The sequence below is a fragment of the Neoarius graeffei genome, chromosome 3, assembly GCF_027579695.1.
Source record: "Neoarius graeffei isolate fNeoGra1 chromosome 3, fNeoGra1.pri, whole genome shotgun sequence".
Classification (NCBI taxonomy): domain Eukaryota; kingdom Metazoa; phylum Chordata; class Actinopteri; order Siluriformes; family Ariidae; genus Neoarius; species Neoarius graeffei.
In genome coordinates, this window is record NC_083571.1 from 110,605,489 (window position 1) to 110,677,577 (window position 72,089).

The 72,089-nt window shown below is 44.0% G+C and overlaps 1 protein-coding gene across 1 annotated transcript; it reads left to right on the plus strand.

The window, feature by feature from the left end:
* Nucleotides 1-35,088: 35,088 nt before the first annotated feature.
* On the plus strand, nt 35,089-43,851 carry LOC132883838 (proton-coupled zinc antiporter SLC30A1-like). Its single transcript, XM_060917895.1, has 2 exons — nt 35,089-35,647; nt 42,414-43,851. The coding sequence occupies exons 1-2, from the start codon at nt 35,089-35,091 to the stop codon at nt 43,319-43,321; spliced, it is 1,467 nt and encodes a 488-aa protein (XP_060773878.1). The 3' UTR covers nt 43,322-43,851.
* Nucleotides 43,852-72,089: the final 28,238 nt, after the last annotated feature.

The following is a 72,089-nucleotide window of genomic DNA, read 5'->3' on the forward strand; positions in this document are numbered from 1 at the left end:
GGGAGACACGCTACGAGTCGCTAAACCTCTTTTTATTATTGTTCCCCTGTTAACCACATATACATCCGTTAAGGGCACACCCACTTCCTGTGGGTCCGTCACGGTATGTGTTCCCTGTAGGTACACTGTACACATATGCCTATGCTACAAACAGTACACTGAAAAAGAGATAAATGACTTCTTTAATGTTAATGGGGACATTAAGAAAATAGTCAGAGTTCCTGACGTGCCAGATCAGCCAAAAGCCAGAACCCTTGTAGAGTACTCCTCAGAACGGGCAATTTCAAGGCTTGATCCTGCAAACCTTGGCCATCTGCCTAGCCCTTGTGATTCCAACATTACCTGGTATGTGAGAACCATTCATGAGGTGTGTCAAGAGGGAGAGAGTTAGCCCAAAGATGCTTAGCCAACCTGAGCACTCTTGCTGAGAGTAGTAAAGCTGGTTTTTGGAATGTGCTTCGGCAGGAGCTAGAATGCGTCCTGTCAGACCCTGTTCCCCCACTGAGCCCTGATACTCACCTCCAGTTGTCAGATCAACATGTTCCTACACCAAGTAGTGGCAGCAGAGCAACTGATGAGGGCCCAGCTGATCCAGCTTCTGATGCTCCTCATCTCAGCTCCCCCACAAGTCCTCCACTTCTGAATGAGAGCACAGTTAATCCACCTCAAGTCCAGAAGGTTATTGTTGAACATTTCATTCGCAGTGATGCGACACCATCTAGTTTCAGCCAGAGCAGAGTCCGGACCTTCTCACGGCGACTTCCAAAGCCAAACGGCGAAGTTGATTATGATGCCTGGCGCACCCAGGTGGACCTTCTCCTCAATGATGTTTCATTATCCGACTCCCAAAAGGTAAGACGGATCTTGGAGAGTCTGCTCAGCCCAGCTGCTGACATTGTCAAGCCTCTTGGAACAAGTGCACCACCTGCAGCCTACCTCACTCAGCTTGAATCTGCATTTGGAGTGGTGGAGGATGGAGAAGAGCTATTTGCGACATTCTTGGGTTCAAACCAGAATTCTGGGGAGAAGCCCTCTGTCTACCTAAACCGCCTCCAAACCCTTCTTACCAAAGCCATCTCTAGAGGGGGAGTTTCGCCTGCAGAATCAGATCAGTATTTACTCAGGCAATTTTGTCGAGGATGCTGGGACCAGAGTTTGATCATTGGCCTCCAGGTGAGCACAGGAAAACTAATCCCCCATCTTTCCCAGAATTACTGCTTCTATTGAGAACAGAAGAGGACCGGCGGGCTGCCAAGATGGACAGAATGAAAAAACATCTAGGAAGCACAAAGGCTGCAGCACATGTTCATTCAGTCTTGAGCCTGCCAGGATTTGATGAGGAACCTATTGTCACAGTTCTAAAAAAGCCTGATGCAAGTTCCAAACTTGAAAGGGAAGTCGCAGAACTTCGGAAACAAGTTGCACAGCTAATACACAAAGAGAGAAATGAATTCAAACGTGAAGAGCCTCCAAGCGATTCAACAAGGAAGGAAACACCTTTTCAAAGTGAAAGTTTAATCGCCCATGTCACAAATCCTTCGACACCCCAAACTCCCACCCAACCAAGACCATGGTTCTGCTTTAAGTGCGGAGAAGATGGCCACATTGCTGCAAATTGCACCAATGAACCTAACCCTGGCATTGTACGGAAAAAGAATACAGAACTCCGAGAAAAGTGTAACAGATTCTGGGCACGACAGGGATCCTCCAAAGCATCTTTAAACTTGTAGACGCTCCTGCAGCAGGACAACCAGGAGCTGAGGACATCAATCAGATAAGTCCCATAGCAATGACCCACAATGTGGAAGAGGAAATAGGAGTTAAAACCCCTGATAATGGGCTTCTCCACACCCTACCTCCTGGGCTGGTGGGCCCTCACTGTGTCTCTACAGTCTCCGTAGGGGACACAAGATTTCAATCTATCCTTGATACTGGATCTCAGGTTACCACCATTTCAGAGACTTTCCGTTCCAAACACCTGGCATCCTTCCCCATTCAGCCCATCCATCATTTGCTCGAGGTTGAAGGGGCTGGAGGTCAGTCTGTACCTTATCTCGGCTATGTTGAGGTCCCTCTAGCCTTCCCCGACAGTGTTACTAGTGCAGAGGAGCAGCTAACTGCCTTAGTGCTGGTTGTCCCCGAGTGTCAGTTTAATAGCCGAATTCCAGTGTTGATTGGCACAAATGTTCTGCTGCAACTCTACCAACACGGGATGGATCATGACAGGCCGACATTCCAGAGGAGGTCAGATAAGTTTGCATTGCTTCTCCAATATGTTGCCAAAATACATAAAAATGAAAACAAACCTTGTCCTGTGAAGTTGCATGGGAGGAGCCCTGTCACCATTCCAGCAGGCCACAAGCTGTGTGTGGTTGGAGATGTCAGGGTTGGGAAAGAAAATCCTAGCACATCTTTTGTCCTTGAACCTCCGGAGTCGCCTTCCCTGCCTGGTGGGCTGTTCCTTGAATGTGCACTCATGAACATCACCTGTAAGGCCTCCAGCAAGATCCCTGTCACTCTTAGAAACACAGCAGACCACAGTGTCACTCTTCCTCCAAAGTGTGTCATCGGTGAAATATCTCCTGCTCCCAGGGTAATACCCCTGAATGCCATGCAATCTGTGGCCACTGATTCTCAGATGCCAAGTGCGAGGCTTGCATTCAATCTTGATGACTCACCTATGCCTGAGGACTGGAAGCGACGAATTTCAGAACAGCTGAATTCCATCCCAGAGGTTTTTGCTGTTGATGAGCTCTCCTTGGGTCACACAACCATTGTGAAACACCATATCCGCTTGCAGGACCTGACGCCCTTTAAAGAGCGCCCAAGGCCAATACACCCCAGCAATAGGGAGGCTGTAAAACAGCACCTCAGGGAGCTTCTCGATGCTGGAATAATACGAGAGTCTGAGAGTCCCTTCGCCTCACCAGTGGTGTTGGTGAGAAAGAAAAATGGGAAGATTAGGCTGTGTATCAATTATAGGAAGCTGAACACCCACACTATTAAAGATGCATACGCCCTTCCCAATATTGAGGAGACATTTTCAGCCCTGAGTGGAGCGAGGTGGTTCTCAGTGATGGACCTCAAGTCTGGCTATTATCAGGTAGAGATGGCAGAGAAGGAAAAGCCAAAGACGGTGTTTACATGCCCCTTGGGCTTCTATGAATTTAATCATATGCCACAAGGTGTGACCAATGCGCCTAGCACTTTCCAACGCCTCCTGGAAAAGTGTGTTGGAGACCTGCATCTGAGTGAGGTTCTCGTGTTTTTAGACAACCTCATAGTCTTTTCAGAGACACTCAAAGAGCATGAGAAGAGGCTCATGAAGGTATTGCACCGTCTCAAGGACTATGGATTAAGACTGTCACCTGAGAAATGCCATTTCTTTAGGTCATCTGTGAAATACCTTGGTCATGTGGTGGATGCCCGAGGGGTCCACACCGACCCAGATAAAGTCTCTGCTCTCAAAGATTGGCCTTGTCCTGTGAACAGAGAGGAGTTGAAGTGGTTTTTGGGCTTCGCGGGATATTATAGGTGTTTTGTGGAGGGCTATTCTAAAATCGCCAAGCCCCTCAACGCTCTCACTGTTGGATATTATCCGGCCAAAAAGAGAAGCAAGGCCTACAAAAGAGACTGGCCCAGGAACTGTGTTCATCCTCGTGCCCCCTTTGATGCAGAGTGGACGTCTGAGTGCGAGTCCGCTTTCAGAACGCTCGTTGACAAGTTAACGTCAGCTCCTGTCCTCGCTTTTGCAGATCCCAGGCTCCCGTATGTGTTACACACAGATGCTTGTTGTGAGGGTCTGGGCGCTGCTCTTTATCAGGAGCAAGGCGGGAAGCTCCGCGTGATAGCCTATGCCTGTAGAGGCTTATCAAAGAGTGAGAAAAATTACCCAACTCACAAGCTAGAGTATCTAGCCTTAAAGTGGGCGATCTGCGAAAAATTCAATGACTACCTCTACGGTAGAGATTTCACAGTTCTGACAGACAATCCGCTCACCTATGTCCTTACCTCCGCCAAGCTTGATGCGGCAGGACACCGCTGGTTGGCTGCCTTGTCAACATACAGATTCAATATCAAGTATCGAGCAGGACATACTAAAAGGGATGCAGATGGTCTGTCTCGATGGCTGCAGGCTCCGCCTCAGGAAGATGAAGACTTCATACAGGAGAAAGGGAGGATTGAGGCAATGGCAAAGCGCATTTTAGAGGGGGAGGAAAGGGAGATCCCCACAGATGCCATCTCTGCACTCTGTCATCGTCATACAGTCATCTCACCACAACTTCCTGTTCTTGTAGAGTCCCTCGCTAGGGATGCTTCATCAGTGCCTGAATTGTTTGCTAGCCAAGGCCAAACCACATTGCCTGGCATGACGAAGGAATGCTGGCATAAGGCGCAAAGGGAGGACCCACCAATTAGGAAAATCAGCACCTTTTTGGATGGTGCACGGAAGCCCAGCTTCAAAGCTGTAAGCACTGAGGAGCCTGAGGTCAAATTGCTCCTCAGAGAGTGCAACAGGCTTGAACTCAGAGATGGCATCCTCCACAGATGGTGCTTTGATCGAGGAGACATTGTCTATCAGCTTGTGTTGCCTGCACAATATAGAGACAGAGCTCTTCATGGGTTACATGATGAAGTCGGCCACCTGGGACCTGAGCATGTGCTAAGTCTGGCTAGAGCCAGATTTTATTGGCCAAGGATGAAGGAGTCCATCGATAAGAAATGTCAAACCTGTGGAAGATGTACCAGGAGGAAAGCTCAATCACAGAGAGCAGCACTTATGGTAAACATCAAAACAACTTACCCATTAGAGTTGGTCTGCATGGACTATCTGTCCCTCGAACCTGATAACTGTGACACCCGGAACATCTTGGTCATCACTGACCATTTCACGAAGTTTGCGGTAGCAGTGCCAACAAAGGATCAAAAGGCCAGGACGGTTGCTAGGGCCCTTTGGGAAAACTTCCTTGTCCATTATGGGTTTCCTAGCCACCTTCACAGTGATCAGGGAAGGGACTTTGAATCCCACACGATCAAAAGAGTTGTGTTCGCTGATTGGAGCAGATAAGGTCCATACTACACCCTATCATCCCCAAGGCAATCCTGTGGAGCGCTTTAATAGGACCTTGTTAAGCATGCTCGGAACCTTGGAGGAAAAGGACAAACAACATTTGGAGAGATTTCCTTAAATCGTTATACATGCGTACAATTGCACTAGGAATGACACAACAGGGTATTCCCCATATGAGCTGATGTTTGGCCGGCAGCCGACCCTCCCAGTTGATCTCATCCTGGGCACCAAACCTCTCACTGAGACCCATAAAACACATTTGGAATATGTGCAGAACCTGCGTCAACACCTCCATGAAAGCTACGCCCTGGCAGCTGAAAGTTCCAGGAAAGCAGGAGAGAGGAACAAGCTGCGATTTGATGCCAAAGTCAGAGCTGCTGAGTTGGGTGAAGGTGACCGTGTCCTGGTGAAGAATGTCAGCATGCGCGGGAAACATAAGTTGGCTGATGGGTGGGAGCGACCTGTTCACGTTGTGGTGAAACAAGTGGATGGTGGCCCTGTGTATGTTGTCAAGCCTGAGAAGGGCAGTGGGCCACACCATACCCTTCATAGAGACCTGCTTTTGCCCTGTGGGTTTCTGTCTGTTGAGGAACCTCCAGAGCAGGGACCACGGCTAAGCAGAGCAAGGAAAATGGATTTGAGAAGCAGTAAGGTGAGAAATCAGCAGGTGGAATGTGATGCAGAGGAAGATTTGACAGATGAAGAGGAGGTTGGTTGTGTTTTTGAGGGATCACCACAAATCACTTCGTGGGGACCTTTTGTTCAGGAAATAGAGTGTGTACCCAAGAGACAAACCCTGACTTCACGCAATCCAAACAGTCCTGACTTTCACTCACAGTACTTACTCACATCCAAACAGTTAAGTCCTGGTCAGCCAAGCAAACCTGTAGATCCATCTTTTGCTCAATCAACGGATCATGTCGTTGTAGACATTCCAGAGTGTGATACACTTGAAGAGGAAGGGAGTGGAAACAACTCACTAGTTCATGAGGAAAGTGAGATGGTCCCTTCTGGACAGCAGCATGACCCCGCCCCTCAAGGGCCTGAAGAGGATACAAATGCCGTCCAAGAATACCACTCACCAGAACCCAGATGTTCCAACTGAGAGAGGCGTGTTCCACACAAGTTCACTTATGATGAGCTGGGCAAACCCTTGATCCTTGCCCTTAGCTCATTTTTTGAAAGCCTGGAAGATATCATTACCCCAGTGTCTAACAGCCCCTATCAAGTCCGTTGTAGTGTTTAATGTGCATGCAGGGACTCATGCAGTAAGAGGGGGAGGGTGTAACCAGGGTTAATTAAACCCCAGGTTGTTTGTAGTTATTTATCTGTACATTACGTATTAATGTTCTAAGTGTTCTCTCAAATCTCAATTCATTAGTATTTTCCATGAGAGGAGAGCAGTAAAAATATCTCCTAAAAAAACAAACTTACTGTCCCTTTAATTTAGGTGGCAGTTGTTAGGCGCTGTTTTTGGTGAGAAAAAAAAAAAGAAGCTGACAGGAGTGTGTCTCACCTTAGCGCCGATCTCTGCGAGTCCCTCTCGACCGATGCCTGGTGTGTGTGTGAGAGTAGATGCTGGAAGAGAAGAGAATAAAGAGGAAAACTTAGAATTGAACTGATAAAAACTGAAAGTCAGAAGTCAGGAAACTGCAAGAGAAGAGACTATCGGCGTGCTGCAAGTTCGAGTAGGACGACGTGAATTGTAGTAAACGATTTATTTCCCGGTGAGTCACGATCGACGTTTACATTAGCATGCTAACTCGCTATCAGAGTGCTAAACACTGGAAATAACTTAAAAATTAGCTTGAATTCTCTCTAAACCCAGTCCGGATAAACTCGAAACAGGTCTGAATAATTTATTAATGTCTGAAGCCTGTGTTTGTGTTTTATGAATCTTGTGCTGCTATTTCATTGCCGGTTGTGAAACTTTTGATAGCCGCTCAGTGCAGGCTAATGTGGTGCTAAACCGGTGCTAGGCCCTGGTAGAAAATTCATGCAGCTAAGCTGATGAGTGTTGAGTTGAAAAAAAAAAGTGTTTTTCATTGTGTGAGCAATGGATTTAATGTAATTTATGTAAATACTACGAGCTGTATGTTAAAAACGGAGGTTATTTTGAAATGCTAAATGTGAATTCATGTTTTGCTTACTGAGTTATGATGAATATTACAAGTTCATGGGGAGAAGTTGTATTAAAAAAAATTCATTAAAAAATGGTAGTAATAATAAAGTAAAATGGACACTGAAAAGCAGTAACTTTATTCAAATGGACTTTCATTATGGACGAAATGAGTAATTTGTCTGCATGGATGTGTAGACTGTTTTTTTTTTTTTTCCATAGAGTCCTTCACGGGCGGCACGGTGGTGTAGTGGTTAGCGCTGTCGCCTCACAGCAAGAAGGTCCTGGGTTCGAGCCCCGGGGCCGGCGAGGGCCTTTCTGTGTGGAGTTTGCATGTTCTCCCCGTGTCCGCGTGGGTTTCCTCCGGGTGCTCCGGTTTCCCCCACAGTCCAAAGACATGCAGGTTAGGTTAACTGGTGACTCTAAATTGACCGTAGGTGTGAATGTGAGTGTGAATGGTTGTCTGTGTCTATGTGTCAGCCCTGTGATGACCTGGCGACTTGTCCAGGGTGTACCCCGCCTTTCGCCCGTAGTCAGCTGGGATAGGCTCCAGCTTGCCTGCGACCCTGTAGAAGGATAAAGCGGCTAGAGATAATGAGATGAGATGAGAGTCCTTCACTTGGGTCCTTGGTCCTCGGTTCATCTCCATCTCCATCCTGGTTGCTACTCCCCGGTCATCCACACCTTCATCCACATCTTCACCCCCTTGCAATACTTACCATTGGACGTTCATTGTTGAGGGCGGTAGGACTTGAGTGCACTCATTTTATTTATTTTTTTCTATTCATTTGAACTTTTGGGACAATTTACTTTTTACTACCTGAGATCTCAGAGGTTTTTTTGTTTTTTTTATTTGCGTTTTTTTTTTTTGGTTCAAATCAAACAACAAAGGGTACTTAAAACAACTGTATACCTCGAATCCAACTTTGAGTGATTATGTACTAGGTACTGTTTTTTTTTTCCCTTCCACAGTACTCACTTTAAGTTACTTTTTTTGAGATACTGTGCTGCGAAAGGTCTTTATTGCTTTCAATATAACTCCTTTAAAACTTCAGTGTGTTGTTCCGTGTGTCATTGGGGTAGATATTGCAGGTCTGATCCGGTAATGGGTCAGGTGAGTCTCAGCGGTCTCCTCATTGGGTCTAGAAGTTAGCCCTAATTTTCTTGTTTGATATTACACTGTCTTAAAGTAACAGGTGCAAGTAGGGGCTACACTCGCATCCCTGTTTCTCTGCCTAGCTAGTCTGTACAGGTCTTTCTCTCCTTCTTTGGTCTCCAGTCTTTTGTACAACTCCTGGTATGCATCTTCTTTCACCTTTGCTACTGCTCTTTTTGCCTTCTGTCTCGTCTCTCTGTATAACCACCTGCTTTCCTCATCTCTCTGATTGTCCCAATTCTTCTTTGCTAGCCTCTTCTCTTCTGTAATTTCCTGCACTTCTTTGTTCCACCACCATGTCTCCTTGTCTTCCCTCCTCCTTCCCAGTGACCACCCAAGCACCTTCCTTGCTGCCTCTCTTACTAGTATAGCAGTAGTATCCCAATCTTCTGGCAGACTTCCATTACCATTCAATGCTCGTCTCATTTCTTCCCTAAACTCCTTCTTGATGTTCAACCTCTTTTAGTTTCCACCACTTAATCTTCGGCTCCACTATTTCACGCTTCCTCTTTTTCACTTTCAAGCTCATCCTGCACACGACCACTCGATGTTGTCTAGCTACACTCTCCCCTGCCATCACTTTACAGTCTCCAATCTCCTTCAGGTTCCCCTTCTGCAGAGCATGTAGTCCACCTTTGTAGATCTTCCTCCACTCTTAAATGTCACCCTGTGCTGCTCTTTCTTCTCGAAGTATGTATTGACTATTGCCAAATTCATCCTCTTTGAAAAATCAACCACCATTTGCCCTTCCATATTTCTCTCTCTTACACTATATCTGCCCATCACATCCTCATCTCCTCTGTTTCCCTCACCAACATTTTTGAGTAAAATAAACACAGTTTATATTTTATTTGGGGAATTGGAGACCAACAATCAGAGAAAACCCTTGTTGAGTGATTTTCCACTCTTGCACATTCATTTTCAATGGCAGGTCAGATCTGCATGGAACACCACAGATGTCGAAAATTTGAACAAACTTCTGAAGTCAATGACCCCAGTTATCATATTATGTTTAATTCAGATGCACAAGGACAAAGTTAGTTAGATTTATTCCAGTTAGGTTAGAGCAGGGTTTCCCAAAGTGTGGTGCGCGCACCCCCGGGGGTGCGCGAGCTGCCACTAGGGGGTGCGCAAGATAAAAAAATGTAATGGTGATTTTTAACTCTTCTTCTACGCCGTAACGGTTCTGCAGTAGTTTGTGGCTTTGTTAATTCATTCATTCATTCGCGATGCTCAACTGGTTGAAATCGGCAAAACTAAATGCCGATCGGCAACTAAACATCGACAAAGACTGGGAGATGTTGAGAAAGATTTGAGGCTGAGACAATTACCCCAAACATCGGAGAGCTCTGTGCCAAGATGCAGGCCCATCCGTCGCATTAATATTGGTATGTATTTGGCCAAATGGCATTGATCTTGCTAAAAATGTATACTGCTACTGAAAATAGGACCTATATAGCCTACTGACCCACCCACCGTCTGTCTGTCTGTCTCTCTCTCGCTGCAGACTGAGCCGCCAGCGCTGCACTTCACAATCAGATGGATCCTCTTCTTTATCTGTTCCTGATATGCTCCTTAATTGTTGTATCTCTTTAAAATGCATATGTTCATAATTATCATTGCTATTTTTACTGTTATTATATGTTAACTTTTTTGCAAATTAAATTCATTCTCAATTCATTTTCATAACCTTGTAATGACAGGGTTGTGTTGCTAGTGTTTTAAACACGGATGAAAATCATATATTTTCCCCATATCTGGCTGGTAGACTACATGCCTCAATGTGATATCCCTTTGTAATGAATTTGCGCATTTACCGTGTTGCAACGTTTTAAAACTCTTACATTTCAATCAAATTCTATCTAATTCAAATACGAGAGCGCATAATATGTTGATGTGATTCGATGTTCTCATTCGAGCATGACGTGCTGCCTTTGTAAGAAAGCTTTGGTGTTTTTTTTTTTTTTCCACTTTTGTGGTTTCCTGCAGGTATGGCAAACGATGTTTATCATTTAGCACGATTAAAGATGCTTCCCTTATAAGAAAGCATGTGTTTTTTTTTGAAACTGGGGAACTGGGGGTGCGTCAACCTGGTTGGAGTATAGAAGGGGGTGCGCGGCCAAAAAAGTTTGGGAACCGCTGGGTTAGAGAAACCATAGTTATGATAGACAAAATAGCAAATTGGCCAAAGTTGACCAGAAAACAACAGGGGGGTTACAAAGGCTACTTGTGTTGTTTCAAAATGGAAATCAGTCTCTTCCATGTGTGAGGCAAATTCCTGCTTTTTTTGTTTGTTTGTTTCTTTAAATTCTGAGAACTGATTTGCATATAGAATTAGCCTCTTAGGAGCTTAGTCACCAGATTAGCTGAAGCAGTGAGGATCTATTGAGGTATTTCACCTGACGTCACAGGGTCACGTGACGCCCCGGTGTCCGCCATTTTGAACGTCAAGCTACATACTAACGCTGCAGACAGAGAGGGAGAACCAGCTTGAAAAAAAAACGTGTTACAGACACCTAGAATAGATTAATTTGTCAGTAAGCACTCTATAAATAACCATGGTGTTTGCTTGTTGTGCTGTGGGCTGCCACAACAGACAGGGACAGTATGCAGGACGCTCCTTTTACCGGTTTCTAGTGATGGGAATTTCGGCTCTTTTTCGGGAGCCGGCTCTTTTGGCTCTTCTTACTATAAGGAGCCGGCTCTTTCGGCTCCCCAACTCGGCTCCCACCGAAGAGCCGGCTCCCGTCGTTCACTTCAAAGAGCCGGCTCTTTGAACCGGATCGTTCGCGACCGACACATCACTACCGGTTTCCTACTGACCCAGACAAGAGGGCCAAATGGATTGCAGCTGTGAAGAGACAGGATTGGGAGCCAACAGAGTACTCCAGACTTTGCAGTGATCATTTCATTTCAGGTTAGTTTATCAGTTAACGCAATTTTGATAAAATATATAGCAAAAAGTAAATGGGTCAGTGTTTGTTAACCCATCTGAGCAGTGAAACAAGGCAGTGTTAATTTGTCTAGAGTTGCATGTAGCAGACATCAGACATAAAATGCAATAACAGAGGCTAGAAAGAAACGGGACACAGAAATAAATAAACAGGCACACATGCAAACTCCTCACCTTTCGGCGAAATTCGCTGTTTTGGTCCCAAAATAGGTCACTTGTGTGAATCGTGTAGATCCGAAGAGTTTTTTTTTGGGGGGGGGGTAGGCAGGCTACAACGCTATTGTTGCCAAACATTTCACTTACAAGGTTACAGCCAATCAAGATAAACAGTTACTAACACGCTTCTTTTCCATTGGAGTTCTGATCAGCTGGTGCACAACCCACTGCTGGTTGCCAGTCCTCGCTTACGAATATTCCACAGATTCAGACCGCAAAGTCACCTTTTTATAGAGAGATCTGGCAACCTCATCTCGCGACTGAATCTGAATACCAATGGAACAGTTTCCAGCGCGCTCGGGGGTGAATAACCATGGGCGGATCTACCAGGGTGGCATATGCCACTCTAAAAGAAAGCCTTGCCACCCCTGCTGCTACCCCAGTTGGCAGCGACGAATTCAAAGAAAAATTACGGCCAATTTGACATTTACGTGCGCGAATTTCCAATGTCCGACTGCGGCGAATGCAGCACGAGATAACGCCAGAGATTGGTTGTTTTGGAAAATTGAGAGGCGCGAAGCGAGGGAGCCAGGAGTCGCGAGGAAAGGAGACACGGGAGGAAAGGGGTAAAAGCTGATTAACTATCTATCAAAAAATGAAATTATAATGAAGGAACAGTGCTAGTATAGTTGCGATGCTGATTTTGAGAGGATAAAAATCAGGTTGGAGAAGGTTATTTAGCTAACTATACATGTAAGGCAAAAAAAAGTGTGTTTCCGGTAACCCGACCGATCGAGAATTTCCGCGTCGAAATTGCCGACCGTAAAGTTTTTATTACAAATTTCCCTCGATATTTTAGTGTAAGTGGCGTTAGTTTGTCATAATTTTTTTGTTTCAACGCATTCAAGTTGTGAAAGAAACGATAAAAAGTAAAATGTTTTGCCACTTCTCTCAGCCCTCCTGGCTGTAATGCAAATTGCTTCCTCTTCAGTATACAAGTGCACTTCCATGGCAGGGAAAAACACTACATTTTGCCGCCTATGTAGTCCCCTATTTATACAAATAGGAGTCATTCAGGATTCAGCCATGTTTTTGCTCCGTGTTTTTGCTCGACCCAAGTTCTACAGTAGGCTAGGCGAGGCCGTCTGCTTTTAATGGAAGTAGCCGAGCCTAGGACGTTAAACCATATTTTCACGTTATTTCTTGATAAGGTGTTTTCACATTATCACATGAAAATATCATGAAATTACGTGATATGTTATTACATGATAAATATATTGTAAAAACGTGATAACTCTGTTAACAATATCTTTTCACGTAATTACTTGAATCTAAGCCAATTTTTTTTTTTTTTGAGTGTGGCAGCAATACGCTTCCGCAGATCATAACTCGAACTCTTGCGATATTTTTTTTATTCGTTTAAAGATTTAAAACACTTATTTTATTATGATGTGTGGTATAAAGGATTCTGTGCCAAAATACTATTTTGTAAGATGTTTACTTGTGTTAATTTTTTCGAATAAAATAAAACAAATTAAGAAAAAAAATTTCCTACCTACCGACCTTATTTTAGTATTTCATGTTACCTGAAACACTTTTTTTTTTGGCCTAATGTTAGCTAGGTCTGATATTAGTTTTGTGTAAAGTCAGCCACAAAAGTTAATATTGATTCACCGTCTGTCAAGGAAAACATTGCTATTGGCTGAAGCTTATGATTCAAATATTGAGGATCTTAAACATGAGTTACATCAGACGAGGAGAGTACTAGACAGAAAAAAGGGGGATCAGGAGAGTCCTACCACTCTCATGGAGTTCACTGTTTTTGGACCCATACCAAGATGATGTTGTTGTTTTTTTTTTTTTTGAGTTGTTCAGGTTGTGTAAAATAGCGGTTGTCTTGCCTGTGAGCAGTGCATCCTGTGAACGAAGTTTTTCATCTCTCAGGCTCATAAAGACTTATTTGCGGTCGACTATGACAGAAAAGAGACTATCAAGTTTGGCTGTACTCAGCATTGAATCAAAGCGCACAAAAGCATTAGATCTTGATAAATTTGTGAAGCGTTTTGCTGAGCAACATGGAAATCGCCGCATTCAGCTGTTGTAGGCATGACAAGTTCATGTTCTGCTCACTGGTGAGCCTTTACAAAGCGTGAGGAAAAAAAACTATAAAATGTGACACTGGTGTAAATGGTTTAAATCATGCTGAACTTGAAGCAGTGTTGTTATTGTTGTTTTTTTAGTGTCTGTTCTTTTGCATATACAGTATAAAACTGTCCAGAAACGGTATAGACCTCATCTGAGAATGTGTGTTCTTCGTGAACAATAAAGGCATGAGATTAAGTTTATCTGTATGAGTTTGTAAATGGCAGTCTGTGCCCTTTTGTAGTGTGTACATACTATTTGTCGTCAAACTGTGATTAAATTCAGTATATATACATGTCTGTAATACGTTGCCACCCCTCAAAAATTCCTGCCCCCCTCTTGTCACCCCATAAATATTTTTCTAGATCCGCCCCTGATTTCACATAGGTGATGTCTTTAAGAAAATTGACAGACAGGGATTGGCCAGGTGTGTCCTCTGGGGTAGGTCTGTTAGATAGCACAGGCAGTAATATATACCTTTTTGTAAATAGCCCACTGTGTTGTACACAGGGGTGAAAATTAACTTCACAAAATATCAAACTTTACCGGCCACTGACAAATAAATGGTACAATTTACCGGCCACCCAACAGTAACTTATTAAGACATGTTTATGGAAAGTTATTTTGTACTGTATTAAATTCAAGATGTCACTGGTTGCAATTTTTTTTGTAACGTAGACTACGAAATGTACTTTTGTGCGCGTGCCGTGTCCCCGTGCATCCTTCTCACCTTTTTCACCCCTGACCAGTTTGCATGCCTGAACAGGGCTCCATACCAAGGCTGGGTACAGTGTTTGTGATAAAAGACAGATCCAATTTAACACGAATCACAGCTTACTTTCTTGTTAAAATGTGCAAAGGTCTCCACCATCTCATACCGCCTTGCACTGAAGGACTTAAGCGTGCCGTCCAAAATGGCTGCGTCACGTGACTTGGTCACGTGGGTGAAATACCTCAATAGCAGATAGAGCTTTCAAAGAAACTGGATCAGATTTTCAATTTCAGGACACATTCGGATGCTCAGTGTTTCCAATTGTATGCATTATGGTTAGAAACATTCGTTTGGTTATCGGATCATGATTCTCTTTCTTCTTTAATAAAAATCCTTTTTGGATTTTATGTAGGAGTGTGAGTCCAGTACAAAGATTTATTGTACTGTCTTGAATAAATGATTGTGAATAATAATAAGTAATGAATAAAAAAAAACTTAAAAAAAAAAGAAATTCATAGAAAATTGTACGACTACATGTCTACATTGTTTACATTTTTTTAAACAATTAAAGTCTGTTGAACTCATTTGTTCTAGCAATTTTGAATGTGCTGCAGTGTAATGTGTCTTTCTGAAAATGCGAAGTTAAAAGTAGATATATGTGGCAGCGGGGGCGTGGTTAAGCGCCGGTCTGTGACAGGAGGGCGGAGTCAGGGAAGGTAAGTGGCAGAATCACTACACCTGACATCAATTAACCTGTGTTTGTGTGTGTCTTCCTAGTGACCACGCCCTACTTAAGGAGGGAGAGCGAGAGCAGAGGAGCTCAGCCCGAACTAGACGCCGGTTGCGTGTGTGTGTATAGTTGTCTAGGAAATTGTTCACTGAAAAGTGTGGCAATAAAGCCTATTTGCAAACCTGATCTCTGTCCTGCCGTCCTCTGTGCTCCACCCACTCATATAGAATCGCTACAATATAATTATGTCGTGAAAATCATAATATTGGGTTAGATGTTCATCAGTGTGAATTGATCACGACAATTTAGGACACAATGAGCTGCTTGATAGCAAGAGCTGGATAGATGTACTCAAACAAGATTATTAGCTAATGTTTTTGTTAGATTTTGCTAGTGTTTGTTTCTTTTTCTTCAGTGTTCTCATTGTACTGTACAATTGTACTGTACAATTGTACTGTACAATTGTACTGTACAATTGTACTCATTGTAATGTACATTGTACTGTATATTTGTTCTTAACCTCTTTAAGAACAATTTTTTTCTTAACCCGTTCTTCTTGGGGTCAGGTCAGGGTCGTTGGCTCTGCTACTGGTAACACTGTAACCCAGTACTACCTGCTGCATGGACGGGTAGTTGGCGTCTAAACCGGCTCCCCCACCAGTGTACACTGGTGAGGAAGATAGCATGTCACCCAGCAGGATTAAAAACATGACCTGTCAAAGGGCGGATGAGCACCTCCTGAGCCAACAGCCAATATGCAATACTTGGGCAGGTGGGGCTCTCAAGCCTCAGAAGGCAGCCTACCTAGAGGAAGGACACTCTGAAATATAACCTGCATCCTTGCATGTCGCTTATTTCATGGTAGCCTTTGCACCAGATAGCAGATGGCACATATTGGATGAGAGAGTGGGACTGGGAGTGCACACACCTTTCTCACTCTAATCAACTCAGGAGCAGGTCATCCTGTGACACTTGGTGACTTTCCATCCATCTGACCTTTTATTTATTTGACAAAGTCCTGTGGAGATGGGGGAGTGGTGACAGGGACAGGCTGAGGATGGTGCTTGGAGTCCCTAGCCACAATCCTGCACTCAGGCGAGCCACATGTGATGGTCGTTTGCCGTAGACCAGGGTAGATGTGGCACTCGTATCCTGCATGGGTGACAAAACACCACTTTTTAGGGATAGCGATACTCTCCCAACATGGCAAAAAGTACTGAAAAGGGTAATAAACAATGCCTACTCTATATGAACCCCACCAGTCCACCACGCCTGGCTGGGCATCCACAATCTGCTGTCAAAAAACTACAGAGAAGCACATTATGAGCTTTGCATCATGGAATGTCTGGACCCTTCTGGATAGCAATTCTAGGCCAGAACGACGAACGCCCCTAGTGGCAAAAATGCTCGACAAATATAACATCGATATAGCAGCACTATACAGATTCTCTGGAGTGTCCACTCTGGAGCAGGTCAGTGCAGGGTACACATTCTATTGTATTGGTAAGCCTGTGGGTCAGTCCAGGACTGGAGGTGTTGGGTTTGCTATCTGTATATCAATTGCTTGGAGTCTAGACAAGCTTCCAAATGTCGTCATGTCCTCCTCAGGGTCTATGCCTCAGACTTCCTGTCCCCTGTCTGTGAGAAGGTTTCCCACCTCTGAAGTGAATCATTACATTTCTATATTTGTCAGTATCTGAGAATCATTAGAATCACCAGTGACTAGAATAATTAGAATTCTCTATTTCCACACTTTCTTTTGATGTGTGTCTTAAAACTATGCAGTGATGATTTCATGAGTAATTCAAATAAGAGTAATAGATGTGGATTTCATGAGTCATTAAAATAAGAGTAATAGGTGTGGATAGGGGGCATGGGGTGCCAGGTATGAAGATGCCATCGTTCCGCCGCTGCCCAGCCATAAAGACATCATCGCTCTACCACCGCCTGGCTATGAAGACATCATCATTTTGCCACCTTTCGACTATGAAGATGTCATCGCTCCACCGCCGGGCCCTGACCAGGACAGGAGCAATGCACAGACAGAGCCTAAGTCCATGTCCAGTCCAAAGCCCGAGCCTGAGTCCAGTCAAGAGCTCAAGTCCGTAACCAGTCCAGAACCCAAGTACGATCCAGAGCTTGAGCCCATGTCCAGTCAAGAGCTTGAGCCAATGCTGCACCCCACGTCCAGTCCAGAACCCAAGTCCTGTGCCGAGCTTGAGCCCATGCCCAGTCAAGAGCTCAAGTCCATGTTCAGTCAAGTGCTCGAGTCCGTAACCAGTCCAGAACCCATGTACAGTCCAGAGCTCGAGCCCATGTCCAGTCAAGAGCTCAAGCCCATGCTTGACCCCACATCCAGTCCAGAGTCCAAGTCTGGTCTGGAGCCTGATCCCATGGCTAGTCCAGACTCCAGGTCCTGTTCAGAGCCAAAGTCCAAGCCCCCACCTGAGTCCAGAATCTGGTGCCACGTCGGCACAGAGCAGTGCACCGATGGCACACCATCCAGCATCAGGCTTTCATCCCCGGGGCCAGGGAAGATGGATTTAAACTCCTGGAGGGAGCTCTTCGGGGGGTCTGTCAAACTTACTCGCCTTGGCGCGTGCGTTAGACTGACTCTTGGGGTTCACTCCGGACAGTGTGTGTGCCAAGCGGACTCTTGCACCTGCCATTAACGATGCACACCTGCACAGGATTAAGGCACAATCAGCTTGCCTATATAAAGACTATGAAAACACACTCGCATTCTACCAGGTACTCCAGTTGTCCCTGCCTACGTCTGGAGTTGAGGATCTTGCTTACCTGGTAGATAGGTTCCCCTTCTATGCTTGTGGGGGGGGGGGGGTTCTTGGGTAGGGGTACTCTCTGACAGAGAGCCTTGGATGGATGGCTTTAGGCAGGATATGTGGAACGTGTGTACAACCCCAATTCCAAAAAAGTTGGGAGAAAGTACAAATTGTAAATAAAAACGGAATGCAATAATTTACAAATCTCAAAAGCTGATATTGTATTCACAATAGAACATAGACAACATATCAAATGTCGAAAGTGAGACATTTTGAAATTTCATGCCAAATATTGGCTCATTTGAAATTTCATGACAGCAACACATCTCAAAAAAGTTGGGACAGGGGCAATAAGAGGCTGGAAAAGTTAAAGGTACAAAAAAGGAACAGCTGGAGGACCAAATTGCAACTCATTAGGTCAATTGGCAATAGGTCATTAACATGACTGGGTATAAAAAGAGCATCTTGGAGTGGCAGCGGCTCTCAGAAGTAAAGATGGGAAGAGGATCACCAATCCCCCTAATTCTGCACCGACAAATAGTGGAGCAATATCAGAAAGGAGTTTGACAGTGTAAAATTGCAAAGAGTTTGAACATATCATCATCTACAGTGCATAATATCATCAAAAGATTCAGAGAATCTGGAAGAATCTCTGTGTATAAGGGTCAAGTCCGGAAAACCATACTGGGTGCCCATGATCTTCGGGCCCTTAGACGGCACTGCATCACATACAGGCATGCTTCTGTATTGGAAATCACAAAATGGGCTCAGGAATATTTCCAGAGAACATTATCTGTGAACACAATTCACTGTGCCATCCGCCATTGCCAGCTAAAACTCTATAGTTCAAAGGAGAAGCCGTATCTAAACATGATCCAGAAGCGCAGATGTCTTCTCTGGGCCAAGGCTCATTTAAAATGGACTGTGGCAAAGTGAAAAACTGTTCTGTGGTCAAACGAATCAAAATTTGAAGTTCTTTATGGAAATCAGGGACGCCGTGTCATTCGGACTAAAGAGGAGAAGGACGACCCAAGTTGTTATCAGCACTCAGTTCAGAAGCCTGCATCTCTGATGGTATGGGGTTGCATTAGTGTGTGTGGCATGGGCAGCTTACACATCTGGAAACACACCATCAATGCTGAAAGGTATATCCAGGTTCTAGAGCAACATATGCTCCCATCCAGATGACGTCTCTTTCAGGGAAGACCTTGCATTTTCCAGCATGACAATGCCAAACCACATACTGCATCAATTACAGCATCATGGCTGCGTAGAAGAAGGGTCCGGGTACTGAACTGGCCAGCCTGCAGTCCAGATCTTTCACCCATAGAAAACATTTGGCGCATAATAAAACGGAAGATATGACTAAAAAGACATAAGACAGTTGAGCAAAGAGAATCCTACATTAGACAAGAATGGGTTAACATTCCTATCCCTAAACTTGAGCAACTTGTCTCCTCAGTCCCCAGACATTTACAGACTGTTGTAAAGAGAAAAGGAGATGTCTCACAGTGGTAAACATGGCCTTGTCCCAACTTTTTTGAGATGTGTTGTTGTCATGAAATTTAAAAATCACCTAATTTTTCTCTTTAAATGATACATTTTCTCAGTTTAAACATTTGATATGTCATCTACAGTGGTGCTTGAAAGTTTGTGAACCGTTTAGAATTTTCTATATTTCTGCATAAATATGACCTAAAATGTCATCAGATTTTCACACAAGTTCTAAAAGTAGATAAAGAGAACCCGGTTAAACAAATGAGACAAAAATATGATACTTGGTCATTTATTTATTGAGGAAAATGATCCAATATTACATATCTGTGAGTGGCAAAAGTATGTGAACCTCTAAGATTAGCAGTTAATTTGAAGGTGAAATTAGATTCAGGTGTTTTCAATCAATGGGATAACAATCAGGTGTGAGTGGGCACCCTGTTTTATTTAAAGAACAGGGATCTATCAAAGTCTGATCTTCACAACATGTTTGTGGAAGTGTATCATTGCATGAACAAAGGAAATTTCTGAGGACCTCAGGAAAAGCATTGTTGATGCTCATCAGGCTGGAAATGGTTGCAAAACCATCTCTAAAGAGTTTGGACTCCACCAATCCACAATCAGACAGATTGTGTACAAATGGAGGAAATTCAAGACCATTGTTACCCTCCCCAGGAGTGGTCGACCGACAAAGATCACTCCAAGAGCAAGGCGGGTAATAGTTGGCAAGGTCACAAAGGACCCCAGGGTAACTTCTAAGCAACTGAAGGCCTCTCTCACACTGGCTAATGTCAATGTTCATGAGTCCACCATCAGGAGAACACTGAACAACAATGGTGTGCATGGCAGGGTTGCAAGGAGAAAGCAACTGCTCTCCAAAAAGAACATTGCTGCTCATCTGCAGTTTGCTAAAGATCACATGGACAAGCCAGAAGGCTATTGGAAAAATGTTTTGTGGATGGATGAGTTCAAAATAGAACTTTTTTGGTTTAAATGAGAAGCGTTATGTTTGGAGAAAGGAAAACACTGCATTCCAGCATAAGAGCCTTATTCCATCTGTGAAACATGGTGATGGTAGTATCATGGTTTGGGCCTGTTTTGCTGCATCTGGGCCAGGACGGCTTACCATCATTGATGGAACAATGAATTCTGAATTATACCAGCGAATTCTAAAGAAAAATGTCAGGACATCTGCCCATGAACTGTATCTCAAGAGAAGGTGAGTCATGCAGCAAGGCAACAACCCTAAGCACACAAGTCATTCTACCAAAGAATGGTTAAAGAAGAATAAATTTAATGTTTTGGAATGGCAGATAAAACAGATAATGTATTGTTCTCTTCATGACAACTAATGTTAACTTTAAAAAAAATGTTCAACTAATGTTATTAAAACTAAAAGTTGATAAAGTGACATTTACTGGATCTGGAGAAATCTGAAGCAACTCTTTTGAAAGGCTAAATGAGCTGAATGGAAGGGAGATGTCCCTATGGTGCCACCTGCTGTATTGGAGATCAGCCCATTTGTGAAAAAAACAGGGCATTTGCAACTCATACAAGTGAAATAACGAAGCCCAAAGTCACATGATATACAAATTATGTGTTGTGGTGTACTTGTCAAAGTAGAAAAAAAGTGTTGCATTTTTACAACTGAGGACACAAACGTGCAAAATATTGCTTATTTATTTGCATTATTTTACATTTACCCTGCAAAAACATTTTACATCCACCCTGCAAAAACTAATTTCATGGAGCTAGCACCAATATCCCTGACAACACCATGCGATACAATTCACATTGCATGAAACTCACACACACTCTCTCTCTCTCTCTCTCTCTCTCTCTCTCTCTCTCAGCCCCCTCACTTTCACTTGCTCACTCTCTAAAAAAATTATTTGCAGGATACTGTAAAAAATTTCCAGTCATTAAGGAACCATTATCAATATGCAGGAGACTCCCAGAACATCTGGGAGCGGCGGGACATCTGCATTTGTGGAACCTGCCCTACATTCATTTGTATATATTACCTGTATTTACAAATCCCATTGTATTTTTTTAATAGCCATGTTGTATATTTGCAAAGCTTTCTAACTCCATAATGGAGGACTTCAGGGGACACACACACTGCTGAATTCCAGTATGTCACCCACTGCCAGGCAACAATTATATGGTATGGGAGAGTGGGGAGACTTGGGACAAGTTTTCAGTTTTTGAAGATTGTGTGAAATTCTTTGCAGGTAGCATCACATTCACATTGCATTAGAGAGTATTTACTATACCCTCTTACCACAACATTAGTTTCTCAGATTGTCACATATACTGGCCTTCATTCTTCACTTTTTCTGCCATTATTTTTTGCAGGGAGACATGAGACATCGACAGGAGATATGGGACATTATGTTGGGAGACTTGGGACATAGTAAGGAGACATGGAACAAAAATAAAATACCTAGGCCTACATGTTTAATTTTTATTTATTATCAAAATTTGTAACAATTGCATGAACACATAATGCTGTTACAGTGATCGAAACATGTCAGTTTACCCAAAACCTGACTAGATAAAGTAGTTCCATTCTCAAGAAGGAATGAAATAAGCTTCATCCTCATGCATGTACACTCCCACATTTTTAACAAACATTTAAAAAAAATTTATTTGTAAACCCCAATTAAAAAAACTAACATGAACTGTCCCAACTCTCCCCATCTGGCCATTTTGAAAAAAAAAATTCAATGGTTTTCCTGAGAATATAAGTTTAATAAATCATACTATATATGGTAACTGTAGCCTACACACTTTAATTCCTAACAAATCCCAAATTCACCAACGTACATTACACCATAGAATGGAGGTGGACTGTGAAGTACAAAATACAAGCTTTGGTTGACAAAAGGGTGGCATGGTGGTGTAGTGGTTAGCACTGTCACCTCACAGCAAGAAGGTTCTGGGCTTGAGCCCAGTGGCTGATAGGGTCCTTTCTGTGTGGAGTTTGCATTTTCTCCCCGTGTCTGTGTGGGCTTCCTCCAGGTGCTTCGGTTTCCCCCACAGTCCAAAGACTTGTGGTTAGGTTAACTGGCTACTCTAAATTGTCCATAGGTGTGAATGGTTGAGAGGAGAAAACCTCTATAATAATCCAGTAGAAGGCAATGGGAAACCACTACTGTAATTCTTTAGAAACTTTGATGGCTAAAGCTGTCAGATCAGACCTGCCACGAAGCAGAACACTGAAGAAGAAGGTTGACAAAAATATTGAACTGCACAAACCTTGCTGCAGTGTCCAGCTCCATGGCTCCAAAGGAAGTAGGTTACACTAAGGAGCAACATCTCAGTTCTGATGTGATCTAAAATCTAATTGGTTGAAATAAATTTATGGGAATAAAAACTGTCCCAAGTTTCCCACATTTTCTTGCTTAGAATGAAACAGCCATATAAGCACACATTACACCACCAGACATTCCAACCTGCACAAAGTCATTTCAGGGAGGTAGGCCCAAGCCCCTCCCCCCATACGAAAGGATGAACAGGACAGGTATCGCCACAGTAAATTCCTTCAATTAGATAATGAAATAAACATGAACTGAACAAAAAGGGTTTTTTTCAGAGACTATTTACATGAACAGAAATACGTCAAGGAGTTTTGCTGAAACTAGTATTACATAAACACAAGTACTTGCTTTCCTAATTCTTTTTCAAACTTTCATTGTATTGTGATGTGGCTTGATTTGAGCAATTTGCCAGAAACCTCAACTTCATGGCAGTCTGTGTCAGTGAGCTTGTTAATCTTGCAAGACATCAGATTCACAAGTGTTTGGTGAGACAGATAACTCCTGAATTCTGTCTTGATGTGACGCACCATGCTGAATGCCCTTTCTCTATCACCGTTAGAATTTGGCAGCACCAAATTAGATCGGCCTATATGTGGAAAATATGACAATAAAATATGTAGACTACTTATACCGTTTATGTAAACTTCTTATTACTATTATTTAACTCATATTGTTTGTATATTCTATTGCAACTTTAAACAAGTCTTCAAGGCGTTTGGCCTTGTCATGCAGCCTTGGCAGCTCATCAGCGAGTATAAATAATCTGCACATGAACAACTGACACTGTTCAACTCACCTCAACATGTCTTTTACAATCATTTAACCTGCTATGGGCAATGCTAAAGTCACTGTTACAAACAGTACAGTGCGCAACACCATCATTATTTTTTACCCCTATTCGGCAAGGGGACACTTTTGTGTAGTCTGAGATGAAGTGAGTTTTGTAGTTTTGTTTTTTGGGGGCACTCTGGCATGACACTCCTGGATACACTGAACTGATGGACTCTTAGTATGGGAGAGAAGACGTAAAACCCGCCCACACAGAACACTGATTGGTCTAATTAACAAGACGGAGCAATCAGGATTCTCTCTCTCTCTCTATTCCAGGATATTGTATCTAATTTGCAGGCGTCAGGGAGCTGCAATCAATATGCAAGAGTTGGGAAGCCTGCACCACATTGCCACGGCTCTTTGAATGTTCTCTACTTTATATATCTGTTTTGAGCTCTCTTTTCTTCCTTCCCTTGAACATATGCAACAAGTTGCACAGTTTTTGGAGGTTCGCTGGATGATGGAAAATGATTATGTAGACTGATGAGTCTTTCAGATGGGATCAGTTACATTCTCTCTCTCTCTCTTATGCTGTCATGGAAGAACCACATAGTATGGCTGTCCTTCATTACCAAAGTTCACTGTCTTGTGTTTGAGTTGAGGCCTATCTTAAACAGGCTCTCATGTGGGCAATCAGACCCTCTCGGGATCTGCAGTAACGCTGGCAATTGCTGCATTGGAAAATGCTTGGAACAGCTGTCAAGTGTCGTCGGTCATGTGCATGCTGATAGTCTTGCTGGCGCAGCTCTTCTACGGCTGATATGGCCTTCCTCAACAATCCTCGCCATTTGACTCTCTGGAGTGCCACTTCCTCCAGATATCATGCAGGATGCCTGTTCTCTTCAAATGCTGCTTTAAGACATCTTTGAAATGCAATTTTTGTTCTCCATGGCTCCTTTTTCCTTGGCGCTCCGAGTAGAACAGCTTTTGGCAGCCTGCTGTTGGCCATCCGACGTACAATGGTGCTTGAAAGTTTGTGAACCCTTTAGAATTTTCTATATTTCTGCATAAATATGACCTAAAACATCAGATTTTCACACAAGTCCTAAAAGTAGATAAAGAGAACCCAGTTAAACAAATAAGACAACAATATTATACTTGGTCATTTATTTACTGAGGAAAATTATCCAATATTACATATCTGTGAATGGCAAAAGTATGTGAACCTTTGCTTTCAGTATCTGGTGTGACCCCCTTGTGCAGCAATAACTGCAACTAAACATTTCCGGTAACTGTTGATCAATCCTGCACACCGGCTTGGAGGAATTTTAGGCCATTCCTCCATACAGAACAGCTTCAACTCTGGGATGTTGGTGGGTTTCCTTACATGAATTGCTTGCTTCAGGTCCTTCCACAACATTTTGATTGGATTAAGGTCAGGACTTTGACTTGGCCATTCCAAAACATTAACTTTATTCTTCTTTAACCATTCTTTGGTAGAACGACTTGTGTGCTTAGGGTCGTTGTCTTGCTGCATGACCCACCTTCTCTTGAGATTCAGTTCATGGACAGATATCCTGACATTTTCCTTTAGAATTCACTGGTATAATTCAGAATTCATTGTTCCATTAATGATGGCAAACCGTCCTGGCCCAGATGCAGCAAAACAGGCCCAAACCATGATACTACCACCACCATGTTTCACAGATGGAATAAGGTTCTTATGCTGGAATGCAGTGTTTTCCTTTCTCCAAACATAATGCTTCTCACTTAAACCAAAAAGTTCTATTTTGGTCTCATCCATCCACAAAACATTTTTCCAATAGCCTTCTGGCTTGTCCACATGATTTTAGCAAACTGCAGACAAGCAGCAAAGTTCTTTTTGGAGAGCAGTGGCTTTCTCCTTGCAACCCTGCCATGCACACCGTTGGTGTTCAGTGTTCTCCTGATGGTGGACTCATGAACATGAACATTAGCCAAAGTGAGAGAGGCCTTCAGTTGCTTAAAAGTTACCCTGGGGTCCTTTGTGACCTCACCGACTATTACATGCCTTGCTCTTGGAGTGATCTTTGTTGATCGACCACTCCTGGGGAGAGTAACAATGGTCTTGAATTTCCTCCATTTGTACACAATCTGTCTGACTGTGGATTGGTGGAGTCCAAACTCTTTAGAGATGGTTTTGTAACCTTTTTCAGCCTGATGAGCATCAACAGTGCTTTTTCTGAGGTCCTCAGAAATCTCCTTTTTGTCTTGCCATAATGCACTTCCACAAACATGTGTTGTGAAGATCAGACCTTGATAGAGCCCTGTTCTTTAAATAAAACAGGGTGCCCCTCACACCTGATTGTTATCCCATTGATTGAAAACACCTGACTCTAGTTTCACCTTCAAATTAATGGCTAATCCTAGAGGTTCACATACTTTTGCCACTCACAGATATGTAATATTGGATCAGTTTCCTCAATAAATAAATGACCAAGTATAAAATTTTTGTCTCATTTGTTTAACTGGGTTTTCTTTATCTACTTTTAGGACTTGTGTGAAAATCTGATTATGTTTTAGGTCATATTTATGCAGAAATATAGAAAATTCTAAACGGTTCACAAACTTTCAAGCACCGCTGTACATGCCCTGCCCACCGAAGCTGTGACATGATTATTAGGGCTTCAACACTGACTGTGTGTGCACGGTGCAGTACCTCAACATCTGGGATACGATCTTGCCACTTGATGTTGAGGATGGAGCGTAGGTGGCGAAGCTGGAGTCTTGTCAGAGCCTTGATGTGTCTGCGGTAAAGAGTTGTGCACTCGATGGAATAGAGTAGGCAAGGGAGGATTGCAGCTGAGTAAACCTTCACTTTGGTTTTTGTGCTGATGTCATGACAGCTCCAGAGTCTCTTATGTAGCGCACCATAGGCCTTCATGGTGGACTGAATCCTCCTTTCCACTTCCAGATCTGCAGAGTTGGTGTTTGTGACGGTGCTGCCCAGGTAAATGAAAGACTCAGTTGTCTTCAGTGGTTCATCATGGACCATAATTGTCTCTGGCAGTTCAGTGGACATTGGAGGAGGCTGGTAGAGCAGCTCGGTCTTGGATATGTTGATCTTTAGACCAAACATATCAGCTGCAAAGGAGAAACGATCCACAATCTGCTGTATATCAACTGCATTGCTAGCCACAAGGGCGGAATCATCAGCATAGAGCAGTTCTCTGATGCACATCTCCTGTGTTTTTGTATGGGCACGAAGCTGGGCAAGGTTGAACAGTTTGCCATCTCTTCTTGTGTAGAGGAACACGCCTTTGTTGAGCCCTTCGTTCATAGTATCCAGCACAGAGAGGGAGAAAAGAGTTGGAGCCAGTACACACCCTTGTTTCATGCCATGGTTGACTACAAAGGCATCACTGGGTTCACCACTGACTGAGACTTGTGCCTTCATTCCATAATGGAACTGCTTGATGATGTTGACAAGCTTGTCAGGACATCCATAGGCTTCGAGGACCTTCCAGAGGGTTGTGTGGTTGACGGTGTCAAATGCCTTTGTGAAGTCAACAAAGACAACATACAAGGGCTGGTGCTGCTCTGCTGCCTTCTCTTGGAGCTGCCGTAGAGTGAAGATCATGTCAGCAGTGGATCGGCCAGCCCGGAATCCACACTGGCATTCAGGGAGAGCTTCTTCTGAAATGATTTTCAGTCTGTTCAAGACAATCTTGGCAAGGACTTTGCCAGCTATGGCCAGGAGTGATATTCCCTGATGGTTTCCACACTCTGCACAGTTGCCCTTTCTCTTGTAGATGGTGATGATTAGAGCATCTTGAAAGTCTTGGGGCACAGTACCAGAGAGTAGACATCTGTTGAACAGGTCTAGTAGAGCTTCACACAGCCTTTCACCACCATTTTTCAGGATATCTGAGGAAATACCATCCAGACCAGGTGCTTTGCCACTTGCCGTTGTCTTTAGAGCTTTCTTGAGTTCCTCCATACTGATTTCCCCACACAGCTCATTCCTTGTGGGCTTCCTCTCCAGCTGCTGACATGCATCTGGGTGTGCAGATCCTTCTTTGTTTAGCAGGCTGTTGAAGTGCTCCTTCCATCTGCAGGGATGGGAATTTTCCACGGATCCGCGGAATTCCGCGGATTTTATCAACCCAGGGGTCATTTTTGTGAATCGTCTAAATCCGAGGAGAAAATATTTAGGGGGGGTTAGGTATGTGTTGACCCGGTCAACCATCGGGAACAAGGCTCTGTTTACATCGGCAGTTCAGAACGTACACTGTATTTGATTGGCCGTTGAGAGAGAAATATCGCGATTTGACCAATGGTAAACGAGCATAGATAGGAAAGGCCAAAATGTCACATGTAAGCTTCATTCTGATTGGTTCTTCGCATTTCGCTTTCTTACTCATTCAACATGGCGCTCCACGAGGCCGGAGATTGAGGATGTAACAGCGAATAAGAGCTTCAAAATGGTGAAAATTATCACAAAAGAAAACGAATCGCTTATTCAGATTAGCTGCTAAAAGGAAAAAAAATCTCTGCAATGAAGCATTCCTAGAAAAAGAACAAGTACTTTGTAAATATGTTGAAAACTTAGAGTAGTGTTGCTAGTTATATGTGATTGTGACTTTGGGAGCTGAGAGAACTGTTCAACAGGGAAATTGTGTTTCTGTTGAGACAAGTTCACTGCAAAAGAGGTAACTGCATTCTTTAATAAAGTAACTGAAACATTTACAGGATTATGTCAAATATTCTGTCTTTGTGTTTAATTTATATTCATCATTCCTTTCATTCTAGCATGAAGTTAAAAATTCTTTTTAGCTGAGCATTACTGAGACTATTTTTGTTTATTAGTGTCCAAAACTCAAGCTTCTTTGGACTGAAAATATTATTCAACTGAGCAATCTGAGACCATTTCTAGTGGTCTAAAATGTATAAAACTCATTAGCTTCTGGGGGCCTTCGGCCCCCTGGACCCCCGACCAGGCTCCGCCCTGGACCTGGCTGGGGGCCGATGGCCCCCAGACCCCTGATTAAATTTTCAGCTGAAAATACAATTTCTCATTCTCATCCCTGCATCTGGCCTTGATGTCTTGAAGGTCTGTGAGCAGCTTACTACCATCCGCTGACTTCACTGGGGCAACAGCGTTGCTCTTGGGTCCATAGATGGCTTTCAACCTGGCAAACAGTCCACGATAGTCATGGTTGTCAGCCGCAAACCCTTTGCTTTCCTCTGCCACCAGTTGTTCTTAAGAGCTCTCGCTTCCCTCTGCACCCTGGCCTTGATTTCAGCAAATGCACTCTTGCTCCTCTCAGAGTTCTCCTGTAGATGCCAAAGATGCTTGCTCCTCTTCTCTTCTAGGAGCCTCTCAATTTCATTTCCATGGTCCCAGAACCAATCAGGAGTCTTTCTGTGGGGATAACCTAGAGTTTCCTTGCTTGCAGAGTACACCGCTTCCTTCAGGGCTTTCCAGTGCTGCTCTACCTCCTCCTCTCCAGCCGGCTGAACACTCTCCAATGCAGCTTCTATCGCTCTTGTCAGTTCTCAGCAGTGCTTGGTGTCTGCCAGCTTGCTAATGTCCAGTTTCTTAGGCTTGGCACTTGCAGGAGTTTTCATGCAAGGCAGAGTGATCATTCTGAGTTGACACCTCACAAGGTAGTGATCAGTAGAACACTCTGGTCCATGCATTGCTTTTGTGCATAGTACATCTGCCAAGTCTAACTTTCTCGTGATGGCATAGTCGAGCAAGTGGTAGTGACCTGAGCATGGGTGCTTCCAGGTGAAGTAGTTCTTGTCAGGCTGGTAGAAAAATGTGTTGGCAATGCTGAGCTCTTGTTGTGCACAGAAGTTCAGCAGGAGTTCCCCATTGGAGTTCTTTTTCTTCTTGCCAAACTTGCCAATGATGTCTGTGTAAGTTTCCCAGTCCGTCCCGACTCAAGCGTTGAAATCGCCTAGTATTAGGAGCTTGTCTTCTCTGGGGACTTTGAGCACTACGTGAGTGAGTTCTTGGTAAAAGGTCTCCTTCTCCTCATCAGTGTAAGTCATCGTGGGGGCATACACATTCACCAGAGTCAAGTATCGCCCTTTCTCAATAGGCACACTCACAGACATGAGCCTGGGTGAGATCACTGTGGGAAGTGATGTCAGCTTCTTGGCAATCATGTTGTGAACTGCAAAGGCAACTCCAGCTTCTCTAGGTCCTGCAGTTTTGCCAACCCAGAAGAAGGTGTAGTCCTCTTCTTGGAGTTGGCCATGTGCCTCAAGACATGTTTCCTGGAGAGCTGCAATCTTGATGCCAAACAGCTGCAATTCCCTTGCAATCAATGCAGTCTTTCATTCAGTTCAGTTGTCTCCATCTAGTATAGTGCGCACATTCCATGTCGCAGCAGTTATCTTCTTCATCTTGCAGTTTCTACCACTTCAAGTGAAGTCCTGCTGACCACGGTTAGCCAGCCAGGTGTAATCTGAGCACGCTTTCTTTACCCCACCTTTTCTAGGGGCTTCCCTTTCCAGGGCAGGCAGCGCTATCCCTAGAAAGGGCTGCTGGACACTCGCATTGCTGCCTCAACAAACTGGTGCTCAGGGGTCAGCTAAAGTTGCAACCATCAAATGTGAGCCGCCTGTGTGCAGAGCTCCTGCTAGCAGCTCCCAGCTACTTAAGCCTGCTGCCATCTCATTCACTCCATCGCCACAGGGCTTCCTCTCACCTCAAAACAAGACGCCTTGCACAGGTCCAAAGCCAGTTGGTGTTGTGCCTCCATCAGACTGCCTCTCTGGTCCTCAACACCTGGTACAATGTACAACACCTGGTACACAAGAGTGCAACATACATTGTTGACGCAGCTCACTTGCTAGTTGATGTCATCCGTTGGCCCCGATTGAGGCTCCTCCACATGCCATCTGGTGTTCACGCCATTGGCTCTGGGATGAGCTCTTCTGCCGCTTGCACCATCAGACATCCTGCTGCCGATGTCTGGACCTGTGTCCCTAGGTAGGGAGGCAAGAGGGTACTATCAGACTAGTGGACTATCAGACTAGTGGAGGGAAGGAGTCGTCTTATTTCTCCATTCTAGATCGGCTCCAAGCAAGGTATAGCCACTGCCCAAACCACATAGTACTGATACAAGATTAAACCACTCTTTCCTATTAGCAGCCATACACAGTGCCTCGTCATCAATAACTGATGTCTCTTTTAGGTCTCTCTTAATTACATCCTTCCATCTTAATTTTTGATGCCCAATTCTTCTCCTGCCGCTAGGCTCCCACAACAGTAATCTTTGTGGCAAGCATGGCGGAATTCTTATCAGATGACCAAACCATGTCAGTCGCTTTCTTCTAAGGTGGGTGATAAGTGGAACTTGCTTAGTCCTTCTCCATACTTCTTCATTTGTCAGTTGATCTCTCCAAGTAACTCCTGGTATCCTTCTTAGACATCTGTTATAAAATGCAGATAGTTGCTTTTCATCTGTTATGGTGATGTTTCATGCCTCAGCTCCATACAACAGTGTTGACATTACTACCGCTTGAAATATTCTGGTCTTGGATTTTAAACTGATGGACTTATGTTTCATTAAAGGCTCTATTTTATTGTAAGCATCAGCTGCCTTCCCTATCCAATTGTCCACCTCCAAAGTTAGGTCCCCATTAAAACTTGCTGTGCTTCCAAGATATACAAATCTATCCCCATTCTCCAATATGATGTTATTATCTATCACTGTACTAAGTGGTGTTTTTTCTCGTTCAATTGACATAACTTTTGTCTTCTTGGAGTTTAACAGGAGACCAACTTGAGCACTTTTTTATTCTATTTGCCTGGTGGAATACTGAAGCCTTTCTTACGTTTCATCTATGATGGCATTATCATCAGTATAGTCTAAGTCTGACAATCTCTGTTGTGAGTATCTTGAACTTCTCCTTCTTTCTACAATAAACCCCATATCATTCTTATCGACAGCATTTTTCATCACCCAATCTATAAGAATTTCAAAAAGCAATGGTGACCATATACACCCTTGCCTAACACCAGCTGTTACTGGGAACCATTCTGTTGTTTCACCATCAACATTCACACAACATTTTGAATCAAGATATGCATTTCTGGGGGCGTCGTGGCTCGGGTGGATGGGGCACCGTGCCATGGATCCGGGCGACCTGGGTTCGGTTCCGGCCCGGGGTCATTTCCCGATCCCTCCCTGTCTCTCTCTCCTGCTTGTTTCCTGTCTCTACACTGTCCTATCCAATAATAAAGGTGAAAAAAAGCCCCCCCCCAAAAAAAGATATGCATTTCTAATGATTATTATAATCTTTTCGGGTATTCCATATGCACCAAGTACTTTCCAATGTGAATCACGATGTACACTATCAAATGCTGCTGGTCAAATTGTTCCGTTACATTAATGTGTTTTAAAAACACATCTGTCCAACAAAGCAGTCAATTCTGTTAATGGTCTTGACTAGTTGCATTTTTTAAATTTAAACTCGTAACATGTATCTTTAAGCTGTGCACACGCTCTGTGTTTTGCTATTCCTTTGTGCCACTTGCATAAATACAGGCACGTGAAAGCGACTGAGAGCAGAACAGAACAGAACCAGCCTCTCAAAGCACTTTGTGATGACAGGTGTGAGAGTGACTGGGTGATAGTCCTTGAGGCTGTCTGTGGTAGGTTTCTTTGGAACAGGGATGACTGTGGATGATTTCAGGGAGGATGGGATGACAGCTTGTGACAGGGAGAGGTTGAAGATGGAAGTGAAAATTCTTGAGAGCTGGTCAGCACGTGCCTTGAGCACCTTCCTGGCAATCCGTCTGGAAAGCTGCTGGTCCAGCAATATCCAGTTTAGAAATAAGACGGCTGGTCCACTCATTCTCCATTTTCTCCATACTGAGTACTCTACCATTACTGCTTGGCTCAGGCAATTACTAAAACCTGGGATTGGACAGGATGTCACCGGTTTTAGCAACAACAGTGGGGAGGTCACTGCCTGAGCGATATGTCACGTCCCGTTCTGTCCCGGATTTTACCAACAACCTTTGGCTCACATTCCGGGAGAACTGGTGCAACTGAACTTCTCATCTCATCTCATTATCTCTAGCCGCTTTATCCTTCTACAGGGTCGCAGGCAAGCTGGAGCCTATCCCAGCTGACTACGGGCGAAAGGCGGGGTACACCCTGGACAAGTCGCCAGGTCATCACAGGGCTGACACATAGACACAGACAACCATTCACACTCACATTCACACCTACGGTCAATTTAGAGTCACCAGTTAACCTAACCTGCATGTCTTTGGACTGTGGGGGAAACCGGAGCACCCGGAGGAAACCCACGCGGACACGGGGAGAACATGCAAACTCCACACAGAAAGGCCCTCGCCGGCCCCGGGGCTCGAACCCAGGACCTTCTTGCTGTGAGGCGACAGCGCTAACCACTACACCACCGTGCCGCCCGCAACTGAACTTACTTTCCTTTAATTAATTAATTAATTAATTAATTAATTAATTAATTAGGGCGGCACGGTGGTGTAGTGGTTAGCGCTGTCGCCTCACAGCAAGAAGGTCCTGGGTTCGAGCCCCGGGGCCGGCGAGGGCCTTTCTGTGTGGAGTTTGCATGTTCTCCCCGTGTCCGCGTGGGTTTCCTCCGGGTGCTCCGGTTTCCCCCACAGTCCAAAGACATGCAGGTTAGGTTAACTGGTGACTCTAAATTGACCGTAGGTGTGAATGTGAGTGTGAATGGTTGTCTGTGTCTATGTGTCAGCCCTGTGATGACCTGGCGACTTGTCCAGGGTGTACCCCGCCTTTCGCCCGTAGTCAGCTGGGATAGGCTCCAGCTCGCCTGCGACCCTGTAGAAGGATAAAGCGGCTAGAGATGATGAGATGAGATTAATTAATTAATTAGCTAGCCCTGTGATGACCTGGCAACTTGTCCAGGGTGTACCCCGCCTTTCGCCCGTAGTCAGCTGGGATAGGCTTCAGCTTGCCTGCGACCCTGTAGAACAGGATAAAGTGGCTAGAGATAATAAGATGATGAGATTAATTAATTAATTGATTGATTGATTAATCAATCAATCAATCAATCAATTTCCTTTTCTTGTAGTTTTATTTTCCTTTAATTTTTGTGCTGCACCCTCTTTCAATATGGGCTTATAGTCAACACTCCTCAACAGATCAGAGGTCTCGTATGAGTCTTCAGTAAAATGTGCAGAGCAGAGGAGAGACCACTTCGTAGGGGCCTAATGTGCCCATGAACTTCTCGCAAAACGCATCCAAATCTTTGCAGTTTGAACATTCTTGGACCAGAAATGCAACGTAAATCCACCTTCTGTCGTGTTGCTGCACTGGCCAGCAACACATCTATGTGGCATGGCAATAAATTAGCTCAAAAGGGAGGCTCGGAGTTGCAGTCAGCTCAGTGTTTTAGTACAGTAGAAATGGCGATGAGACCGATAGACTTCCTGCTGTGACGTTACGGACGTCAAGGGCATTCACTCAGACCGCTACCTATATGAATCACTTTAATTGTAAAAATTACAATATTAGATTTATTGTTAATGCTTAAAACAATTCCTATGCCATTCTTGAGGTCTCAAGGCATTTATAAACGAAAGTGAGGCCATCGTTCTGCATATATGCTTTAGGTTAGCTTTTAATTTCATTGTATTTATACAATGACAATAAATTCTGATTCTGATTCTGGATTACAGTTTCATTTGGACTGTAGGGTTTAGGGGCTGTGTATAAATTCCTATACTGGTGAAAAATTACAATATTGTTGGGCACTTTCACATATACCCCTTTTCTACCAACAAGGAACAGGTTCTTGAACCGGTTCCATTCAGGATTCTTTGAACATTGGTGCCAGCATTGAACCAGCCCACGGTTTTGCCAATTTTGAGTCTAAACGTTGTAATCAAAGATGCGTCATGAATGGATGGCATTGTGCAATGCACAATGGGAAAGAACAGTAGTCATAAGATGGTGGGGTGCATTAATTTCCTGTGAGATTTTGTTCTGTTATTACAGATATTTAATTCCAGTAAATTTTTTCTGAAGATGTATCCTTTTCTGTTGTGTTGTCCATTGCTGTGCTGACTTTGGCTCCAAATTTGATAACATGGTGGAGGAATTTTGGCTTCATTCCTATAAGGACATAGAGCCATGCTGTTCATGTTTTTTTTAAACAGTCACTGATATAAACAGTGAATCTTTTTAAGCTGTTAACAATCTGCAGGAAGTTATGGAGGTTTTTTTCCACATTGTAATTTACTCTCGGTCCCTAACAGTTTGTCAATGATGTGTGGTTCAGTGGGCATGGTTACCGGAATCTGTCTTGAGTCGTGTGGAAACATTATGGGAATCTACCTTGGTTCATGTGGAAACATTATGGGAAACTGCCTTGGTTTGTGTGGAAACTTTGCCAGTGCGGGTGCAAAGTTTGGACTCTGTCTACAAAATGCCATTCGGTGCTCTTCACCCCTCCCTCTGTCACGATTCATTGAACAAGGCACGAGACATCACAAATAAGGTTTATCACTTGAATTGTGTTCGGAATTGAATGCGAAACCTTGTATGACTGGGTGAATTTGCTGTCCAGTGCCGGTTCGCATTGTTTTGTTCGTGTGTTGTGTTAGCTGTGTGTGTGTGTTGGTGTGTGGTGTTCTCGCTGAGTAGCTCTCGCCTGCGGAGGAAACCATGGCTTGTGAACCCAACCACGCCCGTTTGCTGTGCATGCTGTCGTTAACGTTCAGTTTTTTCGTGGTCGAGGTGGTAGTGAGCCAGCTCACGTCATCACTTGCGATGCGCTTGGACTCTTTCTACATGCTGTTGGATGTGATGGCGCTGATCGTGGCGCTAGTGGCGGTGTGTTTTGCCGAGCGCACGCAGTCCACCAAGAAGAACACGTTCGGCTGGATCCGCGCCGAGGTGATGGGCGCCCTCATCAATGCTGTGCTCCTCACTGCGCTCTGCTTCACTATTGTGCTCAAGGCTATCGAGCACTTCACTGAGCTGCACGAGATTGAGAACCCAATCGTGGTGATCACCGTCGGGGTCGCGGGGCTCGTGGTGAACCTGCTGGGGCTGTGTCTTTTCCACAGCCATGGCAAGATGAAGCATGCCAAGAGGAACACAAGCAAGAGCGAGACGTCCACTCACTGCAGATCTGCTGGAGAGGAGACCAACAACCTGGTCACCAGAGGTCACGGGAGGAACAGCCCGAACGGCATGAACCCCGACAGCAGGGGAGCAGCTGGTGAGAGTGGGCTTTGAGTTCACACTTTCACATTTCACCTTACTTTTCATTCATGTGCTCCAGATTAAAGAGCCTATTTAGAGTTAAAATCACATTTACTCCAAACCAGAGGTTTTTTTTTTCCTTCTTCAGTATTTTTACAGGTAATCCTATCACCTTTTAATACCTGCTCAGGTGTGTTATGAGCCGGACATGAAGGAGTCACTCACTGTTCAATGAGTGAATGTAGTTGCTAGGCAACCAGGCACTGTGGACTCCCTAGCTAGTGAATTTTGCTAACTATTTAGCTGACTAGCTGACTGTTATGTCCTTTGTGCTCGGAGACCCCTTTAATTTTAATTTTAAAAAAATCATCCACATACCCCTCAGTGCAGAATAATTTTATGTAGTAATAAAATAATAGTTTCTTTGTTCTCTTTATTCACGATGGATTATCATATTTTGGCTGGTCATTGGAGCTTTTTATTCTTGAACGTTCCACTGACACAACAGGTCCAAGTTGACTGTGTTTATCAAGTTTCTCCTTGTTTTTTAGGTGTTCAGATTTAAATACCTGCATACCAAATTACTTCAAATGATCTGTCAAACAGGCTAATAATTATCTCATCTCATCTCTCATTATCTCTAGCCGCTTTATCCTGTTCTACAGGGTCGCAGGCAAGCTGGAGCCTATCCCAGCTGACTACGGGCGAAAGGCGGGGTACACCCTGGACAAGTCGCCAGGTCATCACAGGGCTGACACATAGACACAGACAACCATTCACACTCACATTCACACCTACGGTCAATTTAGTGTCACCAGTTAACCTGACCTGCATGTCTTTGGACTGTGGGGGAAACCGGAGCACCCGGAGGAAACCCACGCGGACACGGGGAGAACATGCAAACTCCGCACAGAAAGGCCCTCGCCGGCCACGGGGCTCGAACCCGGACCTTCTTGCTGTGAGGCGACAGCGCTAACCACTACACCACCGTGCCGCCCTTGCTAATAATTATAAGGACTCAATAATAAATACAATTTTGATAATAGTTCATTTAATGTAAGTTGTGAGTAAGAATTTAATTCTTGCAAATTTTCAAGCTAAAAAAACCCTGATTTATAGTAAAACAGTATCGGCTCCAAATCTTAGCTATCGGTGTCTTTGGTTACTAATAATAATCGGTATCAGTATCATCCCAGAAAAGACATATGGGTTAATCCCTCGTCATATGTCTCATATCACTCATCCCAGAAACACAATTTACTTCTGGTTTGCTTATATTAAGGTCAAATAGCTAAGCCCAGGTGACAAGACAAGTACAGTGGTGCTTGAAAGTTTGTGAACCCTTTAGAATTTTCTAGATTTCTGCATAAATATGACCTAAAACGTCATCAGATTTTCACACAAGTCCTAAAAATAGATAAAGAGAACCCAGTTAAACAAATGAGACAAAAATATTATACTTGGTCATTTATTTATTGAGGAAAATGATCCAATATTACATATCTGTGAGTGGCAAAAGTATGTGAACCTTTGCTTTCAGTATCTGGTGTGACCCCCTTGTGCAGCAATAACTGCAACTAAACATTTCCGGTAACTGTTGATCAGTCCTGCACACTGGCTTGGAGGAATTTTAGCCCGTTCCTCCGTACAGAACAGCTTCAACTCTGGGATGTTGGTGGGTTTCCTCACATGAACTGCTCACTTCAGGTCCATTCCACAACATTTCTATTGGATTAAGGTCAGGACTTTGACTTGGCCATTCCAAAACATTAACTTTATTCTTCTTTAACCATTCTTTGGTAGAACGACTTGTGTGCTTAGGGTCGTTGTCTTGCTGCATGACCCACCTTCTCTTGAGATTAAGTTCATGGACAGATGTCCTGATATTTTCCTTTAGAATTTGCTGGTATAATTCAGAGTTCATTGTTCCATCAATGATGGTAAGCCGTCCTGGCCCAGATGCAGCAAAACAGGCCCAAACCATGATACTACCACCACCATGTTTCACAGATGGGATAAGGTTCTTATGCTGGAATGCAGTGTTTTCCTTTCTTCAAACATAACACTTCTCATTTAAACCAAAAAGTTCTATTTTGGTCTCATCCGTCCACAAAACATTTTTCCAATAGCCTTCTGGCTTGTCCACATGATCTTTAGCAAACTGCAGACGAGCAGCAATGTTCTTTTTGGAGAGCAGTGGCTTTCTCCTTGCAGCCCTGCCATGCACACCATTGTTGTTCAGTGCTCTCCTGACAGTGGACTCATGAACATTAACATTAGCCAATGTGAGAGAGGCCTTCAGTTGCTTAGAAGTTACCCTGAGGTCCTTTGTGACCTCGCTGACTATTACACGCCTTGCTCTTGGAGTGATCTTTGTTGGTTGACCACTCCTGGGGAGGGTAACAATGGTCTTGAATTTCCTCCATTTGTACACAATCTGTCTGACTGTGGATTGGTGGAGTCCAAACTCTTTAGAGATGGTTTTGTAACCTTTTCCAGCCTGATGAGCATCAACAACGCTTTTTCTGAGGTCCTCAGAAATCTCCTTTGTTCGTGCCATGATACACTTCCACAAACATGTGTTGTGAAGATCAGACTTTGATAGATCCCTGTTCTTTAAATAAAACAGGGTGCCCACTCACACCTGATTGTCATCCCATTGATTTAAAACACCTGACTCTAATTTCACCTTCATATTAACTGCTAATCCTAGAGGTTCACATACTTTTGCCACTCACAGATATGTAATATTGGATCATTTTCCTCAATAAATAAATGACCAAGTGTAATATTTTTGTCTCATTTGTTTAACTGGGTTCTCTTTATCTACTTTTAGGACTTGTGTGAAAATCTGATGATGTTTTAGGTCATATTTATGCAGAAATATGGAAAATTCTAAAGGGTTCACAAACTTTCAAGCACCACTGTAGATTATCAGATTTTATGTATCATCAAGTATCAGTTATTCATTCACAATGTACAAGCAGGTTTCATGAGCTATTGCTATAACTGCTACCAGAAAATTTTTTTTTGCCTTGTTGATCTAACAAGTTGAAGAAAAACTTTCAGTGGCACAGAGCTCCTCAGTGCTACAGCATACGCTATTCTTTTTCAAATCCTGCCACCTGCACAGTCTAGCTGTTAGAACTGTTTTTACTCGGTATATTAATTACCACAAATAAATGCTGGACAAACATCAGACACACACTGCTATATGTTATCACTCAAAAATATATAGGAAGAGCTGTCACTTTTTATTCCTCCATGCAGCAAGAATGACAGATGAGCCAGTTGACATATGAATCTGGAATGATTGACATTTCTTTCAAACACTTTGATATTAAGCCCCATCCCTTCCTCCTGTTTCAGATTATTTTATTTTGTCTTCATCTTCCAGCCTGAAAGATGCAGTAGGAGGAGAATGTTTTGTGTTCATGAATGTGAAATAAAATCTATTAGCTTGTGTTTGAGTTGAATAACAGTGCACAAGTATAGTGAACATTAGTTATCTATACTCATTAGGTGTACCACAAAAATTCATCTGAAAAATGTGAGATTTTTGCCCGGGTTCATTTGTTTAAATGGACAGAAATATCACTTTTTTTAAGCTAAGAAAGCCTTTTTTTATGAAAGAGAAACAACAGAAAAAAAAATTTCATAGACCTGTAAAAAGTATTAAATTTAACAGTTTGCAAATACTTTTAATAGTTGTGATAACTGAGAAGTGAATTGAGAAGTGTGCTGTTCACAAAGCGCAGTCAAGCCTGTTGTGGTAAAAATCTGGAGTGTGCATATATAGTGTCTTGCAAAACCTTTCATCCCCTTGGTGTTTGTCCTGTTTTGTTGCATTACAAGCTGGAAGTAAAATGTGCATAGTGACAAACAATAATTAAGATGAAAAAACAGAAATCTGGAGTGTGCATAGGTATTAACCCCCTTTTGTATGAAACCCCTAAATAAGAGCTGGTCCAACCAATTAATTTCCTAAGTCACATAATTAGTTGATTAAGATCCACCTGTGTGTGATCAGTGTCACATGATCTGTCACATGATGTCTGTATAAATCAACCTGTTCTGGAAGGACCCTGACTCTGCAACACTACGAAGCAAACAACATGAAAACCAAGGAGCACTCTAAACAGGTCAGAGACAAAGTTGTGGAGAAGTATAGATCAGGGTTGGGTTATAAAAAATATCCCAAACTTTGAATATCCCAGGGAGCACTATTAAATCCATTATAGCAAAATGGAAAGAATATGTCGCCACTACAAACCTGACAAGAGAAGGCCGCCCACCGAAACTCACAGACCAGGCAAGGAGGGCATTAATCAGAGATACAACAAAGACACCAAAGATAACACTGAAGGAGCTGCAAAGATCTATAGCAGAGATGGGAGTATCTGTCCATAGGACCACTTTAAGCCATACACTCCACAGAGTGGGGCTTTATGGAAGAGTGACCAGAAAAAAGCCATTGCTGACAGAAAAAAAGAAGAAAACATGTTTGGAGTTTGCCCAACAGCATATGGCAGACTCCCCAAACACATGGAAGAAGATTCTCTGGTCAGATGAGACTAAAATTGATCTTTTTGGCCATCATGGGAAATGCCATGTGTGGTGCAAACCCAACACCCTGAGAACACCGTTCCTACAGTGAAGCATGGTGGTGGCAGCATCATGCTGTGGGGATATTTTCCATCTGCAGGGACAGGAAAGCTGGTCAGGACTGAAGGAATGATGGGCGAAAAGGAATGAGCAAAAAAAAAGGGCTAGATGTGCTAAGCTAACAGAGACATAACCCAAAGAGACTTGCAATTGTAATTGCAGCAAAATGTGGCTCTACAAAGGTGTGTGTGTGTGTGTGTGTGTGTGTGTGTGTGTGTGTGTGAATACCTATGCACACTCCAGATTTCTGTTGCTTTTTCATCTTTATTATTTGATGAAAAATAAATAAATAAAAAATACACACACACACACACACACACACTATATATATATATATATATATATATATATATATATATATATATATATATATATATATATATATATATAGAGTGTGTGTGTGTGTGTTGTATCTAATCCTAGAGGTTCACATACTTTTGCCACTCACAGATATGTAATATTGGATCATTTTCCTCAATAAATAAATGACCAAGTATAATATTTTTGATATTTTTGTCTCATTTGTTTAACTGGGTTCTCTTTGTCTACTTTTAGGACTTGTGTGAAAATCTGATGTTGTTTTAGGTCATATTTATGCAGAAATATAGAAAATTCTAAAGGGTTCGCAAACTTTCAAGCACCACCATAAAATCTACAAGATTTTCTTGGAAAAAAATTTGAAGTAGATTTACATGATATATTTCTGCATAAATATTACCTAAAACAACATCAGATTTTCACACAAGTCCTAAAAGTAGATAAAGAGAACCCAGTTAAACAAATGAGACAAAAATATTATACTTGGTCATTTATTTATTGAGGAAAATGATCCATTATTACATATCTGTGGGTGGCAAAAGTATGTGAACCTTTGCTTTCAGTATCTGGTGTGAGCCCCTTGTGCAGCAATAACTGCAACTAAACATTTGCGGTAACTGTTGATCAGTCCTGCACACCGGCTTGGAGGAATTTTAGCCCATTCCTCCGTACAGAACAGCTTCAACTCTGGGATGTTGGTGGGTTTCCTGACATGAACTGCTCGCTTCAGGTCCTTCCACAACATTTCCATTGGATTAAGGTCAGGACTTTGACTTGGCCATTCCAAAACATTTTTTTGCAGTTTTTGAAGCAGTTCAAACTACAACTAGAAATTAATATGTAATGTTGTTTGCATAAATACATTTTCTTTTTTTGTGAATCAGTTTAGTAACTAATGTTAGAATGCAGCATAAACCTTTTTGGGTGAACGTTTAGGAGGTTTCTAAATGTTTGTTCCTTTCCAACATTAGTCCTAAAGGATTATGGTTAAATTTTAAGTAATTTGTTCCATGATTTCTTAAGAAACTTGTATTATACCATGTCAAAACCTTGATTAATTACATGATCATTACATGGATATTGCTTATTTGGTTTTCATGTTCTCATCAGTTGCTGGTTTAAATGTTTTCATACTTTTCAGTTTGTTAATGAAACACTTATTTCACTGTTGTCTTTGCCTGCCAGTTTGTTCAGCATGTTTCTGGGAATTCTTGGCTTGTCTTTCACTGATGATTTTGCATTAAAATTGTTGGCTACTTTTTTTTTTAAACCTCTGGGAAGCATTTCTTGCTTTTCCCCTTTAAATTATCAACTAAAATCTTCAAAATCCATATGAATGTTTTGAAAATTTAATTGGATTCAACAACCCATTTTCACTGAATGCCTCCAAACATGTTGGCTAGGTGAAGTCAGCCAATTCAGTTTCTTAACTAAATTCTCTTAATTAAAAAAAAAAAAAATACATGAAGGATGATTTATGAGCCAGAGATGTATCTTTTATATTTTATTTGACATCTAATTAAACTAATGAAACAGTGTTTAAATATTAACCTGTCTCTTGTTCAATTCAGGTGTTTGAGAAGATTTTTATTTTTATCATTGCCATCTTATTTTGTTCATAATTTATTCACAAAATTCCCTTTTGTAGTTCAATTGACTAATACTGGTTCATTTGTTTAACTGCTAGAAATTAACAATCGGGGACATTTACTTCATCTTAATTTTGATCATGAGCCACTTAAGTGTTTCACGTTTTCTTTCTGCCTTGTCTGTGGTGTTTTTTTGTGTTGGTATGACAGAGTTATCAACTGTGCAGCTGAATGACGAGCTGACTCACGAGCATGACCTTGAGCAGGAGAATGATGCGTCCTCAGCGTCCCAGCTGAACATGCGTGGTGTTTTCCTTTATGTTCTGGGTGATGCTCTTGGCTCCGTCATTGTCGTGGTCAGCTCTATCATCTTCACCTTTGTATGGCGCCCATGTGAGCCCGGTGTTCCCTGCAAGAACCCGTGTGTTGCCAACACACACTGCAGTGGCCACTATCACCTTAACCACACGCTTGTGGGGTTTGGCGAGGAAGAGCTAAACAACATGAGCACCCCATTCTCCATAGCTGGGCCCTGCTGGGTGCTGTACCTGGACCCAACTCTGTGCCTCATCATGGTTTGCATTCTTCTGTACATGACGTACCCACTCCTGAAGGAGTCAGCGCTTATCCTGCTGCAGACTGTCCCCAAACAGTTCGATGTGAGTCTCCTAAGCACTCGTCTGCGCCAGATCAATGGTGTTCTGGCTGTGCACGAGCTACACATCTGGCAGCTCGCCGGGAGTCGCTTCATCGCCACGGCACACATCAAATGCCGAGACCCCGCCTCTTACATGAGTGTGGCCAAGCGCATGAAGGCCTTCTTTCATGATGAAGGCATCCACGCCACCACCATCCAGCCTGAATTTGTCATGGTGAGCTCCGAGTTGCACGCCTCACTCTGTGAGCTCTCCTGCCGCACGCAGTGTGCCACTAAACTCTGCTGTCAAAATGCCAAAGCCGCTGACAACAAAAACACAGGTATGGAGAGCGAGAGTGAAGCTGAACCCCCTGGCTCCACCACTCTAGAGGTCATTAGTGAGTCTCTGGAAAGCGAGCCTCAAGTTCAAGTGGCTTCAAAGGACGTGGCCATCACCAGTGAGGTGGAGTCATCTTTATAAGGACGAATGAATACAAAGAATACATTAATAAAGACACCAGAAAACATAAATCTATCCAAAAGGTCCTGTACAGTTGATGAATTCGAAAATCAGAGCCATTTGAGACAAAGAAGGATGCACCGATTCAATACTGAGCATGTAATGGAATTTGTGCATTTAAATCGCAAAGCAGGAAGAAAGGGAGGAGAAAAGTGAAGCCGAGAAGTGTTGCAGAATCAGAAGAAGGGCTTTTAGGAGACTTTGTGAAGACAGTGAGTGGAAGCTTGTGGAGATCAGGGATCGACTGCAAAGAGCTCCATTATCACAAGCGAATCTTAGGCTGATGAAGGAAATTGAAGCTTTGTCTGCTTGACTGTATTCTGTGAACTTTGTGTGTCATACTGAAACCTCTGTGGGGTTAGGGAATCCCTCTGCACTTGCTGCTTCAGCTGATTAGAGACCGGAGTGTTTCAGATAACAAAGTTATCTCTTGCATGTGTAAACAAACTGTGGGATTATGAGTAAAGAAATATATTTAGCATGTATTGCAGAGGAAGAAATATATTTAGTCTATCTTACAAAAGATGTTAAAGTTAAATGAAGAATATTTCCATTCCTTTTCATCGACACTTGCTGATGTTATAAGGATGTTCTCTGGTTTCTGATTTATTTTTGGCTTGGCTCATTAATGCCGCTTTTCCACTACAAACGCGGCTGAGCCGTGCCGTGCCGAGTCGAGCTGAGTCGGGCTGAGCGGGGCTGTTGGAGTTGCATTTCGACTACAACCGCGCTGAACCGTGCTGGCTGGAAGTGGGTGGACACATTGGGTGGAGTTAGCGAAAGTGGGTGGACGTCATGTGATGTCGTTAAGCAGCGCAAACAGTGACATCAGTGACAGTGGCGGAACAAGTCAGAGCCGGGCCGGGGGCGGGGCAAATGACCGGACCCTTTATTAAAGCTTATCATAACATCATTTTAGGCTACAAAATGTCCGCAACTGCGGTGTTTACCAATTTCAACACTACCGGGTGCAACTATGTTATTTAGTACATCAAGTCCTTCAAACGAACATGTAACTCAGAAACAAAAAACATTAGGATACTGTACATGGCTCATAATAAAACATCAATAGCCTATACTGCGCACATTATTTGAAGGGCATACGAATGAGCGCTCAGAGGTTGCAGCAGTGACAGGAAGAGTCAGAAATAAAAGGAGGGCGGTGCAAACCTCACTGAATGCACTGTGTTTACCAATTTCAACACTACGGGGTGCAACTATGTTAGTTTGTACATTAAGTCCTTCAAACGAACATGTAACTCAGAAACAAAAAAAACATTAGGCGACATACTGTACATGGCTCATAATAAAACATCAATAGCCTACTGCGCGCATTATTTGAAGGGCATACGACGAGCCTTGCGCTCCGCGAACTCGTGCACGATGCTCTGTATGTCACTGATTCAGTGAGCTTTTCAGCGGTAGTCTCACGACCCGAATAGTAAACAATAAACATGGAGGACATGGAGTCGTTAGTGTTGCTGGTCTTGGTGCTGTGGCTTGACAACGCCAACAGATACTGGCAAGAGCGTATAGATGAGGCGAGGCGCATAAGGCTTCAGAAATTCTCGTAATTCGTAATTCTTCTTCTTCCGGGTTTGCGGTGTTTACAGATCCCAGCGCGCTCGCGGGGCGTGTGTGGGCATGTGAGGACACGCCTCCTCACCAATCAGTGCACAGGGGAGTGTCTGCTCACGCCCCCAACCTCAGTCAGCACGGTTTGGCTCGCTTCAGCCCCACTCCAAAACGGTGCGAGTTTTAGGGGCTAAGCAGGGCTGAAACGAGCTGAGTCGTGCTGGTTTTTGGTAGTCGAAACGCGAGCCGTGTCGGGCTGAAGCGAGCTGAAGTGAGCTGAAAAAGGGTAGTGGAAAAGGGCCATAACTATCAAAGACACATGGTAAACCCCAGTAGGTTTTGGTTTGCCTCAGGGGTTAGGATGCTTAGAACTCAGGCTCTTATCATCCACATTTTTAAAGGTAGGCTATATTGTAGAAACCTTTTTGGTGACAATTTATCAGTCAATCTTTTTTTTTTTGCTCTCAGATATGATGGCTAGTTTCTCACGGGTTTACTGTTGATAGAATTGTTCATTGTAGCCATTTTTATTTCATTTTTTACTACTGTTTCAGATTCATTTTGTACTCAAATATTACACTGATTGCTTTATGTACTTTAAATAAACCAAAACCCTTTAAGGCTGATTCGTTAAAAGACAAAGCTTAGTATTGAGTTTATTAATTGATCTGAAGACTTCACTGAATAAAAAGACCCCACAGACATCTCTTCAAAGAAGCTCTGCCCTAAGGTAAGAACATATTTCCTGTTCTAGCGTAACTCTTTAAGAGACTGTCTCTTATGCTGCGGCTGAGCGCAATTTACCTTTACACAGAAAAGTTTCTGGTACTACTAGACATAGAGAAATTACACCTAGGTTTATTCAAGCATCAGTACGGAAATGATGGATCATATTGGATCTGATCTGACACCTATCAGGAAACACTGACTGATCTTGCATGTAAGCATAAGACACAAATCATCTTTGCACAAACCTCTCAACAGAAGTTAACTGTGAAGACATGTTTCACTCAGTGGCTGAAAGTGAAACCACAAGCAGTGGTCATTAGTTTTGTCCCAGCTCACTATTACCTGACAATGGTTGGTTTAAATGGGACTTGTGAATTTGTGCTTTTGACACAGGAACACATAAGCTCATTTTGAGTGGCGAAAGATGTGACAACACTGTTGCTAGGAGAAAGGGCTTTGGAAAAGGCTTTATTACCTCGCCTGCTACAGAGTAAGTGAGGTGAGGTATTGTTTTCGGTCAGGTTTCTTTGTTTTTGTTTGTTTGTTTTGTTAGCAACATTGTGGGAAAATGGCTGGACCAATCTTTATGAAACTTTCAGGATAGACGGCCATTGGTCTCAAATAGAATCTCCAACATTTAGTGGGTCATCCGCTCAAGGTCAAGGTCACTAAAAAGGTCAAACTCGTCTGAAATAGCATCTCTGACAGTCGTGCAGCTGCGAATGAGAATGAGAATCAGAACCACTGTTGGGGTAGTTACTCAAAAAAAAGTAATTAGTTACAAGTTCCTTCTGTAAATTGTAATGAGATTACTTTACTCGTTACTGCATTTGAAAAGTAACTTCACTACTCATTACTTTACTTTTCAGTTTCTTAATCCAAATTCCCAAATTTACCGTGTAGATACATGGACAAATATAATGGCCCTTTCATCATTTATTTTCAGTTTTCAGTAAGGGCATCTCTTAGCCTTTCAACATAGTGTATATCGTATAAATGTAAAAAAAAAAAAAAGGCATTTAAAACTCGGCCTTTCATTTGAAAGAACAGTAAGTAGGCCTGTCCATACAAAGAAATATGCCTCACTGTAAAATCCACAAACAACAGGATAGAAGAGGCTAGGTATGGTCTCGGCAATCAGATGGGTCAATCAGCAGCAACACATTAAGTTTTAAACACAGGCTTTGGGAAACATGAGACCCCACTGAACAAAACATAGGCCTACTCTTGAGAACAAAACCAGCTTGTTATAGGAATCATGGCAAAAAATTTAAGTGGTTAAAGAAAAATAGAAACAGAAATTGCACTTAATCCCATAAAATAGAAACAGAAAATGCACTTAAATAAACAGAAAATGCACTTTATCCCTTAAACTTTATTTCATTCAATTAATTTTTCTCTCTATTCTTTGAAATAGTGATTGCATCGCATGAGTAAAAGTCTTTCAAATCTTTTATCTGACAGCCTGTTCGTCCTTGGGGTCAGAACAATACTGCCCAGGCTGAAAAGCCTTTCGACTGGTGCACTTGATAGTATTGGAGTGTTGTATTGCCTTGCAATATCCTTAATCCTGGCGAACTGTCTGAGAAACTCCAAGTCTGATACGGGCAATTTCAATTACTCCATGACTTCTGTCTCTGCTGTGTAGGAAAAGTCAAGTCAAGTTTATTTGTATAGCGCTTTTAACAATAAACATTGTCGCAAAGCAGCTTTACAGAATTTGAGCGACTTAAAACATGAGCTAATTTTATCCCTAATCTATCCCCAATGAGCAAGCCTCTTCAAAACTCCTCTTCAAATTCCATAAAGTCATTGTGACTGGAGGGGGCAGGGCTCTGAACTGCTGGTCTCATCTGTGGCTCTTCAGGAAGCCAGGCACAACACTCTGAAATTAGCGGGGTTTTAACAGCATCTCTCCTTTTCTCATCTTTGAGCCAGTGGTCCTTGAATTTGGGCATTGTGGCAGCAGCCATGAGAGCATCCTTGCTGTCCAAGATGGATGGAAATCTTTGATCACCTGTGATAGGAAATAATAGGCTACATTAGGCAAACATATACAGTTTAATTAACCAAAAATATATAATATACTATATACTACAGAAAACATTTTTTTACAGCCTCATAAATATTGGGCTATATCAGCTATATATTAAACAAATGCTACATATACACTATAGGCTATTATGTTAGGCTATTAATTTTATTATTCAATATGTGTTTACCTGTACAATAGCATCAGGCATGCCAGCTGTCATCTGGGAAAGGCCATCCTTCAATGCAAGCAACTTGGACATGAGAATCTCCAGGGTTGGCAGGAGGGTGCCATAGTAGCAATCATCTTCTCCTTGTAGTATATCTAATGCAGCAGCAAGAGGCTTTGACACTGTATAATATTCTTTCAGGAACTGATACTCTCGCTCAGTGATAGCTTTAACACCCAGTCTAGAGCAAATGATGTTTAAATCTGTGATTGGGATTTCTGTGATGAGAGACAGAGCGTCATGAGATGAGTTCCAGCGTGTAGCAGTAGGTATGATGAGCTTTCTTTTGATCATATCCTCAACCTGGTCTGAAGCCACAGTAGAGGGCCTAGTTTTTGTCCGGAGAGCTGTACACTTGGCGAGAGCACTTCTGTAAACTGCTTTACATTCATTGTTACTTGTCAGCCATTTATCCAGGTAATTTTTTGAAATCAGGTTTAATGTATGCCATGCACAGTGCAGGTGAGGGGGCAGTGAAAATGGCTCGTCTGATTCTGTGGAGAGCGCTTCAGCAACATCAGTGAAAGTCACTTCCTCATCATCAGATAGCTCCTTGTCAGAGTCAGACCCATCATCAGGCTGACCGGATTCAAACATTCTGAAGGCTTTCACAAAATTGCTGCCATTATCTGTGATGCATGCCATTACCTTATGGGTTAGTCAATAGGCTGAATGAACCTGTTCTATTTCAGTAGTTAGGACATTGTAGGTATGCCTTCTTCTCACTCTCTTGAAGGCTAGAGCAGCCCTTTCACGCTTAAAACTAATGTTGTCAATCCAGTGAGCAGTCATTCCTAGGTAAATTTTATTGTTTGCAGTCCAGATATCCATGGTGGTTGACACATAATCCAGGGACTCAAAAGTTTTTCTAAGATTGGATTCCATGTCGGAATAACATTTGTCCAGGTAACTGCAAAATGTTTTCCTGTATGATGGTGGCATTTGAGTCGCAGGTATTTTACTTAGTATTTTTCTAAATCTCTGTGATTCGATAGTGGACAGGGGAAGCATGTCTTCCATGATATACCCTGGTACTAGTCTGTTCATTTCTTTTTGTGTTACCTGCTGTGCTCCAAGACATGAGAGAAGCTTAGCTTGTTTAGGGGGGGTTGGTGCCTGAGCATCTTCAACTGCCCGACGAGCCGGAGGATCTTTCACCAAAAGTTTTGTATTGCGATGCTGGCGTGCCAAGTGCTTTGACAGGTTGCTCATTGAGTTAGCAGCGGTTGAAAGACACCTCTCGCCGGGGCATACAGTGCATTTCACATGAATATTTTTGCCCTTTCAATCAATAAACTGAAAGTAATGTGAGTATTGTCACTGCCTGAAACCCCTTGTTGTCATGCTCCACCCTGGACATCCACTCGGGAGATTACAGATCTCCCATGTCAGCGCCGATCCGGATCCGGGACGGAAATTCCATCCTGCCTGCTTCCCTGTTCAGCAAGCACTCACCTGAATTCACTTCCTGGTTTTCACCGCTGCCTATATAAATGCCGTTCTCAGACCCAGACCTTACCAGAACATCTCGTTTGTTTTCCCTAGCTGTTTCTGTGCCTTAAATGCTTTTCATGGTTTTTTTCTCTCCAGTGTTTTTCCCTTGTTCATGTTTTTTTCTTTTGCACTAGCTTTTTCTTGTTTGTTTTTTTGCACTAGCGTTTTTTCTTGTTCATGGTTTTTTCACTAATGTTTTTCTTGTCCTTGCCTGCCTCATTTGTTTTGACAAGTTTTTGTCTCCTCTTTTACATGGACTATTTTTGCTACTTTTTCGTCTTGTTTACCTGTTTGCCATGCCCTTTTTCCCTTGATTAAAACCACCTTACTTATTGGATTACTGTCTGTGTGCGTCTTTCTGCTTCTGGATCCAAACTTCACCTCCACCACCCATAACAGTACATTCTGGCCAAACATGGATCCAGCAGAACTCGCCTATCTGAGGACGGCCATCCAGCAGCAAGGGACTCTCCTCGGGACCCACCAACAAGACCTACAACAAATTACCCAGAACCTCGCCACCCTGTCCAACTCACTCAACCTTCTCACCATGCAGGTGCAGTGCTATCAAGCCATGCCTACCCCTGCCCAGTCATCTCCTACTTCAGCTCCTGCCACCTCCTTTCTCCGCCAACTGCAACTTGCAGCACCTCAGCCCTACAATGGAGAACCAGGTACTTGCAGATTGTTTTTGTCTCAATGTTCTTTGATCCTAGAGCTGCAACCTCTGGCCTTCCCCACAGAATGCTCCCAGGTAGCATATACAATCACGCTTCTCACTGGCAAGGCCAGAGAGTGGGGAACAGCGGTCTGGGACGCCAATGTGCCCTTTTGTTCCAGTTTCAAGGATTTCTCCGAGGAGATGAGGCGAACTTTTGACCACTCTCTGTCTGGCCGGGAGGTGGCTAGAGAGCTCATGGAGCTGCGGCAGGGATCCCGGTCTACCTCGGACTATATCATTGAGTTCCGCATGTTGGCGGCATCGTGCAGTTGGAACGAGAGCGCCCATATCGATACGTTTCTGCACGGCTTGTCCGATGCCATCAAGGATGAATTGGTATTGTGGGAACTGCCATTGGACCTCGCCAACCACATCAACGCTTGGATCCAGCAATGGAGGAGAGAGAAGAACCGCCCCAGCTTCACCTCCTCTCCACTTCCTGCCGCATCCGTTGAACCCATGCAGGTAGACCGGGTTCGGGTGTCAGCGGAGGAACAACATCGCCGGTGGAGCATGGGGGCCTGCTTCTACTGCAGTCAGCTGGGACACATCTGCCGAGCCTGGCCGCTAAAAGGACGAGCCTACCAGTGAATCAAGGGTCCCTGGTGGGCAATGCTTAGAACCAGTCCCCCACTAATCATCCGTTACTCCCTGTCATCATTATCCATGACAACCAGCATCACCACCTCCAGGCCCTCGTCGACTCGGGCGGACAGGAACCTGATCTGCTCCGCAACTGCCAAGCATCTGGGAATCCCACTACTCACTCTCAATGTACCTCTCACTGTCCTGACACTCAATGGCACTGGCTTGACCACCATCACCCACCTTACCGCCCCGCTCACCCTAAGGATTTCCGGTAACCACTCTGAAACCATCCAGCTTCACATCATGAATGACCCCCACCTACCCATTGTCCTAGGATTACCATGGTTAATGCAGCACAACCCCCACCTTAACTGGGGTGACAACACCATCCTAGGCTGGAGCCAGTCCTGCCTAGCTTCCTGTCTGAACTCCGCTCTGCCTCCCGCCAAACCACTGCAGCCTTCAGCCAGCGAGTTCCCTGACCTCTCTCATATGCCTTTGGAATATCTGGATCTTAAACTCGTTTTCAGCAAGACCTGAGCAGTGACCCTCCCTCCTCACAGACCCTATGTCTGGGGAATCGACCTCCTACCTGGGACAGTGCCACCCAAAGGATGACTCTACTCTCTCCCGTCGAAAGGCAAGCCATAGAGAAGTACATCTCTGAATCTTTGGCAGCTGGGATCATCCACCCTTCCTCCTCCCCAGCAGGGACAGGATTCTTCTTCATGGAAAAGAAGGACAAGTCGCTCTGCCCCTGCATTACCATTCATGACCATGGCCTTTGAACTACTCCAGGGAGCCAAGGTATTTACCAAGCTAGATCCATGCAATGCATACCATCTCGTCAAGATCAGGGAGGGGGACGAGTGGAAGGTGGCCTTTAACACCACCACTGGTCACTACGAGTACCTTGTGGCCCCTTTCGGCCTAACGCACCCGCAGTCTTCCAGGCACTCGTTAATGACATCTTAAGGGACTTCATAAACATCTTCATTTTCATGTACCTGGATGACATCCTGATCTTCTCCCACTCCCTGGAGGAACATCGGGGTCACGTCCAGCAGGTCCTCCAGTGCCTGGTAGAGAACAAGTTGTTCGTCAAGGCGGAAAAGAGAGAATTTCACCAAAGCTCTGTCTTGTTTCTGGGATTCGTCATCTCCCCGGCGAGGATCCAGATGGACCCCCTCAAGCTCAAGGCAGTCGCTGATTGGCCCACCCCATCCTCATGACGAGAGCTCCAGCGTTTCCTGGGGTTCGCCAATTTCTACAAGCACTTCATCCGCGACTTCAGCACGGTGTCTGGCCCTCTCACGGCATTGACCTTGATCAGGACCCCGTTCAAGTGGGGGGAGGAAGCAGAGAAAGCCTTCTCCATGCTCAAGCGCAAGTTCACCACAGCACCCATTCTCACCATACCTGATCTAGCCAAACAGTTCATTATGGAGGTCGAAGTTTCCGAGTCAGGGATCAGAGCTATCCTCTCCCAAAGGGCCAGTGATGACAAAGTCCACCTATGCTCCTTCTTCTCTCGCCGGCTGTCCCCTGCCGAACGAAACTACGACATTGGTGACAGAGAGCTGTTGGCCATCAAGCTCACCTTGGTGGAGTGGAGGCACTGGCTCGAGGGGTCAGATCTCCCCTTCTTTGTCTGGACTGACCACAAGTCCACTAAACATCTCAATTCACGGCAAGCCCGATGGTCTCTCTTCTTCTTCTGCTTCCGTTTCACGCTCTCCTACCACCCAGGCTCCAAGAACGGCAAACCTGATGCCCTGTCCAGGATATTCTCTTCCCACCAGGAGGAGTCTAGAACGCCCAAAACCATCCTCCCTCCATGCTGTCTGGTGGGAGCTGCCCTACTTGAAGTAGAGACATTAGTGCAGAAGGCCTGCAGCAGGACCCCAGAGAGGGTAACTCAAGCAATACACCACTAAACCATCTGTTTATTCCCTGTTCTGTGCGAACCAAGGTGCTGCAGTGGGGTCATGGCTCCAAGTTGGCTTGTCACCCTGGTGCTGCTCGAACCCTGGCACTTATCCAACAACGCTTCTGGTAGCCATCCATCAAGGAAGACGTCCAGGAGTTCGTGGCAGCCTGCGACACATGTGCCCGGAACAAGACAGCCAATTGACCCCCTGCCAGCTTGCTAAGACCCCTCCCGACTCCTCATCGACCCTGGTCTCACATCGCCCTGGACTTCATCACAGGACTCCCCAACTCAGGTGGCAACACATGCATCCTCACAGTTATCGACCGTTTCTCTGAGACAGTCCATTTCATCCCTCTGCCCAAGCTTCCCACAGCTAAAGAAACCGCCAAATTACTTATCCTCCATATTTTTCGCATACACGGACTCCCCACTGACATCGTCTCCGACCGGGGTCCTCAGTTCACTGCGCAGTTCTGGATGGCCTTCTGCAAACTCATTGGGGCCTCCTGTAGTCTCTCCTCAGGTTTCCATCCCCAAACCAACGGCCAGGCGGAACAGGCAAATCAAGATTTGGAGGTGGCACTCAGGTGTATGGCGTCCAGGGACGCTGGTTCTTGGAGTAAGTACTTACCTTGGGTTGAATACGCTCATAACACTCTTCTTTCATCTGCCACAGGTCTCTCACCCTTCCAGTGCTCCCTAGGTTACCAACCACCACTCTTCCCCAAACAAGAGGAGGAGGTCATTGTACCCTCAGCCCAGATCTTCATATGCCGCTGCAGGAGGACGTGGGCATTGGCCCGGAGAAGACTCATTCACTCCGCCCTAGCATCCAAGAGGCAGGCCGACAAACACCACTCTAAGGTGCCCACTTACCAGGTGGGGCAACGAGTCATGCTCTCCACATGCCATCTGCCATTCAGAATTGTTTCCCACAAGCTGGCTCCCAGGTACCTAGGACCCTTCCTCATCAGCAAGGTAATCAATCCATGTTCCGTCAGACTGGCACTACCATTCACCATGCAATGCATCTACCCCATGTTCCACATGTCACAGCTTAAACTTATGGTCTCTAGTTACGGTTCTGAGGAGAGAAGTTGGGTCCCCATCAGGTTCATCTTGGATCCAACCCTCATCTCTGACTTCCACCGACAACACCCTGACACTCTTCATAAAGTGCCTGGAGGCGCTCATTGAAGGGGGGTATTGTCATGCTCTGCCCCGGACATCCACTCCAGAGATTACGGATCTCCCACGTCAGCGCCAATCCGGATCCGGGACAGAAATTCCATCCTGCCTGCTTCCCCGTTCAGCAAGTGCTCACCTGAATTCACTTCCTGGTTTTCACCGCTGCCTATATAAATGCCGTTCTCAGACTCAGACCTTGCCAGAACGTCTCGTTTGTTTTCCCTAGCTGTTTCTGTGCCTTAAATGCTTTTCATGTTTTTTTTTCTCTCCAGTGTTTTTCCCTTGTTCATGGTTTTTTCTTTTGCACTAGCTTTTTCTTGTTTATAGTTTTTTGCACTAGTGTTTTTTCTTGTTCATGGTTTTTTGCACTAGTGTTTTTCTTGTCCTTGTCTGCCTCGTTTGTTTTGCCAAGTTTTTGTCTCCTTTTTTACATGGACTATTTTTGCTACTTTTTCATCTTATTTGTTTACCTTTTTGCCACGCCCTTTTTCCCTGGGATTAAAACCAACTTATTTATTGGATTACTGTCTGTGTGCATCTTTCTGCTTCTGGATCCAAACTTCACCTCCACCACCCATAACACCTGTATCTGTCTCCATTTTCCCTCACTCATGTCCCTCTACACACCAGCAGCTACATACGGTACTCACTCAAATTGGTCTCTATGGCAACGGTGCCTAAGCATACATGCAGCATGCATGCACACACCACTAAAACAGATCAGAACTTTTCTGACTGACAAAAATGGCTTGGGTAATGCAGGAAAGCATTTTCCTGTAGTCTAGTAAAGTAGTGTAGTTACCAATATTTTTAGTGTAATGCGTTACTTTACTTCGTTACCCGTAAATGTAATAACGTTACTGTAATCCGTTACTTTGTAATCCATTACCCCCAACACTGATCAGAACCATGTTTATTGGCCAAGTATATTCACACACAAGGTCAATGTCAAGGTCACGAAAAAAGTCAAAATAATTTTTTTGCAATATCTTCCTTCATACTCCTTCATAAGTGCTACCGGGCGAGGTTTGTTTTGCCTGGCAACACTTGTTTTATAATTTATTCATAAATTTTCTTCAGTAACCACTTCATCCTGGCCAGGGATGCAGTGGATCCAGAAACCTAAAATGGGATTGGTGTGTCCATAGGGAGTGAAATGAGACAAGAGAGCTGTCTCTCACTTCAAACAGAGTGAATCAACTGGAAAAAAGATTCACAAGATAAATTTCCTGATTTCTGCTCTAAAACATGGAACAAATTTTGCTCTTGCATCCAAACACATTCTACATGATACACACTAGTATTCTCCCCGGGATTAAAATAAAGTCCTAACTTTTGGGTGGCTGCAAGCCACCCTATGCGGCCTGTAGGGTGGAGAGTATGTAGGTGTGTGGGGAGAGTACAAGAGGGGTGTTCCCCCTCTTGTCTGGGGTGTCCAGGGGGCCTCTCCCAGAAAATTTTGAAAAAGGGAGCCCATTTGGTGGCATCTGGTGACTTTTAGAAGCATTTTTGGTCACTTTTTACTGTTAACATGGTTGAAAAGTTTGCTACAACAAGTGGAGGTCTGTGATGCTGTGGTTTGCAGGATGGGATTCACATGAACAATAAATAAAGTCATCATCTGACTATTTATACATCATGGATTATATATTAATGCTGTTTTATTACCTTAACCACTGCCAGGACACCACTAACGAAAAGTTTAAATGAGTTCTGTTGCAGTTAGAAAAAAATAATATCCTCTGCAGACTGCATAAATGCCCTTTATACTTAGATCTATTTAATACTTCATACTTTGGATAAAATTGTTATTGTCCATTACAGACTGTAGAACTTTGAGCGGGTGGGTGGAGCACAGAAGTATGGCAGGCCAGAACTGAGTTTCCAAAACTCTTTATTTTTGCATTTTTCAGTGACTTTACACTCTCCCAGCCACACATGCACGCACACACACAAGTTGTCTGGTTGGGGAGAGAGCTCCCTTCCTCTGCTTGCTCTCTCCTATTATAGGGTGCAGTCACTGGGGAAGACACACAAACACAGGTTAACTGACATCAGGTGCAGTGATTCTGCCACTTGCCTTCCCTGACTCCGCCCTCCGTTCACAGACCAACGCTTGACCATGCCCCCGCTGCCACATACCCCACCGCCCGACTCAGGCCGGGCAGCTGTCCGGCCTGCAGCCGACTCCCCCCCCCCCCCCCCCCCCCTTGACGGGAGAGGAAGTCCACCACGACCATCTGCGCCCCTGGCCTGTGGACCACCTTGAAGGGCTGGAGTGCCAGATACCAACGGGTGATCCGCGTGTTGGCATCCTTCATGCGATGGAGCCACTGAAGGGGCGCGTGGTCCGAACAGAGGGTGAAAAGGGCGTCCCAGCAGGTAGTAGCAGAGGGCGAGGACCGCCCACTTGGGCCAGGCACTCCTTCTCTATCGTGCTGTAGCGGCCCTCACACACCGACAGCTTTCTGCTGATGTACAGCACTGGGCGATCCTCCCCCTCCACCTCCTGGGACAGAACAGCCCCCAGCCCTCTGTCCGACACGTCCATCTGCAACATAAAGGGGAGAGAAAAGTCAGGGGAGTGTAACAGTGGCCCCCCACACAGTGCAGCCTTTACCTCAGAGAAAGCCCGCTGGCATTGCTCCGTCCACTGGATCGGATCTGGTGCCCCCTTTTTAGTGAGATCAGTCAGCGGGCTGGTGACGTCTGAATAATTAGGTCTAAACCTATGATAGTAGCCAGCCCGCCCCAGGAACTGTCGAATTTAGACACCGTGTTGACTTTTCTACAGTCCACACAGAACCGGACCGACCCATCGGCCTTGGGAACCAAGACCACTGGGCTGCTCCAGTCACTGTGGGACTCCTCGACGATGCCCATGTCGAGCATGGCCTCGAGTTCTTACCGACCCACCTTTTTCTTGTGTTCGGGCAGCCTGTAAGGGCGGCTGCGCACTACCACCCCCGGGTGCGTCTCAATGTGGTGTTCTCTGAGGTGGGTGTGGCCGGGCAGGGGCGAGAACACATCCGAAAATTCGGTCTGCAACTGGGCAACCTCCGTGAGTTGGGTCGGGGAGAGGTGGTCTCCACAGGGGACCGGAGAGGTACGCGATGTCAGTGTTCCCTTTTGAACCTCCAGCCCCAGCTCTGCCTTCTCCGGAACCAACGACACTAACACCACGGGGACCTCCTTGTTCCAAAGTTTGAGCAGATTGAGGTGGTAAATCTGTAGCGCCCCACCCCTGTCTGTTCGCCTCACCTCATAGTCGACGTCCCCGACTCACCGTGTGACCTCAAAGGGTCCTTGCCACTTGGCGATCAATTTGGAGCTCGACGTAGGCAACAGCACGAGTACTTTATCTCCCGGTGCGAACTCCCTAAGGTGCGTACCCCTATCGTACAGGCGGATTTGCCGTTCTTGGGCCTGCCACAAATTCTCCTGGGTTAGGTGTGTGAGTGTGTGGAGTTTTGCATGCAGGTTGATAACGTATTGAATTTCATTTTTGCTTGTTGAAGGTCCCTCCTCCCAATTTTCCCATAGAACATCTAGGATGCCACGCAGCTTATGCCCATATAATAATTCGAACGGGGAGAACCCCGTGGAGGCTTGTGGGACCTTTCGCACTGCGAATAACGGGTTCGAGCCATTTATCCCAATTGTGTGCGTCCTCGCGTACAAACTTTTTAATTATGTTCTTGAGGGTGCGATTGAACCGTTTGACTAAACCGTCTGTTTGTGGGTAATAAATGCTGGTGCGGATCGGCTTAATTCCTAGTAACCTATACAGTTCGTGCAGTGTGTGTGACATAAACGTCAGAATCTCTCTGGGGATTCCAACTCGGGAGATGACGTGGAAAAGTGCTTCCGCAATACTATGTGCTGAGATATTGCAAAGAGGCACTGCTTCCGGGTATCGCATTGCATAGTCCACCAGAACTAAAATAAAGCGATATCCTCGTGTTGACCGATCTAATGGCCCGACGAGATCCATCCCAATTCTTTCGAACGGGGTCTCGATTAATGGCAGAGGGCACAAAGGCGCTTTTGGAATGGCCGCTGGATTTACTAACTGGCATTCGCGGCACACCGTACACCACCTACGGACATCGCCACGAATCCCTGGCCAATAGAACCGGGCCATTATCGGGCTAGTGTCTTATCCTGCCCTTTTCTCTCCGTGCTCTGACGGAAGGCGGTCGCACTCTCTCCCTCTCCCTTCCCTTATCTTTCCTGCTTCTGCTTCTGCTGTCTCGTCTGTCTAGTGTCTATATTTCTGAGAGACTCTCTCCGCATTGCTTTCCGAACTAAAAACCATGGAATTGATAAACTGGTCTCTTCACGCAATTGACACAATCTTCTCGACGAGAAGCCTGGGTTCGGGGGAACCAGCCTGTCCTGCTGGAACATTCGCAGCCAGCTACACGATGGATGCATGGGAGAAGTGGCGGGTCGTGTGCCTGGCAGTTCTTTCTTTGGAGGACATTGAAGACATCTACCTATTCAGAACCATTATTACAGGACTTTTGCTGATTGGATTAGGCAGTGCCCTGGTTTATCGAGGAAATCAGAAAACGGTGACAGCTGTTCAAAGTCCCATAAAGCTGCCCGACATGATTGAAGCGGTGGGCAGAGCTGTCGGCACTCAGACTTTGGCTATTCAGAACTTGAACCGCAACGTGGATAATATCTTGGAGAAGCTTTCGGCTTTGCGACAGAAATTAGATAGTTTTGGAGACCAAGATGGACATAGTGGACATGCGGCATAGGCGTGCAAAAGAATGCGTCTGCTCGCTAAGACCAAACAAATTCCAATCTTATCTATTTTGGCTCCCTAGCCAGCACTGGCCTTGGCCAAGGTTGTTGCTGGAACAACAGTTCCCCTGGAGAACACTGCTGTTAGACTCTCTCTCGTATTTCTTCCCCCACTTCCCGCGGTCGCTGCTTTCACCCCCTGTGTGACAAACGGGTGCGTGACCAGTGCCCTCATGGCTGCAGGAGCGGACGGCTGCTTGCTTGCGCTGCGTTACCTCTACCTCCTCCCCTCCCCCCTACCCCCCTTTACCACCCCTGATCACCCCCCTTTTCACCCCCTTCCCCCCAAGTCCCGTGTTTTCATGTAGTAATGTGTACTTGCGTTATTTTGTGCTTATGTGGTTTTCATGTTGTAAAGTGTACTTGTGGTTTTTTTTTTGGCTTATGTGCTGAGGTTTTTTTTTAATGCTCCCACACTGTACTCCTCACAGGAGCATAGGGTGTGGGTTACTTTTTTTCTCCTCTCCTTTCCTTTTGTTACTCTGTAATTTTATTTTTTCCCAGTCTTCCTGTCCTGTCTACTCCCCCTCTGTCAATTATGTGTATGTACAGTGGTGCTTGAAAGTTTGTGAACCCTTTAGAATTTTCTATATTTTTGCATAAATATGACCTAAAACATCATCAGATTTTCACACAAGTCCTAAAAGTAGATAAAGAGAATGCAGTTAAACAAATGAGACAAAAATATTATACTTGGTCATTTATTTATTGAGGTAAATGATTGTTGGGTCAAAATTTATTATATGTAGACTATGATCAGAATATGAATCAGAATCAGTAGGTTAAATCAGGATATATGTAGGTGTATATGTAAGTTTAGTGAAATAGTGATTCTTAGCTTATTCTGTGTTAAGATTTAGTTTGAAATGACCTTAGGTCCGGCTGGACATTGTTTGGGAACATTTTGTTTATGAATGTGTATTTTTGAATAGAGACGTGTCTGAAGGTCTGTTTTAGTGTCAGATCGACTCATACCACACTCAGAAATAGTAGAATTAAAGTTCATGATTATGCTTATTCATTCAGTTGAATCTTAGGTCATGGCTTCATAAAGGCTATGAAATACACTGAAATATATTGAAATATACTATGGTAATGATTAATATTAGTTTTATAGATCCCGTAATTAATGAATACATTCCGTGATTAATGTTAGTTTCATAGTTCTAGATTAGTTTCATAATGACATTATAATTATAATTAAGATCTCATGATTCTAAGGATTTTTTAGTTTAAGAGCATTAACCTAATTTAGTTATAAGTTTAATCCTGTTAGTGGTTTAATTGTTCTCTCTCTTTCAGACATATTCTCATTGTACTTGTGGTTAAGTTGTTCTTTTTTTTATGTTTATTCTCTTATAACATTCATTATTAAGAGCTGATTGTTATTTGTTAATTACTTATGTTGATGGAATCAAGATAATCAAGATGTAATTTACTGACTGACCACATTCATGTGTTAAGAATTATTCATGTTAATTATTAAGAATTAGTACGATCCTTTCTGTGCAAACTAGTGTTTTTTGACCTTCTTCGTAGGCAAACATTAAACATTATCTATGTTTATACATTCCAAACTATTCCACGAAGAATCAGACATAACATCTATCTGTACCTTATTGTCAGCAAAAATATGTTATTATATTATTATGATTGATTCAAGATCATTACACACTTCTACATAGACACACACACATAGACACACACACACACGAAGACAAAACATAAACACAGCAACACTATAAGACATTCCCACAAATGTTTTCATTCAGACGAAGCGAGCGAATAAACTGGCATGTGAACAACCCACACGTGTTCTCCTGTCTGTTTCTGAGCGATTCGTCTCCTTGTCTCCTTCGGGCCCGAAGGGAAGGCATTCACGAAGGAATCCAGGGTCTCTTTCTGGGTGAACCCAACAATGATCCAATATTACATATCTGTGCATGGCAAAAGTATGTGAACCTCTAGGATTAGCAGTTAATTTGAAGGTGAAATTAGAGTCAGGTGTTTTCAATCAGTGGGATGACAACCAGGTGTGAGTGGGCACCCTGTTTTATTTAAAGAACAGGGATCTATCAAAGTCTGATCTTCACAACACATGTTCGTGGAAGTGTATCATGGCATGAAAAAAAGGAGATTTCTGAGGACCTCAGAAAAAGCATTGTTGATGCTAATCAGACTGGAAAAGGTTACAAAACCATATCTAAAGAGTTTGGACTCCACCAATCCACAGTCAGACAGGTTGTGTACAAATGGAGGAAATTCAAGACCATTGTTACCTCCCCAGGAGTGGTCGACCAACAGAGATCACTCCAGGAGCAAGGCGTGTAATAGTCAGCAAGGTCACAAAGGACCCCAGGGTAACTTCTCAGCAACTGAAGGCCTCTCTCACATTGGCTAATGTTAATGTTCATGAGTCCACCATCAGGAAAACACTGAACAACAATGGTGTGCATGGCAGGGTTGCAAGGAGAAAGCCACTGCTCTCCAAAATGAACATTGCTGCTCATCTGCAGTTTGCTAAAGATCACGTGGACCAGCCAGAAGGCTATTGGAAAAATGTTCTGTGGACGGAAAAGACCAAAATAGAAATTTTTGGTTGAAATGAGAAGGGTTATGTTTGGAGAAAGGAAAGCACTCCATTCCAGCATAAGAACCTTATCCCATCTGTGAAACATGGTGGTGGTAGTATCATGGTTTGGGCCTGTTTTACTGCATCTGGGCCAGGACAGCTTGCCATCATTGATGGAACAATGAATTCTGAATTATACCAGCGAATTCCAAAGGAAAATGTCAGGACATCTGTCCATGAACTGAATCTCAAGAGAAGGTGGGTCATGCAGCAAGACAACGACCCTAAGCACACAAGTCGTTCTACCAAAGAATGGTTAAAGGAGAATAAAGTTAATGTTTTGGAATGGCCAAGTCAAAGTCCTGACCTTAATCCAATCGAAATGTTGTGGAAGGACCTAAAGCGAGCAGTTCATGTGAGGAAACCCACCAACATCCCAGAGCTGAAGCTGTTCTGTACGGAGGAATGGGCTAAAATTCCTCCAAGCCGGTGTGCAGGACTGATCAACAGCTACCGGAAACGTTTAGTTGCAGTTATTGCTGCACAAGGGGGTCACACCAGATACTGAAAGCAAAGGTTCATATACTTTTGCCACTCACAGATATGTAATATTGGATCATTTTCCTCAATAAATAAATGACCAAGTATAATATTTTTGTCTCATTTGTTTAACTGGGTTCTCTTTATCTACTTTTAGGACTTGGGTGAAAATCTGATGATGTTTTAGGTCATATTTATGCAGAAACATAGACAATTCTAAAGGGTTCACAAACTTTCAAGCACCACTGTATGTATTTAAGGACAGGTTGATGGTCAATTTCACTGGTACAGTGATAATAAAGGGTTCATTCATTCATTCATTCAAGTGTCCAGCCATGGGATTAAAGAGAGCCGCCTGGAATACCAATTCCCGGTGGCTCTTTGGGATCAAAAGTTGTGTGATCAGCTCCTTAGTCTGAGTGTCCTGCGTCACTCGGTATAATCTATCCTTCATAATGGAAAAATAGGAGAAGGATGGCATGGCGTTTGGCTGGAGCATTTGACCATCGATTACTCTCACTTGGTCAAATGCATGCCGCAGAGTCTCGTCTCGAGACTGCTCTAACGGGAAATCCGTGAAGGATTCCCTGAGAGAGGGAGGAGGAGCCTGCTGCTCCTCACTCTGACGCGGTGATGACGTAGATGGCTCTGTGACAGCTGCTCCTGCCAATGCCACACCGGGACCTCCCCCTGCTGAAGTATGGCAGGCCCCACTCTTCACTAAATGAGTGATTAATTCCTGAAATCCCGGCCAATCAGTCCCCAAAATTATTGAGTGGGTAAGGCAAGGATTAACCGCCGCCTTTACACTAAATTTCTCCCCTCGAAATAGAATGTGGACCGACACTAAAGGGTAGTTGTGAACATCCCTGTGCACACACAACACCTTCACCAATTGTGCTCTCCCCAATGCCTCGTCTTGCACCAGGCTTTGGTGTATTGAGGTCTGATTACAGCCGGAGTCCACCAAAGCCTGATACGTATCCCCTTGGATACTCACCGGTATGCAATACGCTCCGGCCTGATCGAGGGCGGTCCCTGGCACGTCAGGGATCCGGACCACCGCACCCACCTCCATTACCGAGCACTGATGCTGGAGGTGCCCCGGCTCCCCACAGCGCCAGCAAACTGGCCCGGGCTCTCTCTCTGCACCGGCGTTCTGGGGCTCACTCACCTGAGGGGGGGAGAGACAGACACAGAAGTGGGAAATGGGAGGGCACTGCAGGTGCGGCGGGCCAGCTGGGGTGGAGCCGGCCCCCGCCTCCGTGGTGGGGGAACGGGGCGAGGACGAGGAACAGAAGGGGAGGGGGAGAGAGAGAGGGGAGAAGAGGAGACATGCTGTCCTGCCATTGGAACAGCTGCCAAATGGTCCTCCGCCAGCTTGATGGCCTGATCCAGCGACGCTGGGCGATGGCACTGGACCCACTTCACGGTCCCTTCGGGAAGTCAGGCAATGAACTGCTCCAGTACCACCAGATTGACGATTCCCTCGGCATCCCGGAGTTGCTGGCCAAATGCGAACGGCCGGCCGACCTCCTCTAGGCGCTGAACATGGAAGCGCTGTCGATGTTGTTCTGGGGTGCACCCCACACGCTGGAGCATGGCCTGGCACAGGTCTGCGTAGACCAGCTGGCTGTTGACGGGGAGCTGTAGTGCGGCCAGCTGCACCATGTCCGTTAGCAGGGGGAGGAGGCGCGCCGTGCGCTGTTCCACCGGCCAGCCCCAGGCCTCTGCTGCTTGCTCAAAGAGCGCGAGGAAGGCCTTGGGATCGTCGTGCGGGCCCATCTTCGTTAAAGTGAGGTGGGGAGGGCCCACGACGGTGGAGGTGGTGGACCCCACCGACGCGAGGAGGTGCCGGAACGCCTGACGAGCTTCCTGTTGCGCCAGCACCAGGGCCTCGAACCTTTGCTCCTGCTCCTTCCGGAGGGTGACTAGCCCCTGGTGCTGGCTCTGTTGGGCCATGGCGAGGGCGTGGATCAGGTCTGCGAAGGGGGAGGACTCCATGGGGCTGTTCTCCTCTGTGCTCCGAATCCCGGGTTTCGACACCACTGTAGAAATTTGAGTGGGTGGGTGGAACACAGAAGTATGGCAGGCCAGAACTGAGTTTCCAAAACACTTTATTTTTGCACTTTTCAGTGACTTTACACTCTCCCAGCCACACATGCACGCACACACATAAGTCGTCTGGTTGGTGAAAGAGCTCCCTTCCTCTGCTCTCTCTCTCCTTTTGTAGGACGCGGTCACTGGGGAAGACACACAAACACAGGTTAACTGACATCAGGTGCAGTGATTCTGCCACTTACCTTCCCTGACTCCGCCCTCCGTTCACAGACCGACGCTTGACCACGCCCCCGCTGCCACACAGACTTATCAACCTGTGTGACTCAGTTAATAATAATAATAATAATAATAATAATAATAATAATTTCAATTTATATAGTGCCTTTCACAAACCCAAGGACGCTTTAAACAGGAGTTACAAAAAAAAAAAGAAAAGGCAACACTAGGAAGAGTAGTGTGAGGTAAAGAGAAAAGTTTTCAAGTGAGCTTTGAAGGAAGAGAGAGTGGAACAGTCATGAAGCGATTGTGGTAATGAGTTCCAGAGTTTAGGAGCAGCAACACTGAATGATCTGCCACCCATATATGCCAGTTTAAAATGTGGGATAGTCAAAAGTCCACAGACAGAAGATCTGAGGGAGCGGGAGGGACAGTCCAAATGAATTAGCTCACAGAGATAGGAAGGGGCGAGACCATGAAGAGCGTTATAGGTTAAAAGCAAGACTTTGTATTTAATCTGAGCGATAACTGGCAACCAATGCAGTTGCTGTAAAACAGGAGTAATGTGAGCAGTGCGCTTGGTGAGTGTGAGGACTCTAGCTGCTGAGTTTTGGATGTACTGCAGGCAATTGAGCAATGTGGCAGGGAGACCATAAAAGAGAGAATTGCAATAGTCAAGACGAGAAAAGATAAACACATTGACCAACATTTTGGCATCAGTTTCAAAGAGAAGAGGGCGGAGACGTGCAATATTTAGGAGGTGAAAGAAAGCATTCTTAGTAATGAGTTTAAAATGGGGTTCAAACGTAAGGGTGAAAAAAAAGTTGTGCCTTTTGAACAGAGAATAAATGAAGAGAGAACTGAACATTAACCATTTATTGAAATTATTATTACAAGGGTGATTATAGTTACTATATGACTATAGCTACAACTGGAATGTGCTGATTCTGTTAGTGTTTATAATTATTGGACCATCCACAAATAGATAAAATTAAAATAAAATCTTACAATATTGTTTGAAAGTCAAGAGCAATATATTGTTATTTTACAAAAAAAAACATTTCAGATATTGCTTCAACAATAATAAGTGTCACTGTATAAATGATAGACTGCAAATAGCTGTGTAACTAGATGTCTGTGGAGTTACTGAGACATGGAGGGCCGAGAATATCATCTAACCAACAGTTCAGGTAGGAGTCCTTTGAGGATACAGTGGTGCTTGAAAGTTTGTGAACCCTTTAGAATTTTCTATATTTCTGCATAAATATGACCTAAAACATCATCAGATTTTCACACAAGTCCTAAAAGTAGATAAAGAGAACCCAGTTCAACAAATGAGACAAAAATATTATACTTGGTCATTTATTTATTGAGGAAAATGATCCAATATTACATTTCTGTGAGTGGCAAAAGTATGTGAACCTCTAGGATTAGCAGTTAATTTGAAGGTGAAATTAGAGTCAGGTGTTTTCAATCAATGGGATGACAATCAGGTGTGAGTGGGCACCCTGTTTTATTTAAAGAACAGGGATCTATCAAAGTCTGATCTTCACAACACATGTTTATGGAAGTGTATCATGGCACCAACAAAGGGGATTTCTGAGGACCGCAGAAAAAGCATTGTTGATGCTCATCAGGCTGGAAAAGGTTACAAAACCATCTCTAAAGAGTTTGAATTCCACCAATCCACAGCCAAACAGACTGTGTACAAATGGAGGAAATTCAAGACCATTGTTACCCTCCCCAGGAGTGGTCGACCAACAAAGATCACTCCACAAGCAAGGTGTGTAATAGTTGGCGAGGTCACAAAATACCCCCGGGTAACTTCTAAGCAACTGAAGGCCTCTCTCACATTGGCTAATGTTAATGTTCATGAGTCCACCATCAGAAGAACACTGAACAACAATGGTGTACATGGCAGGGTTGCAAGGAGAAAGTCACTGCTCTCCAAAAAGATCATTGCTGCTCGTCTGCAGTTTGCTAAAGATCATGTGGACAAGCCAGAAGGCTATTGGAAAAATGTTTTGTGGACAGATGAGACCAAAATACAACTTTTTGGTTTAAATGAGAAGCGTTATGTTTGGAGAAAGGAAAACACTGCATTCCAGCATACGAACCTTATCCCATCTGAGAAACATGGTGGTGGTAGTATCATGGTTTGGGCCTGTTTTGCTGCATCTGGGCCAGGACGGATTGCTATCATTGATGGAACAATGAATTCTGAATTATACCAGCGAATTCTAATGGAAAATGTCAGGACATCTGTCCATGAACTGAATCTCAAGAGAAGGTGGGTCATGCAACAAAACAATGACACGAAGCACACAAGTCGTTCTAGCAAAGAATGGTTAAAGAAGAATAAAGTTAAATGTTTTGGAATGGCCAAGTCAAAGTCCTGACCTTAATCCAATTGAAATGTTGTGGAAGGACCTGAAGCGAGCAGTTCATGTGAGGAAACGCACCAACATCCCAGAGTTGAAGCTGTTCTGTATGGAGGAATGGGCTAAAATTCCTCCAAGCCAGTGTGCAGGACTGATCAACAGTTACAGGAAACGTTTACCTGCAGTTGTTGCTGCACAAGGGGGTCACACCAGATACTGAAAGCAAAGGTTCACATACTTTTGCTACTCACAGATATGTAATATTGGATCATTTTCCTCAATAAATAAATGACCAAGTATAATATTTTTATCTCATTTGTTGAACTGGGTTCTCTTTATCTACTTTTAGGACTTGTGTGAAAATCTGATGATGTTTTAGGTCATATTTATGTAGAAATCTAGAAAATTCGAAAGGGTTCACAAACTTTCAAGCACCACTGTAAATGCTTTGGCTTTTGCAACATTCTGTTCCCAAAAGCTGATGTCGGGAAAAAATTCTTTACACAAAGAGGGTTTTCTTGCTTTTGTAGTTTTTTTTAACTGTTTTTCTGTGTCAGGACTCTTCAGAAAAAAGAAAGTATATTCCAACATGTAGCTAATGCTAAGCCACAAATCTGCACAATCACTACAGTCATTTTGAGGAATTTTGTACAGATCATAACCGCTAACAAACTCTAATTTCCACGTATATCTATCCTTTGCTTCTTTCTGACTAAGATTATCCAAGGAATCTGATGGTAGAGCTTCTTTAGCTGTCGTTTTCTTCGGGCAACAGATGCCAGACATCTTTGCTTGGCTTCAGTATGTGAATAGTATGTAAACAAAGTTCACTTGTCCCCCAGGCATAGGGTAGCGATGGTTGCTAAGGTAAATGTGACCTCAGTGCAATCTATCCTTCAGTACTCACCCGTGCACTGAAGTGTCATGGTACCAGTGCAGCAGCAAAGTGACTGAGGGTATTTGTTGTGATTGGGGATTTCCCAGGTTTTTTTCTGGTCTGCCTGAGTGCATCATGGCAGGAAACCAGCCCAAAACACTGATTTTCCTTCAAAATATGTCCCAAACATCGGATGGAAGAAATCTGACGTGATTTTTCAGCGAGTGTTGGAGCAAAAAAAAATAGCATGTCAGCATGAAATTAAAGCTTGTCAGGCCCGACGCACAAAAGTGCTCTGGGGAGAACACTGCAAACACACATGCACGCACACACACACACACACACACACACACACACACACACACACACACACACACACACACACACACACACACACTCTCTCACTCTGAACCTTGAGCCGTCACTGCCTGATGGCTGGCTGACCTCTGATCAGGACTGCTGTCACACGTGTGCATTGTGAGCGCCATGTTTGTGAAGCGTCGTCCAAGTCTAGGCGTGTGTGTGTCTATGCAAGAAGCCTCTCAAGTTTGAGAACCTGCTGTGTCGTCATTATTTTGTGGCTCTAGTGCAAAACACACACAAAATCCACCTGCTGGCTTAAGTTTAAGGACTTGTTTTGTTATCGTAATTATAAATGCCTATTACTTTCCCTAGGCTGCATGGTAGTATAGTGGTTAGGGACGGCCTTGGGCTGAGGTGTCCTTGAGCGAGGCACCTAACTCCCAACTGCTCCCCAGGTGCTATTAGCATGGCTGTCCACTGCTCTGAGTATGTGTGTGTGCTCATTGCTCATGTGTGTATGCATGTGTGTGTTCACTGCTTCAGATGGGTTAAATGCAGAGAGGAATTTCACAAGCGTGTGATGAATAAAGTTGTTCTTCTTCTTCTTAGCACTGTCACCTCACAGCAAGAAGGTCCTGGGTTCAAGCCCAGCAGCTGACGAGGGCCTTTCTGTGTGGAGTTTGCATGTTCTCCCTGTGTCTGTGTGGGTTTCCTCCAGGTGCTTCGGTTTCCCCCACAGTCCAAAGACATGCAAGTTAGGCTAATTGGTGTCTCTAAATTGATTGTAGGTGTGAATGTGAATGGTTGTTTGTGTCTGTGTGTCAGCCCTGAGATGACCTGGCAACTTGTCCAGGGTGTACCCCGCCTCTCGCCCATAGTCAGCTGGGATAGGCTCCAGCTTACCCGTGACCCTGTACAGGGTAAGCAGCTACAGATAATGGATGGATGGATATTAGTTTCCCCTTTTGGATACATCCAATTTGTTTCATAAACAAATAATAATCTGTGTTTAATTTATTCATCATGATTTTGTTTTCCTTTCCAGAAACTTTTATAATATTTAAATTTGGTAAAGCATTTAAAAAAAAGGATGTGAGCCTCTTTTTAAAAGAAACTATGCAGTGAAATAGAATAGTTTTACTTGCATTTGAAACTGAATGTGTGCTACTGAGACTTGTTAAATTTCTGACAGACTAACACAGCTTGAGTACCATTTCAGGAAACATTTAATGTTTCACGCATTTTGCAATCTTTTTGTTTCCTCATTTATTGGAAATGCTGATGCTTCATGTATCGTGATGTTCTTGTCACATGAGCGTGACTCATAAGCACGTGTTGAAGCATTAAAAGCAGTGTTGAACAATGCTTGAGGGTTCGGAACAATGACGAGGAACATTTGGCTTGAGTTTCTTAAACAGTCGTACCTCTAATTCTTGATTGATCAAACATCAATAGTGTAGGTAATGTTAACACTATGTGGCCGTGTTTCAGAACTGGTTTTAAGGCGCCCTCACTGACTTCCCCTTAATTGAATCCCTGCTGCTATCTTAAGTGCTGTTTCATCAGTCTACCTGCTGACGTGAAGTTTCAGAATCTCTGCATCACTGAAGTAAAAATAACTCAATCTGATTACTTTTTTTGTGGCATCTGATTCTGCTGATGAATTTAAGCAAATTAGGAAGTTAACTAGGAAATTGTGAAAATCCTCAAGGACATGGCTTCAGCTGCTTTAGCAACAACTTCATGTACAGCCACAAAATAGCCAAAACATCTCTCCTTTTCTAGACTGATGCAAGATGTTTTTGAGTTGTATAAAATGCTAGTCCATTTCTGGATCTGTTTGTGCTCCAGTACAGCCTGACAGAGCTCTGCCTATACACCTGTACAACTTTCCATCCTTTTTAAACTGCTCCCAGACTGACAGTATGCACTTCACACCACAGTAATAAAGATTATTAGAAATGCTGTCCTCCATTGCCTTCATTTTCACTGAAAGTTCAGCTCCGTGTAATCTAAGCTTACGTCTATGTTGAGTAGCATTAGATGTTTGCATGCAGCATTTTGTCCATCTTGGTAGAAAACTCTATCTGATTGTATTAATCCAAACAGGATGGGGAGAGTGCTGGTGTTTCACTGCCAACAAAACAGTTATATTACTTCATATCCAAGCATCATACAACAGAGCTTCTCATTCACTTTGTAACATCTCAACAATATGGCTACACAGATGCTTTACTTTATGCTGACAGCAACTGGCCCAAGGTAGAGGAGACACTCTTGACAGATATGGTCCAACTTGCAACATATCTCGAGATGGAGACTGAAGTTGAGCGCTGCCAAAACCACCTCAACTGCCTTCCATCTCAACACCAAGTAGGGCAACCACCAGCTCCAGATCAACCTCAGTGGCTCACTCCTCCCATACAATCTGAGTCCAACCTACCTAGGGGTGAAACTTGACTGGCAGCTCACTTACAGACAACACTTGGAGCCGCTGCATGCAAAAGTCGCCTCAGGAAACAACCTCCTATGTTGCCTGGCGGGTTCCTCATAGGGTGCAAGAACATCTACCCGACAAACCAATGCCCTCACCCTGGTCTACAGTGCTGCAGAGTATGCAGCACCAGTATGGAGTAGGAGTGTTCACATGAAAAAGTTGGACACAGCCCTAAATGATACCACAAAAATCATCTCTGGATGCATCCAGCCTACACCAACTGAGTTTCTGTCAGTCCTCTCAGCCATAGCACCTCCAGCTCTCCGTAGGGAACAAAACACAAACAAGCTACCCCCAGCACTACCCCCAGGTGGCAACCTCCCAAGGAAAGAGTGGGTCACCTTGAACCGGATACGAATCGGGGTAGGCCACTTCAGTGCCAACATGCACCAATTGCCCATCTGCAGCCTGCCCTGTGGGTCACCTGAGCAGACCATAGAGCACATCCTCAGCAAATGCCCCATCCTTGGCCCACCTGCGGATGTCGACCTCATGATCCCTAAGCAGTCCATGGTGAACTGACTACCGCACCTTTCTTATATCTAATATAGCTGTCTTCTCATATGCAAGAAGAAGAAGAAGTGATAACTGATAGAGATATATATGTTTGGCATGCTTGAAACTGGAACAGGGAGGCTGTCCTGATTGCTACTTGTTTTGGTTAGTTTAATCCTTGAGATTTATCTTTGCTCACACATTCTGCTCTCTCCTTAATGAAGGTTATATTGACCAGTAATGTCTTTCTTCTTTTCTTAAGATTATGATCTTGATGGGTGATGTAATGGTACATAATGTCTCTCTTCTTTCAAAAAGTAGTGTTATTTAAACCAGTGAAGTAATGCTTCATCACCCATTTGCATTACCCTGTCATACATAGATAACTTAGCTTTGTCAATCAAATGATCATCCAGTCACATAGTTACAACACGTTCTTAACTGAGAAACATCTCTGAATAGCTGTGTCTATGTCAGTGACTGTTTGCTCCCAGATCTGTGAGGCAGAATCTCTTAAGCGTCAGAGGTGTACATTCCATGATCATCCTTTGTCTATTTGACCTCCTTTGGTACAGACAGATCAAAATCTAACAATAACTAAGCATCATTTTTTTGTTGACATTTCAAAAGAATTTGAAGAGGATGGATATCTGATACTTGTTATGATTTTGAAAACAAACTCACCCACACCAAATCTGATAGCGATGTGTGTTGTTATACAAATGAGCTCATTACATTCAAACTCCAGTGAAAGTTGTTGAGCTCTACCTATTGGTGCTGGCATTGGTTGTTAAATGTGGCTAAAATGTGTCTCAGACCACCTGAAGTAGTTTAAGCGAACACTGTGTTCAGTTTTATGTGAAACATATCTATCCAGATGTAATTCTGATACTCATGACACATGAAACAATCAAGTGTAAATGGTGTCTGTTATCATTAAATATTCAAAACAATGTCACAGAGTTAAACAGCACTAGTGGCCATCCTGAAGTCAGAATAATTTCTTCCTCAGCATGTAGTTAATATTTACTCTCACTCAGGATGTTTCTACTTTCTTCTTCTTCTCATTATTATTATTAGGGCCCGAGCACCGTTCGGTGTGAAGACCCTATTGTTTTTCAAAGGATTATTATTATTATTATTATTATTATTATTCTGCCGCATTTGGCCTTATTTGAGGCATTTCCCATGCACAAAAACTCATGAAATTTGATACACACATCAGTCATTGTCATCGCTACTCAGCCACAGACTTTTGGCCCCGGGCATGGCCCAGGGACTTCATAGCGCCCCTTTTTCCATTTCCCATTGAAATGAATGGGTAGAACTTTGGAGTGATGATGTCATAAGGCTATTTGGAGTGAAATTACACATGATCATTTTTAATGTACTCCTCCTAGACGGTTCATCAAATTCATGTCAAACTTGGCAAACATGATGCCAAGATATTGCTGAAGTTGAATTGCTAAGGGATTTTTGATAT

Bases quoted from the DNA above. Each gene is read 5' to 3' on its own strand.
- LOC132883838 (XM_060917895.1), top strand. From the start codon at position 35,089: ATGGCTTGTGAACCCAACCACGCCCGTTTGCTGTGCATGCTGTCGTTA. The intron at 35,648-42,413 runs GTGAGAGTGGGC...TTGGTATGACAG, and splicing joins CGACAGCAGGGGAGCAGCTG to AGTTATCAACTGTGCAGCTG.